This window comes from Cololabis saira, chromosome 23 (genome assembly GCF_033807715.1).
Source record: "Cololabis saira isolate AMF1-May2022 chromosome 23, fColSai1.1, whole genome shotgun sequence".
Classification (NCBI taxonomy): Eukaryota; Metazoa; Chordata; class Actinopteri; order Beloniformes; family Belonidae; genus Cololabis; species Cololabis saira.
In genome coordinates this window covers 7,858,467-7,930,555 of record NC_084609.1, presented here as the reverse complement: position 1 = coordinate 7,930,555, position 72,089 = coordinate 7,858,467, and the positions used below count along the sequence as shown (strand labels likewise).

At 40.1% G+C, this 72,089-nt stretch overlaps 2 protein-coding genes across 2 annotated transcripts; both read right to left on the bottom strand.

Moving 5' to 3' along the window:
* Nucleotides 1-21,923: 21,923 nt before the first annotated feature.
* fam3c (FAM3 metabolism regulating signaling molecule C) lies at nt 21,924-32,306 on the bottom strand. The gene is made up of 10 exons (XM_061714211.1): nt 32,252-32,306; nt 31,947-32,031; nt 31,766-31,867; nt 30,453-30,479; nt 30,254-30,377; nt 25,700-25,758; nt 25,461-25,511; nt 25,309-25,393; nt 25,108-25,234; nt 21,924-22,040 (listed from the first exon to the last, which is right to left on the bottom strand). Exons 2-10 carry the CDS (start codon nt 31,960-31,962, stop codon nt 21,951-21,953), a joined length of 681 nt encoding a protein of 226 aa, XP_061570195.1. The 5' UTR covers nt 31,963-32,031; nt 32,252-32,306; the 3' UTR covers nt 21,924-21,950.
* A 2,634-nt stretch (nt 32,307-34,940) lies between these two features.
* Nucleotides 34,941-69,500, bottom strand: si:dkey-159a18.1 (sortilin). Its single transcript, XM_061715244.1, has 23 exons — nt 69,327-69,500; nt 59,275-59,338; nt 58,881-59,230; nt 58,076-58,138; nt 55,716-55,792; nt 55,545-55,641; nt 52,955-53,122; nt 52,795-52,868; nt 51,942-51,988; nt 50,665-50,801; nt 50,495-50,578; nt 48,692-48,752; nt 46,094-46,246; nt 44,145-44,242; nt 43,953-44,052; nt 43,185-43,359; nt 42,615-42,808; nt 41,115-41,307; nt 40,201-40,317; nt 39,968-40,112; nt 38,525-38,631; nt 36,458-36,575; nt 34,941-35,558 (listed from the first exon to the last, which is right to left on the bottom strand). Exons 1-23 carry the CDS (start codon nt 69,498-69,500, stop codon nt 35,544-35,546), a joined length of 2,811 nt encoding a protein of 936 aa, XP_061571228.1. The 3' UTR covers nt 34,941-35,543.
* Between the last annotated feature and the right edge of the window lie 2,589 nt (nt 69,501-72,089).

The window sequence follows — 72,089 nt, the reverse complement described above, 5'->3', positions numbered from 1 at the left end:
AACTTTCGTCCGGTGCTGGGAAAAAGCCAGCCTTTTTCTTCCTCCTGCACAAAACAAACATCCACCTCCCAGTAGGTCAAGAGATTTCCCCCCAGGCCATGGAATACTCTCCTTTACTCACTTACGTCACATAGGAAGTGACTTTCTACCGCCGGTGTTTTCGTCTTTCCAGGAAAGTAGTTCTTGCAGCGGTTTCTTTCCACAACACAGCACTAATGCAGGTACCGACCTTCACTGGAGAAGTGGACCAGCGTTTAGGTCGGGAGCTCAGGATTAAGACGGGAAACTGGATGAGGATGGCGTTTATGGAGGTTCACTTGAAGGTTTGGTGCCTTGGCTGCCCACCGGACCATAAAACGTCACGACAAACGACGGGAGAATGGGACCCGTTCATATCTTGGTTCTGATTCCACGTCATGCCAGGATTTATCATCCGAACCAACAGCTTTCAGTGACGTCATTTCCTTGTTTGCATAGCCATGGCCGAGACAAACCAACGACCGAACAAACGTCTCAAAGTGATGTTGAAAAGTCAAGACTCCTAAACATCTTAGTCGCGATAAAATTTCTCCTTTTCTGGCCTTTTCTGGCACCAAACGGCTCAAACATGTCTGTTTTTAAGTAAAAGTGTCTCTGCTAGCGTCCGTTAGCACGTAAAAGTGTGACGCAGAAACAAAAGTGCCTTTGAGGGCGTTGGGGTAAAACTCTGCCCCTCAGATAACCACCAAAGGCCTGCCACGCTTTCCGAGCCCTAACGCCTGTTTTGTTGCCTGAGGCCAGTTTGTTGAGACAAAAACAAACTTTCCTCTGTACTTTTCGTGTCTTTAAGACTAAATCTTAATCCAACTATTGGCAACAATCTAGCTAAGGATTAAACTGGAGTTTCCCAGAAATCCAAGTAAACATGCACGAGGAGACAATCGATTATTGATACCCCTTTTCCACCAAACCAGTTCCAGGGCTGGTTCTGAGTTTGGAACCAGGCTTTCTGTTTCCACTGACAAAGAACTTACTCCGGGCCAGAAAAAACGGTTCCATGCCCCCCAATTCTGCACTAGTTTTACTTGATGACGAATGAAACGTCCCGTCCTGAGCAGTTGTTATGGATGTAGAATCTAGCTGCAGGAGACGGGCCCTAGTGGTCATCCGGCGAACTGCAACTGTAACTAGATGTTGCCTCTGATTGAACCCACAACACCGTCCATGAATAGTAACGTAGCCACCGTGAACCTGAGAGGTTAAAGACGTCCAGAAACCGTCTCTCTGGCCTCATTTACCCCTTTTCCACCAAACCAGTTCCAGGTCTGGTTCTGGGCCAGTGCTTAGTTTTGAACCGGTCTTTCTGTTTCCACTGACAAAGAACTGTCTCCAGGCCAGAAAACCGGTTCCAAGGTAGCACCAACTCTTTGCTGAACCGCTTACGTAAGCGGAGGGGGCAGAGTTATTAAGACCAACGGAAACAGCAAGACTGGGAGACGGAGAAATTTTCAGATAGATAGATAGATAGATAGATAGATAGATAGATAGATAGATAGATAGATAGATAGATAGATAGATAGATAGATAGATAGATAGATAGATAGATAGATAGATAGATAGATAGATAGATAGATAGATAGATAGATAGAGCGAGCGAGCGAACGAACGAACGAACGAACGAACGAACGAACGAACGAACGAACGAACGAACGAACGAACGAACGAACGAACGAACGAACGAACGAACGAACGAACGAACGAACGAACGAACGAACGAACGAACGAACGAACGAACGAACGAACGAACGAACGAACGAACGAACGAACGAACGAACGAACGAACGAACGAACGAACGAACGAACGAACGAACGAACGAACGAACGAACGAACGAACATCGTTTTATATATTTATTGTTAATATTGCACTATGTTTTTTTGTTGTAGTGAAAGCCCGCACCTTACTTTTCGTTGTACTTGTTACAATGACAATAAAGAGAATCTTGAATCTTGAATCTTGATCTTCTTTTTTCTTCCCTCTCTTTCCTTTTTAATCTCGACATTTCGACTTTTTTCTCAACATTTCGACTTTTTTCACAAAATTTGTACTATTTCCTCGACATTTTGCCTTTTTCTCGACATTTCAACTTTTTTCTCAAGATGGTACTTCAACATTAATCTCGAAATTTCGACTTTTTTCTCGACATTTCAACTTTTTTCTCGAAATTTCGACTTTTTTCTCAACATTTCGACTTTTTTCTCAAGATGATACTTTTTTCTCTAAGTTCATAATGAAAAAAAAATCTTCCCCCAGTTATAACTATTATAAATACATGCAGCATGTGTTGCCTTCATTCCTTTTTTGCGGCTCCAGACATACAGTATTTGTTTTTTGTGTTTTTGGTCCAATATGGCTCTTTCAACATTTTGGGTTGCCGACCCCTGCACTAAGGTGTTTACATGGCTGTTAAAACTTCCATGTCTGTCGGATCAAGGCAACAATTGTACCTTCTGTTGCTGCTGCCGAGGCCTGTAAAGGTTCCTGTAAAGGTTCTGCTCGGGCTCACCGACGCCTCGTGAACCGAACCCCCTCCAGACCCGAAGGCGACGGCGGGGTACGAGGCTGGCGGGGGCTCGATAACGCAGCGTTTAACCATCTCTGCAGTCGTAAAGCAGCGAGAGAAGCTCAACAATCCCTGAATACCTGAGTTTATTGGAGCCGGCGCTGGAAGGGCCCGGCCCAGCTTTTATAAGCGCCGGGAGGCCGCTCCCTTCCCTGCAGGCCCGGCGGGGAAAACTGGGTCAGCGTTTGCAAAAACAGCGAGTCAATCATTGCTCCGTCTCCAAGGGAGGAGCTCCTTATCTGGCGGCGCGGGTCATAGGACGGGTTTACAGTCTCTACAGTAAACAGTAATGAAATACGACCCCACTGGCAGCTCTGGAGGCGGATCCGTGTTCACCAACTCCCTGGTACCGACCGGGAACGGAGGAGGACCCGGGCATCCAACAATCCATCCATCCATCCATCCATCCATCCATCCATCCATCCATCCATCCATCCATCCATCCATCCATCCATCCATCCATCATTTATCCATCCATCCATCCATCCATCCATCCATCCATCCATCCATCCATCCATCCATCCATCCATCCATCCATCCATCCAGAGCCGCCGGGGAGATTTGCGAGGCCCTGTGCGAAATGGCCGGGGGGTGGCCCTCACGCGTGAACGTAGCGAGCGCGTGTGAATTTTTTGGGTTTTTCGGGTTTGATCGGGTGTCTATATGCGCAATTTTAACTCTCTAATTACCAAAATACTGGATACCTTCCCCTGCCTCATCATCATCTCTTGCCTTGACGGCTGCTTGAGACCCGGCCGGATCGGTGATTTTTGTAACAAATTTATCAAACGAGCCTTTCAGAGAGGCATTAAACTCTTCCATCTTCTTTAGTTTTTTTCTTTTTTCATCCCCTGATGGAAATTTCCTGAATCTGTCTCGTTCTCTCGACATTGTGTGACAGTTTGTTCCAACTCCACCCGTCTGGATCAGAGCACCTTGTGTCTGCGCTTGGTCTGATCAGTTGTATTGAACAACAGACACGCGCATCATTGCACATATATTTATTGATATGCACAGACTAGTACACATTTAGGTCTGTAATGGAACGTGACTGTTGATATTTATAAGGGACAAAAAGGAAAAAAAAAAAAAAAAAAAAAAAAAAAAGGCCCATAGTGCGAGGCCCCGTGTGGTCGCACGGTTGCACACCCCTTGCGGCGGCCCTGCATCCATCCATCCATCCATCCTCGTCTCGTCTGAAAACCAGTCCAGGGTTTGGCTGATTCTGGTTGTTTCGGGTCTTTGTCCCGTTGGAGGACCCACGACCTCTCGGCTCCCCTGCACAGATCTGAAACCGCCAGAACCGGACCCAGCGGCTCCAGAACACCTTCTTTGATACACGTAGAATACGATGCTACTCCATCTTCCCCCGACAAACAACAACAATGAGCTTCTGTTCCTCTTTCACAGGCGGAGCTGGAAGGTTATAAATAGTACGACGGGGATGTTTGCAGATGACAGCCGCCTCGGCTCCACTTCCTCCCGCTGCGAGTCGACCCCCGGCACCCCGCCGACACGTCAACCTCCTCACCCGGACGTTATTTCCTTGTTTTTTTTAGTTTTTTTTTTATTGACATTCTACGACGGAGTATTAAGGCCAAACTAAGACAAAAAAAAAAAAGTAGAGTTTTCCTAAATTACGACTTTATTCTCGTAATATTACCACTTTATTCTCATAATATTACCACTTTATTCTCATAATATTACCACTTTATTCTGATAATATTACGACTTCATTTCTCGTAATATTACGACTTTATTCTTGTAATATTACGACTTTATTCTCACAACATTATGACTTTATTCTTGTAATTTTACGACTTTATTCTCATAATCTTATGATTTTATTCTCGTGATTTCCAAATTATTTTTTGTCTTAGTTTGGCTCTAATACTCCGTCGTAACATCCAGCATTAGACATTCACATCCGGTACATCATGTATTCATACATCATACATCTGTTGTCTGTCCTAAATGTCGGAGTAATGTTTTGGTTTTATGTCCAAACAATGAAAAGAAAGACAAACCACCAAAAACTACTACGTACAAGTAGGGAGTGATCTTTTCAACATAACGCAGTCATTGACTTGAGAAAATAAACTCAGGTCTATGGGGCGTGACGTATGAGGTGAATTTCTCCAATTTATGATTAATAAATGCCGTTATCTTCTCCATTTTATAAATGTCCATTGTAATTTCTATCCATACCTTTAAAGTTGAGCTCCCCTGTCATAAACATTTCCTTCTAATAGTCTTTTTACAGGATATTCAGTCCTGAGGTACAGGTATGTATCCAAAAAACATGGAGGAATATTTCGCATTTGAAGATATGACCCGCCCATTATTTCATAGTTTTTATTTCCCCTTTTTTTTTTTTTTTTTTTTTTACAGGAGAACAACATAAAAGGAGGAGAGAACGACGTTTTTGCACTTGATAAACGACGAGCATCAGGAAGTCGCTAGTTGAATGCAGATGACGGCAAACGCCTCACGTCCAAAACCCACAAGCCAGATGTTTCAAATTGATGAGTTGATCTTTTAAGGCGAAAGGAGGAATGAAGAGAGGGATGGAGGGAGGGATGAAGGAAGGGATGGAGGGAGGGATGAATGAAGGGAAGGAGGGAGGGATGGAGGCCGGCGCTGGGTTTAAACTGCCAGATCTGTGTTCCTCGCTGATTAAATGTCCCTCTGATGGAGATTCGCTCCATCGCTGTTGGATGGTGTGTGTGTGTGTGTGTGTGTGTGTGTGTGTGTGTGTGTGTGTGTGTGTGTGTGTGTGTGTGTGTGTGTGTATCATTGTCTCATCCATCCGTCCCTCGTGGATTCAGTAAAAGATTGCAGAACCGCTGCTATTAATGTAACAGGATCCGAGCACCGAGAGGCTCAGAAACTGACACCCCCACACACACACACACACACACACACACACACACACACACACACACACACACACACACACACACACACACACACACACACACACACACACACAGATCTGTGGGCTGCAGACAGTCAGGAGGTTAGACCCCGACTATCAGACCTTCTCCCATTTCCTTTAAGTGTGTGAGACTAGAAGAGAAGAGGATGAGTATAAATACAGCGGCAGGCAGCCCCCCCCCGCCGAGCGTCTTTGGGCTACAACGAGGCTACTATGAGGCTACGATGGGGCTATGATGGTGCTACGATGGAGCTACGATGAGGCTACGATGGGGCTAAAATGGGCTACGATGGAGCTATGATGGGGCTACAATGAGACTATGATAAGGTTACGATGGGGCTCCGATAAAGCTATGATGAGGCTATGATGGCGCTACGATGGGGCTCTGATGAGGCTACGATGGGGCTACGATGAAGCTATGATGAGGCTATGATGGCGCTACGATGGGGCTCTGATGAGGCTACGATGGGGCTACGATGAAGCTATGATGAGGCTACGATGGGGCGCTGATGGGGCTACGACGAGGCTACAATGAGGCTACGATGGGGCTATGATGAGGCTACGATGGGGCTAATATGAGGCTACGATGAGGCTACGATGAGGCTACGAAGGCGCTATGATGGAGCTACGATGAGGCTACGAAGGCGCTATGATGGAGCTACGATGAGGCTACGATGGGGCTAATATGAGGCTACGATGAGGCTACGATGAGGCTACGAAGGCGCTATGATGGAGCTACGATGAGGCTACGAAGGCGCTATGATGGAGCTACGATGAGGCTACGATGGGGCTACGATGAAGCTAATAAAATAAATATAAATATATATATATATATATATATATATATATATATATGCCAACATGGTATCAACCATTAATATATATGCAGACAAAAAAAGATATAAGTAAATACATTTGCTTTTTTTTATTACATTAATTGAAATTTGATTTCTTAGGAAAAGGGGACAGATAAAATAAGCTTAGTCTTCTTTCTGTTCCCTTTCATTCAAGGAAAGAGATTTGTTGTAATTGAACTGTTTTGTTTTTCTTTTAATGAATGAAATAAAGAATAAAATGAAGTGAAATGAAGGGTTCCTGGCGTCTGCCGTGGAGGGCGTGACAGAACTGGGCCCGGGGCCATATTTGGACAGATTGGGGCCAAACGGCTTCGTGTTTCCAGGTGGATCATGTAACACGGGAGGCCGTTCGCTCAGAGATCAGAGATGTTGTGAAAAGGGATCCTGGGCAGGATGGGACCGGCCCGGGAACCAGACCCAGATGGCTCTGCGGCGCTGGAAATGTACACAAGCAATCAGGCCGAACAATGAGGCCCACATGGAGGACGACTCGGTGCCGCTTGGGACGTAAACACTCACGTCTGAAACTTCCTCAGAACATTTGGATCCAGTTTTAGCCCCAACGCCCCCCTTATCGGGCCCGTCTAACGAAACCTCCGCCCCACCAGAGGCTCCTCCCTCGTTCTCTTATCACCAGGTATTTCCAGCCTCTCATTGGAGGGAGACGGCAACACCTCCCCGAGAGTTCAGTGACCTCCACTCGTCTGTCACCGCCAGGCATTCCTTCAACATTTTCTTGAGAGGATCAGAGTCAGCTGCGGAGGAGTGGTGCTTGAACGCTAACGCCGCCTGCACAGTCTAGTCCTGGGTGTGTGTGCGTTCTTGTTTTTGTTACCTCACTGAGGCCTTTTCAGGTGTAACTACTGACCTTTCGGAGACCCACACCCCCCAGTCTTGGAGCCAGTAGGTGATAAATACCACATCTGGCCACCTGGGGGCGGCGTATTCAGTTACATTTAGCTGGATATAGCACCACATCATCTGTATACAGTAATCCCTCGCTAAAACGCGGTTCACCTTTCACATCTCGCTGCTTCACAGATTTGCATTTTGCATCGTGTTCTGCATTCTGATTGGCTAAACCAGGGGTGTCAAACTCATTTTGCTTGGCGGGCCGGATTTGACCAATTTTTTTCTCGCGGGCCGCACGCTCAAAATAACAAAAATGGTGCGAAAATTGTTTTTTCTAATTCTTTTTTTTTACTATTGTTATCTAATCCAATATCAGTTTAGTTAATTAAGGAAATATGCACTTTGTTTACACTCTGATTATGTTAAATATATTTCTTCAGGATCTTTTCTTGAAATTTCTCATTTTTTTTCAAATTATGTAAGATACTTTTAATATCATTTTACAAAGATAAACAGAAACAAGTATGTTTTTTTTATATTTCGCTTTTTTATAGGAAATTTAATTAAAAGCAAAATCTTTCTTATTACATCCGAGTGTTTCTTTGTGATTTAAATTTTTTCCAGTACAATTAAGTGTATTTATTTTTTTTAAATTGGCGCGGATATTTACGCCAGTGTGCCGAAAAAGTCAGCACTTCTTTTTTAACTGTTTTACTTTGTCACTATCCTCGTATTCAAAACTGAAATTATCCGAATAAATATCTTCTATCATCTTTTTTAGCATTGATATTTTTCCTGCGAAAATATATAATAGTAGTCAGTTAATAAAAATAAACGACCGTCTAAAAAGAAATAAAATCGGCAAATGCATTCTAGAAAACTAAAAAAATGTCGAAAACTGCTCTCTTTGTGGAATAACAATGGATTTGTAGAAGAAATATATTATCGGATATGCTGCCATTCATGGCCATTATTTATGCCTTCCTTTTTAGTAAATTAACATTTCGTTTTTTTGCGTTGGAAACTTCTCGCGGGGCGCATGAAAATCTCTATTGGGCCGCACATTTATTTTATTTTTATTTTATTTATCCTTTATTTATACAGATAAAACACTTGAGTCCGAAGACTCATTTTCAAGTGTGACCTGTTCACATCCACACAGTTGCATAAAACATAAAAATGAGACATGACAAGATATGACAGGACATAACACTTGACACCCCTGGGCTAAACAGTCTCCCCGCTTCTTCACTTCCTGTGTCAATAACGTTGGTCGCTTAGCAACAATGCTGAGAACGGCCAATGAGCTTCAGCAGCAGCTCAAGAAAGGGACCATGGAATGAATTGTTCATTACAGTCTCAAATATAACCAATGGTGGCATGTCGGTTTATAAGAATCTTTTTTCCCAGAAAAAAAAAGAGCAACAACGACGACCCATAACTATGTTCTTCTCTCAAAAAAACACACCTGCACCGCGGCTTTAGGAGAAAAAGGCGCTACAGAGCCGAGTCAGGAAGCTGCTAGTCACAATTTGTCGTACTGAACTTATTTTATTTTTTTTCATAATCTCCCGTTCAAATCCAATTACTCGGGTCGTGGTGGGGCGAGGCTGATCTCCGCAATTTGAAGCCTTGTATAATAATTGTAAAAAAAAAAAAAAAGGTTGCTCCTTGGCGGATTTCACTTATCACTGGTTCTTTTTGGAATTTAACCCCCACGAAAAACCAGGGATTACTGTACACGTCAACAATCCAGTTCAGCTCATTACCATTTGGTGCAAAACCAGTTTTTAATAAACCAACAGAGTTTGTGTGATACATCCCCAGTCCTGAGCAAGAACATGTGAATAAAGTTCAACGAACCTCGATGGTACCGGGTCCGGTTGGATCCGTGGGTTAGCGCTAGCTCTGCTAAGGTTGCTCGTCTAAGCGCTCCTGGACAACCAAGCATCGGTCAGGGCGGCCTCTTGGTGCCGTTACCACCACAACGAGCCGTATAACCGGCACTATAAGAATTGTAATGCTTCATTAGAGCTTTATTTATGGTTCAGAAGTCCGGTTCATCGAAGGTGCTGAGTAGCTAAAGGAGAGTAGCGAGACATTAGCCGAAGCTGGTTAATACAAACATGTTGCTTCGTGAAGGGCGGTAGCATAAAGTGTTAACGACTAGCGATTAGTATCATATTAGAAATTCATTTATTGCTTGACATAAACACTCCTGGCGTGGTACAAAGTTTTCATGGGTGTTTCATAGGTTCATGGACTTTTGAACTGGGCTGTTAATGTTTATTTCTGCTGTAAAGCTGTGTGGAGTTGGTGAAGATGAACTCGCTGTTGGAGTTGCACCCTAGTGGTCATTCCAGGAAATACAACCGCAGCTTTGCTCCGAAGAGTAAAACCGGATTTTACTCTTCGTTTTTTTACGTACAGCTGACTCACAGCGACATTCAGGGTTTGAAACGGACGTGATGTATTTATTTATTTAATCACATTTAGTCTTTTTTAAGGCAAGTTACAATGAACTTACATCTTTCTTTCTAACAAACACAAAACATACGACGTCAGGATTGAGAATTAGCAAAAGGGCTGTTGCAAAAGGACTTGAAACTACAGGAAATTTTTTCTTTGAATGACTTTAAATCCGGACTGAGAGCGTGTGACACGGCCTCCTTAACTTGTAAGTGTTTTATTTCATTTATATGTCATTTTACTTTCTTCAAACTAACTTTTTGCTGCCTCTTGACTCTCTTGAGAAAGAGGTTTTCCATCTCAACGGGAGATTCCTGGTTAAATAAAGGTTATATTAAAGAGAGACAGGTGGAGAGCGAAACAGGTGGTGATGAGGCACCAGGACCTGCAGAAACAGGAAACAGGAGAAAAAGACCAGCAGAAGAACAGCAAACAGGACCTTTAACAACACAGCCCAGCAGGGAGGCCGTCAAACACGACACCACATATAGACACAGGGCTGAGGGGACACAGGTGAGAACAATCAGGGGCGATTACACCAGGATTCAAGGGAGAACTAAACACACAGGGACACAGATTTTCAAAATAAAACAGGAAATACTCTCAGGTTTACCAAAGTCTACGAAGGACAGAAGTCCGATTTCATGGTTTAAAGACAGTAATGAGAACAGAAGCTCGAGTTTTAAGGGATTTCTTCTATTTCCGTCTCAAAAACAGCTGTTTTGTTGAGCTCCTTTAGAAATGTCACTCAGGGAGGAGCAGCGCGACTTTAAATCTCTCAGCAGGTATTTAGGCTGGAATGGGACCTTTAAGAGGCCGAGGTGTGTTCACAGCCACCGTGCAACACAAAAGAGTTTTCAGGTATTTGGCAGGAGCAGTCGGAGCTGTCAATCAGCTTTTGAGGAGCGCTGCACCCTCGTCGTGAGGTGACGGGCGTGACGCCGAGCTCTCGCCGAGGTGGCTGATTGAGGAGGAGAGAAAAGGCCTGCTCTAGTTTGCTGGAGGAGGAACGGCGTGATTTCCTGCCCCTGTGGCCCCCCCTCGGCGTAGTTACGGCCCTGTAATCACTCTCACGCTCACTGTAATCACAATTAACATCATCCTACAGCGTATCTGATTGAGTGAGATCGATACGTCAAATTATATATGATTTGTATTATGTTTTTCTTTATTTCTTATTTGTAATTTTAGTTTTATTTTATTTTTTTAAATGTACTTTATGAATAGAGGGAATGCATATGACGTCACAGATGCCACTTCACAGCGGGTTTATCCCACTGAGTGTCAGAAAGACTGAGTGGCAGCGTAAACTTTCAGTTTGAGCAACTGGAAAACATCTAAAATGGGAAAGAGTTGTTGTGCGATCGACTGTACTCATAGATTTAGCAAGAAATCGGAGTTATCGTTTTACAGACTGCAGAAAAATAAGCTTAAGAGAGACAAATGGATCACTGCAATTCACAGTAACCACTGGATTCCAGACACCGAAACGTGGATTTGCGGTTCCCATTTTGTATCAGGTAATGTTGGATTTTTGGGTAGCTAACGTTAAACGGTCAAATCATAAAGTTCGGTGTCCTCATCACTTTAATTTCTACAACAAATCCTGCCTTGAAGTCGGACCAAGCGTCAAGACTTTTGTAAGCCTTCAAGCTTTGCTTCGTGTATTTCCCCGGCGTAGAAATTAAGTACATATAAATATCAGGAAACTGGATTCTTGGCCAAATAATAATGTCCATGGACCACTGGTTCTTGGGGTAACTGTACCAAATATTAATGTCCATGGACCACTGGTTCTTGGTAACTGTACCAAATATTAATGTCCATGGACCACTGGTTCTTGGGGTAACTGTACCAAATATTAATGTCCATGGACCACTGGTTCTTGGTAACTGTACCAAATATTAATGTCCATGGACCACTGGTTCTTGGTAACTGTACCAAATATTAATGTCCATGGACCACTGGTTCTTGGGGTAACTGTACCAAATATTAATGTCCATGGACCACTGGTTCTTGGTAACTGTACGGGTCACTGTCAAGTCCAACTGCCTTAATTTAAGCCCATAATCGGCTTTTATCACATCTTCTCCACTAGTTGCAGCCATTTTTGCTGATGTTTTTGCCACTCAGTGCGAGTAAGTGGGGAAGTGACGTCAATGCAGACCCTCTATAAATAAAGTATGATTTTAAACTAGATTAGGCGGAACAACAATTTCCACCGCCGAGACAACGCTGCGGACGGCTCAGGAGAGGAGTCAGCTCCTGGGGGGGGCCAGCGGGGGCCGCCATGCCCAAACACCCTCAACTAAGGCTTATCGTGCGTCGTGGAAACCAGAACTCCTGCAGGAGACGCCTCCCTAAAAACGCTGACCCGAGGGGCCCTGGCGACCCCCGCGGCCCCCCCAGTCCCCCCGCCGGGGGGGTTGTGGTTCCAGAGGTGGAGACGCGTGATCCGATCTCAACTTCCCGACCCCCAGCTGGAGGAGGCGGAACGTCAGGACGGCGGCGTGAATGAAGTCTTTTGTTTTCCAGGCTTGACTAAAAGGGGGCGGGGCTTAGGTTAGCCCCTCCCCCCGACCCATCCAGCTTCACAACAACAACAAAGATCATTCCAGATAGTATACATACTGTACATATCAAACCTGTCGAAGGGGTGAAACTATGGAACTGCCTGGATGAGGAACTAAAAAAAAGTAGCTCAATTTACAAATTAAAAGAAATTATAAATCTAAAATATTAGATAAATATAGAACAATAATATAAATTATCTTGATATTAAATATCCAACTGTCTAAATTATGCTGTCCTCAATCGTGAGTGACCACATTTATTTTCTTCTCTTTTTTGTTCATTTTCTTTGTTTTGTTCGTTCGTTTCGTTTTCTTCTTATTAGTATCTTTTTTCCTTTTCTGTAGTCTGCCTTTTGTTGAAAAGGATAGGCAAAATAATATATAATAATATAATATATATAATAATATTGCCATGAGGCTTCAGCCTATACCTTTTTGGTCAAAAAAAAAAAAAAAAAAGGAATTGTGTACATTGACCAAAAACAAAATTAACAAAACTAAACCTGAAATTTTATTTTCAAAGTATTGTTCCTGCCAGTTTTATCTTCTTTGCCATGTAAAGATTTTTTTCAGTTCAACAGTGATATGCAACATTTTAATACAAGACAGGCTAATCATTTAAATCTCCCGAAGTTCCGTACTGGTTTGTGTCAGTTCTCCATCAGATACAGTTATGGAACACCTATACAGCAATAACTGGTACTACTGTACTACTATAACAGTTATTCCAGTTATGGAACACCTATACAGCAATAACTGGTACTACTGTACTACTATAACAGTTATTCCAGTTATGGAACACCTATACAGCAATCTCTCTACCTCTACTTCATTCAATCATTTTAAACATAAGCTCAGGACACATTTAATTGATCAGATTACCTAATGATATTTCTAGATTTGTTATTTTTTTCTTTAATCATGTATAGGACTGTCTCAGAAAATTAGAATATTGTGATAAAGTTCTTTATTTTTCTGTAATGCAATTACAAAAACAAAAATGTCATACATTCTGGATTCATTACAAATCAACTGAAATATTGCAAGCCTTTTATTATTTTAATATTGCTGATTATGGCTTACAGTTTAAGATTAAGATTCCCAGAATATTCTAATTTTTGAGATAGGATATTTGAGTTTTCTTAAGCTGTAAACCATGATCAGCAATATTAAAATAATAAAAGGCTTGCAATATTACAGTTGATTTGTAATGAATCCAGAATGTATGACATTTTTGTTTTTGTAATTGCATTACATATACTAGACAGGTTAATCATCTTCATCTTCCTTTTTATAAAACTAAACACGGCCAGTATTCCCTCAGATATCGTGGTGTTACAGATATGGAACTCCAAATCTCACATTATCAAAAGCTCTGTTTCTCTAGAGATTTTTAAAAGAAATGTATCATCTCATTTAATTCACATTTAAAAAATGTCACAAGTTTTCTTTGTTGATTTTTTTTTTGATTATTTTTTGTGTGATTTGTATTTGTATGTAGCCTAACCTTCTTTGTTTTTTGTTTATAGTTTTCGTCTTGTTGTGTTTTTTTGTTTTTGTAATTACTGTTTTACTTCCTAAATTGAGGGGAGGTCCGCTGCATAAGCCTGTTGGCTTTTTGACCTCTCCTGTCACATTTGTTTTACTATTTTGATTGTAAGTGTTACTTTTATTGTGTGCAAACTAATAAAATAAAAAAAAATAAAAAATAGATACCATGTATTCTGTTCATGCTGCTGTTTTGTTGCTTTGTCTTAGTTTTTAGACTGCAATCATGTATTCTGCATATTTTAAATCTTTGTACAATCTTTTGCTGTATTTTACATAATAGAGGCCTCGTATAAGCCGAGCACATCACCAATCTCTCTTTTAGGTTTGTATGTTACTTGTTCTGTTTTTTATACTGTGCTGAATAAATAAATCTAAATCTAAATAATCTTTATGGAGACTGTCTGGGGCTTCTGACCCACTTTGGTTTCGGAGGCGTCGATCCATCTGATCAGTTATTGATCAGTTATTGATCCGTCTGATCGATACGTCTGCGGGGCCGACGCGGCGTCTGAGGCGCTGAGGTCAGCAGGATGTTCCCACGGCGACCGGCCCAGTGTAAACACAGCTGCTGGGCCGGCGTGTGTGTGTGTGTGTGTGTGTGTGTGTGTGTGTGTGTGTGTGTGTGTGTGTGTGTGTGTGTGTGTGTGTGTGTGTGTGTGAGGGGAGGCTGTTGCCGGGGGCGATGGGGGAAGGGTTCCTCTGATCCTGAAACAGAACAGTTGTGGAGGAAGGTTTTTTTGGGGCAAAGCAGGACGTAAACAAGGGGGCGGGGCTTCTGGGAAGGGGCGGGGCCAGTGAGTGACGGACGCCGCTGTTACCGGGGCAACGAAACGCTGACATCACACAGGAGGCGACTCCGTCCCTGAACACAGGGATTTCTCCAGATCCTCGGCATCTCCAGGTGTCTTCAGTATTCACATTCATTACTCAGGTAGAAGTACAGATACTAGAGTTTAAAAATACTCCTGTAGAAGTTGAAGTATCAACTCAAGTTTTTTACTCAAGTAAAAGTATAAAAGTACTGGTTTCAAAACTACTTAAAGTATAAAAGTAAAAGTAATGTAAGGGGGAAAAAAGCCATTAAGGACAAAAGCCATTGAAAATGAATGTATCTTAGTATAATGTAAATATATTAAAGAACCATATATGTGTACTATTGAGCATTAACCCTTGTGCTGTCTTCGGGTCAAGGAAGGAGGAAGAGAAGAAGGGAGGAAAGAAAGAAGGAAGGAATAATGAAAAGAAGGAAAGAAGGAAGGAAGGGAGAAAAGAGGAAGGGAAGAAGGAAGGAAGCGAGGAAGGAAGGAAGGAAGGAAGGAAGGGAGTGAGGGAGGAAATAAGGAAGGAAAGAAGGGAGAAAACAAGGAAAGAAGGAAGGAAGGGAGAAAAAAGGAAGGGAAGAAGTAGGGAGAGAGCAGGAGGAAAGAAGGAAGGGAGGGAAAAAGGAAGGAAGGAAGGAAGGAAGGAAGGAAGGAAGGAAAGAAGGAAGGAAGGAAGGAAGGAAGGAAGGAAGGAAGGAAGGAAGGAAGGAAGGAAGAAAAGAGGAAGGGAAGAAGGAAGGAGAGAGCAGGAGGAAAGAAGGAAGGAAGGAAGGGAGAAAATAAGGAAGGGAGGAAAGAAGGAAGGGAGGAAATAAGGAAGGAAAGAATGGAGAAAACAAGGAAAGAAGGAAGGAAGGGAGAAAAGAGGAAGGGAAGAAGGAGGGAGAGAGCAGGAGGAAAGAAGGAAGGAAGGGAAAAAGGAAGGAGGGAAGGAAGGAAGGAAGGAAGGAAGGAAGGAAGGAAGGAAGGAAGGAAGGAAGGAAGGAAGGAAGGAAGGAAGGAAGGAAGGAAGGAAGGAAGGAAGGAAGGAAGGAAGGAAGGAAAAAAAGTGCAAAAAGTCAAACTTCAGAGGCATGTTATCATTTATCCTAACCTTTATTGGAATGTACATACAAGTTTAGTTGCAGGAATCTGAGGGAACGGATGTAAGAACAAAACTGGACAAGAACATCTGAAACAACCACAACCAAATTCACTCTATCCGGATGGAGCAATTTAACTGGATAGTTTTTTTATAAAGGCCGAAATGAAATAGAGTAACGAGGCTGTTTTTAAAATGTAAGGAGTAAAAAGTACAGATAATTGTGTGAAAATGTAAGGAGTAAAAGTAAAAAGTCGTCTGAAAAATAATTACTCCAGTGAAGTATAGATAACCAAAATTTCTACTTAAGTAAGGTAACAAAGTATTTGTACTTCGTTACTTGACACCTCTGGGCATCTCTAGGTCGTTTCATGTACTGTATATTATGGGATGTTCACATTCTAGGCCATTGTCAAAATTCTGTATTATATCATTGCACCTAAATGTTTCTATATGATCATTTTTATCTTTCATTTTTATTTGCTATTATTGTTTATTTCTCAAGCCTTTTCATTTCATTTTTATTCTTTATTTCATTCATTAAAATTCAATATAATTACAACAAATCACTTTCCTTGAATGAAAGGGAACAGAAAGAAGACCAAGCTTATTTTATCTGTCCCTTTTTCCTAAGAAATCTAATGTGACACACCTGTCATGTTGCCTATTAGTTTGTTTAGTTACACTGTTGCTTTTTGTGCATGGCTTTTTATTCTGTGTTTAGTGCTTTTGTCTTGCTTGTTTTTGGCCTGTTAGTGTGTTATTGTGTCTTGTGTTATTAATGTTGATGTTACTGTTGCTGCTTCATGTTTCTGTTTTCATTTGTAGCAATAGTCTGTTGTTGAGTTTATGTTAACCTGTGTGTGTATGCATTTTAGCTTAGTCTCTTACCTTTTAATATTTATTCTGATGGAGCCTTCTTATTCGGAAATGTTTTATTGATTATATCTTAATAATCTTTCTTTTAGGTTGACTATTTTACACCAGTCCAGGGACAGCACATGCAAAATATCCTTTTTGGCTAATTCTGGCATATTTTACATGTGTTAAAATGTATTATTAATGTGCATTGTCTCTGATAACTAAACCTTTAAATAAATAAATAAATAAATACATTTCAATTCATGTAATAATAATAATTTAAAAAAAAACCCTTTCCAGTAAACGTAATTTAAAAAAAACAAAACCAAAACTACATCCAGGACCGGTACCAGCAGCAGTAGATCCAGACTGGTACCGGACCGTGATGAGTCTTATTGGACCTGCTCTCCACTGCAGACGTCAACCAGGTTGATCAATAGTATTGATTCCATTGATGTCATCTGATGGCATTTGGATTTTCTGATTTATTTATCTTGACCCAACCTTATTTTAGGTTAAATTATTCTAATCTATGTTATTTTAATCGGTCTGTATTTTGTACTAGCACTAAGTGCTTTAAATGTTAACCTTTTACTGTGGTTTCAGGACATTGTACAGTAGTCTGTTTCTTGTATTTGCATTTGAATACTGTCATTGTAAACCCTAATGTGTAGTATTTATGTTTGTCAAGGACTACAGATGGAAATTAGCTTGTGGCTAACTCTGGTGCAGCCATCTTTTTAATGTACCTGCACATTGTCCTTTAAATAAATAAAATAAAATAAATTCAATAGTATTGATCCTCCCATCGGTAAAGTTACACACAAGGCTGAAACTAATGATTCTATCCTAGTTACATGAAGAGAAGAGAGCAGACATGTCAACCTGAGACATAACTGGAGCAGCAGCGCCCCCTGCAGGCCGGACCCGGAACCGCCGGAACTGCTGAGCGTTTTCTTGTTACTTATTATGATTTACGATGTATTTTTAGCACTGAAAGTTTATTTGACAGATTAATCATGTTCGGAGGATTCATCTGTAAATTAAAGTTTACAAATTTAACTGAAAGAAATATATGCGAGATGTGATTTGACACATTTTGACCCAAACTTTGGAACTCTTTACCTGCTGAGATCAGGTCAGATAAATCCCCCACTACTTTTAAATATTTACTAAAAACACTCCTTTTTAGAAAAGCTTTTATTGTGGTGTGAATATTGGTATTCATTTTAGACTTGGTTATTGCTGTCTTATGTTCTTATCCACTATGCACTGTATTTTTATCTTGATGTATTTTATTTTGTTCAACTTTGTTGAAAGAAAGGTGCTATATAAATAAAGTTTATTATTATTGTTATTATTATTATTATCATTATTATTTTAGAAATGTGTCCTGATACAAGCAGACATTCATGAAGTGGTTTCTGGGGTCATTTATAGATTCACTAATTAAAAAGAGACAGAACAAAACATCTAACTCATTATTGATTTATCTTTTCCTAAAGGATCCTCTCATAGCGACGTGAAGGACCTCAGCCTGAGAAGATGGAGCCAGAAAGATGTTTTAATGTAAAGAAAAAAGAAAATAAAAAACATTTAAAAGCCCTTAAAGGTCGTAAAACCATCAAATTTAGTCATTTTTTAAATCTGGAAGAAGAAAAAATATATTAAAGTAGATTCTTAAATAAATTTAAACAACAACTACAGCAACAACAAAATTGTTAATAAAAATTACACAAACATATAAAATTAAATGACATGAGATCATAACAACGAGCCTTTGGGAGGAACCGTGAAGGGTAAAATAAAAGAGGGGAAGAAGGATGCAGAAGATGAAGAGAAAATAAGTATAACTTTAATTAATGGAATGTTGTGTTTCTGTAAAAGATATCAGTTTATGGAACAATCTGGATACAGAAGCCAAAGAATGCAAATCAAACATTACATTTAAAAGAATAATAAAAGCCAGTTTGATGAAGAAATATCATGATAATTGTTAAGTTAGGTGGGTTTTCTTTTTTTCTCTCTTTTTAGCACCATTGTCATATATTTCTTCTTTGCATCAAAAAAGAATACGAATATCTGTGTTTGACGACAGCTATTGTGTGTTATTTTATAACTTTGTTGTAGTGTTGGTTTTTTGGGGTTTTTTTTATTACGTTTATTTGAAAGTCTTTTTTTTATGCTATTTAAAAATGTGTATAATTTGTACTCAAAAGAAAAAATGCAGGCACTCTGGTGGCTTGAAAAAAGTTAAAAAACCTTTATTTAAACTGGGTTACATCTAAAAAACACCAACGCGTGTCGGCTTGCGCCTTCCTCAGGGTGTATGGAGACAAGAGACAAAAACCATCCATAATTATAGAGGATTCAGTTCAGCTGTGGCTCCTCAGGTCTATGCAATGCTCCTCCAGGCCTGAAGGAGGCGCCGGCAGGAGCACCCACATATTCTGCTTCCTGAACAATCAAACAAAATCAATTGACTGTTAATAAGTTACACAGTGTAGCAGTATAACGTAAATCACGAGTGCCAAAATGAAAACCATACAAAGAATAATAAAACTAGAAAATCTCCCCTCCCTTAAACAAAATCACAAAATGGCCTGAAGAGTAATGACAAAACAGAAGAGCAATGTGAATATAAATGCTAAATCATAGAAAAGATGAAAGGTCAAAATCCTCATTGAGGCCAGGGAAGCCACCCTGTGGCTGAACATAAATAAGCCATTCGTACTAGAAATGTGAACTACCCAATTGCCAAACATTATATGGAGGCACAACACACAATTGACTCTTCTCTACAAGTTTCAGGGATTGAGGTGATCAGTGTGGATGCAAGGGGTGGGGACAGAGTCAGACGCCTCAAGCAGAGAGAGGCTCATATGATTCATGTCCTGAAGGCCACCAGCTTTTCTATGATTTAGACATTTTTGTTGTATAATTATTTGTCTTCTTCTGTTGGGTCTCTTTGTTTGCATTTATATTCACATTGCTGTTCTGTTTTGTCATTACTCTTCAGTAGGGTTGCCACCTTTCAGAAATAGAAATAAGGGACACCTGATTTCAGCAGCGCAGGAGCCAAAAAAAAGCCCCAAAACTTCTAAACTGCATAAAAAAGTGTTTATTTTATATGAAAAAACAAAATGCTTTGATTTAAAGTTTAAAGTGCTTTAATAGCATTGAACTTGCATGACTGTACAGACAGACAACCATACTAGCAACTGAAATATCCTCCTATTCTATGTATGTCCACATCAGCCCAGATGTATAATATAGCCTACAGGTGAAGAATATGGTGTAAAAGTTAATTTATTTCAATAATTCAACTAGCAAATAGTGTAAAAGTTAATTTATTTCAATAATTCAACTAGAATACTGTGTAAAAGTTCATTTATTTCAATAATTCAACTAGAATACTGTGTAAAAGTTCATTTATTTCAATAATTCAACTATAATATACAGAGCGCAGCAGGTCCTGTTGTCCCGCCACAAAGATTTTGCTGGCCTTAATGTTTCCTGTGTTTTTATTTTGTTCAGTATTGGTAAATTTAGTGTAGATGTGTGTGTGACAGACGTGTGTATGGGGCGTTAATGAAAATACGGGACAAATCGCATCCCGTATTAGTTCAATACGGGACGCAACATTTTTTTCTCAAATAAAGGACAATTCCGTATTTTACCGGACGGGTGGCAACCCTACTCTTCAGGCCATTTTGTGATTTACTGTCATGTTTTGTTTAAAGGGGACCTATTATGAAAAACACGAGTTCACTGTTGCACCCATTGAAAGAGCACCGGTGGTTGTGGGGACACCAGCAGCGCTCCTGTTATTCTGTTTTTTTTTTTTTGTATAATTTGTAATTAGTTTTTTTATTATAACATTAATTGAAATTTGATTTCTTAGGAAAAATGGACAGATAAAATAAGCTTAGTCTTCTTTCTGTTCCCTTTCATTTAAGGAGAGAGATTTGCCCTCCAGGATCCTGGACCACCTGGAGCCACGAATGTTGTTCTACCAGATCCAGAGATCTGAGACGCTTCGTGGTTTAATGACTTAAAGTGAGCAAAAACTACTACTACTATTACTGCTACTGCTACTACAACTACTGTCATTTAGCGGACGCTTTTATCCAAAGCGACTAACATCTCAGAAAACAACACAATGACAATGAGCTCAGTCTTGGACAGATTTAGCTGAAGGTGACGGTCCTTCATCCACGCAGAGATATCAGAAAGACAGGCCGATATTGAGACGGTCGTGTCGCCAGGTGGGAAGGAAAGGAAGAGCTGGGTGTCATCAGCATAGCAGTGGTAGGAGAAGCCGTGAGAGCTGATGATTTCACCTAGTGAAGAGGTGTATAGTGAAAAGAGAAGGGGGCCCAGCACCGATCCCTGTGGCACCCCGGAGAACAAACACAGAATCCACCAACACGCTCCGTTACAATACCATTTATTTAAGAAATTATATTATTATCAAAGTGTTAAATTACAATCTTGGAAGCCCCGCCCCTCGTCTACAGAAGTATTTACACGTTTCACAGTGAATGTGGTACATTTGATTAGAAGATCCAGGAAAGAAAACAGGATAGGAGGAACCCCGGAGAAAGTTAAGGCAGGTGAGTAATGTTAACGTTTAGCCCCCCCCCTAAAGAAGAGTATTAGGGCCATGCAGGAGAAAAAAATATTTGAGAGGGGAAGATTTTTTTCTTTTGTGCACTTCGAAAAAAAAGTCGAAATGTCGAGAAAAAAGTCAAAATGTCGAGAATAATGTTGAAATACAATTTCAAGAATAAATTCGAAATTTTGTGAATAAAGTCATAATACTTTACATAAAACTTTATTCTTGAAATACAATTTCAAGAATAAAGTTGAAATTTCGCCTTTTTTCTCAACATTTCAACTTTATTCACCAAATGTTGACTTTTTTCTCGTCATTTCGACTTTTTTCTCGTCATTATCGACATTTCATTATGCACTTTTTAAGAGCATAAAGAAAAAAAACTTCCTCTAAAATAGTTTTATTTTTCCTCCTGCCTGGCCCTAATACTCTTCCGTATCCCCCCCCCTCTCAAGAACGTGAAAAACAGTGCAAAGTCTTTGGCCCTCGAAGGAATAAAAGGTGAAAGTAAATCAAGACAGATCCCCTAACGAACTTCTACCAGGTTTCTGCAACAGTTTCCTGCTCCGACCAGAACAACACCATCCCAAACGGCGGCTGGATGGGAGGGGGGGGCACTGGGGCACCCCAAACCCCCCCCTACTCCCCGGGCCTGAAGCGTAACCATCAACTCGGGGGGAAACGTCCCAGGAAGTAATGCCTGAGGCTGGTTGCCGCGGCGACCAGAGCTAATCCTCCCTCTGCGGTAGGCATCCCTCCATCTCCAGGACGTCGGGCCAGCCTTCGAACTTGTTGGTGTCGGCGCTGTTCCTCATGTGCTGCAGGGGGGGGGAGACATCCAGAGGTCTGAGTCAGAACCAGAACCAGCTCGGGCACCGGGAACTAGAGATGCACCGATCGATCGGCAATAGATTCGTCGATGTTGTCGACAAAAATCGATAATCAAATTTGTCGACAATGAATTCCATTGTCGACAAATGTCGCCAGACGTGTTTTTTCCAATGGAGTGAGGCATCTCACTTCAATACAATCTCTGCGGGTAATAAAACTTCAAAAGTTCGGGAGCATTTTAGCCTCGATACGGTGAATAAAAAGATGACTCGCAAGGTTTGCAAAGCCGACCGTGCTTTTCACGGGAGCACGTTGGTAATGCATTTGAAGAGAAAGCACGTCGGAGTGTTGAACGAAATGGACTCTTTGGACGCTTTGGTAAGATATTAAGCCTATTTTCATTTGTTCAATTAATTTGTTTCATTCTTTAACTTTGTTTATTTCATGTTATTTATTAGTATTATTTGAGCCACTCACTACGGTGGCCGAGACCCGCCATTGCTGAAAATAACGCTGCAAACAGAAACAAACGCCGCTGCAAATAAAATAAACGCTTAGCAAATAAAATAAATGCTGCAAATAAAAATAAGCGCTGCTGCAAATAAAAAAAAACCGACGCAAATAAAAAAGCCACAACGGAAGTGAATTACCGGGGACTATTTTTGCTGATGCACCGGTGTTTTTTACGTGAGAGGAGAAGAAGAAGACGAAGAGGACGTAAGTGAAAAGGAAGAAATAAGAGCGAGGAATAAGAAGAACAACGAATAAGAAAATAAGTGAAAAGGTTAGTGTTCAATGTCCCTACGTGTAATTTTTAATGTGTTAGGCCATGTAAAATAAAAACAACGGTGCATCAGCAAAAATAGTCCCCGGTAATTCACTTCCGATGTGCCTTTTTTATTTGCGTCGTTTTTTTATTTTATTTGCAGCGTATCTTTTATTTGCAGCAGCGTTTGTTTCTGTTTGCAGCGTTTATTTTATTTTCAGCAATGGCGGGTCTCGGCTACCGTAACTCACAGCTACTCTCGTTGCTAAAACCTCAATCATAATTGATGTGTGAAAGGCGAAAAAGCTTGTGTGATGACAATGATGGATTTGCATCTAACGTTCAGTCAGGTGACCTATGAACTGTCAGTTATCCATCAAGCTCCACAATCATCATGTTAACATTAAATCAGACAGATTTGTCTGGACTTTTCTCTTGCCGGACGGGAGAAGACACTAAATCAATGCATCTCTATTATTGTGCGCCATGCGGGCATGAATTCTCTGAGCTTTGCGGGAGTGGATATAAACACTACGGGAGCAGGATGAAGGAAACAGTCATAGCAGGGATGTAGTACCATCTTTCTTGTGTTTATTATCAATTGCAACATAATTAAAGCAACCTCATACTAAATTTAAAAAAAATGACTAATTATCCGATTAGTCGACTAATCGTTTAGACTAATCGTTAGTTGCAGCCCTATTAGCAACCAATCGGTATCGGCCGATAATGCCCCTATCGGCTTTGATCGGCGTTCTCAAAATAATAGTTCAAAGCGGTCCGAACAGATGAAGTTTACAACAACAAACCGCTGCGTTTCCACACCTCACACCCAGGTGTCCTAAGAGGACGTGGACGTCTCTACAAAGCATCAACACTGAAAATGGCGTCACCGGTACGGGAGTTTTACAACGTCTGAATAGGACAACAAATTTGCAGGTTGCAAAGTATGTAAAGAAGATACCCCGCTGAGGAATGTTACAAAAGAATTTCAACACAACTAAGCTAATTATGAACATTATGTACAGCGCCACAGGCTGCACGTCTCAGTTATGGAATCATTGGTATACGTGTCTTTTAAAATGAGTCAGACTATTTTTTATTTCTGTGTTTTTTAATCTTTTTGTATTGCGAGTTCTTGATTGTATTTGTGTATGGACCATGAGTCTGGAATCTATCTATCTATCTATGCTGATTAGACAATTGAATTGCTGCTAAGGCAGAGAAAGAAAAGGAGAAACGCCGCTAACTCAGCTGTAACAGAGACCTATAAACGACAGCAACAACAGCAAGAAAAATAAAGAACTACATCGTAAGGTAATGGTTTCATAAGCCTTGATCATCAGCCGCTTTCTGTTGTAGACGACGTTGGGTTTAAACGCGTCGTTTGCAGCTTGGATCTGCGGTACACGCTGCTGAGTCATAAATATTTCACTGATAAATGTTCGCTGGAGTTTTACCAAACTATATACAGTCACATCCAAACCCTCACGCAGGACGACAGTCGTGTCAGTCGCTTCACGAGTGACATGTGGAGTTCTAGTGTGAAGAGTTTCCTCACAACAGTTTCCTCACATGCGGCGGATGCTATCGCTAAAGCTTTAACAAAGATTTCATAAGTCATTTTTTATGTTAACATTTAATTCCTCTTTCCACTCACCCCGGACACTCACTCTTTGAACTGTTGCCATCAGGCAGACGTTTCAGGACACTGAAATCACGCACAAACCGACTCAAGAACAGTTTCTATGCCAGAGCCATAACTACACTCAATACTGCTAAATACTCAAACTGACTTTTTCCATGTGCAATACTGACCGAACCGTGCAATACCTGTATGTTGTCTTCCTATTTGTGTCCTTTTAGAGAGTATTTATTTTTATAGTTGTTGTTTTAATACATTTATTTTTTTTAAAACCATGCACCTTAAAGATAGCATCCAATTTCGTTGTACCTGTACAAATGACAATAAAGAAATTCTAATTCTAATTCTAATTCCTCTTTCCACAGGAAAACTAAGGTTTATAGTTTAAAACTAAATCATTTCTAAGAGTCTCTAAAGGGTGAAATATTGCATATTGCCTCAGCCTGCAATAAAACAGACAATTCATGATACTTTCTCATCTCCTCATTTTTATACATAATAATACAATGGCAGTGTTGTAAATGAGACAACACTATTGGAGAATTTATGGATTTCTTGCTGTGATCGGCAGATACTGATTTTGGAGATCGTGATCGGCCCTCAAAATCCTGATGGTGCATCTCTACCAGGAACCGGTTCTCACCTGCTCAAACGGGCTCTTGGTCTTGATGCCCTTCCCCCCCACGAAGATCCAGCTGTCCCTGAAGGCCAGGCTGCTGACGGCGGTGCTGCCGAGCTCTGAGATCAGTTTCCGGGCCTCGTCGTTGAGCCTGAGGACGGATGACAGAGGACAGGTTAGTCCTGCGGCGGGGAGACGGACCAGGTCTCAGGGAAACGTTCTTACTTGGTTGCCGGGTCGTCGAACGAGGCCATCATCACGATCGTCCCGTCCTCGATCTCCTTCAGGAACTTGATCAGCGGCGCCACGTCTGCAGGGACAGGAAGTTAGCGCCGGTTTGGACGAACGCGAGCAAAGCGTCTCCGAAGTTTACCCACCTCCGGCCCACGTGTCAAAGAACGCCGTCCTGATCACCTCCCCGGTCTTACCTGGAGACACAACGGCCCGGTTAGAAGTCCACTTAAAACATATCTGTGCACCTAAAACACGTCTCTGTCCGTTTATCACACCGATCATAAACCGCGTGATGAACAGACGGTTTGGAAACGGACGGTTTGGAAACGGACACAAAAGCCATTTCCAGGTAATTTGTTCGGGACTCTGAATGAAAACCTACCGTTGGCGAGAGCGATGTTGACGCCTCGTCCCACGTTGTTCTTCACGCTGCTCATTAATCTGCAAACAAGAGGACGAGGACAGTGAGACTGGAGCCCGTCGGGACAAGCAAACACCTGAACACCTGCAAACACCTGCAAACATCAATAAACACTTAAAGGGGACCTATTATGAAAAACAGGTTTTCTCTTGCTTTAACATATATAAAGTGGTCTCCCCTCAGCCTGCCAACACAGAGAAGGAGGAAAGCAACCAAATTCTGCAGTGTCTGTACAGCCGCCCGGATGAGCCGTCTAGTGTGATGTGGATCTACGAGCCAATAAGATTCTGGAGATTCCGATTTGCATCGGTTGGTCTCTGATGCGTGAAACCACGCCCAAAACTAACTCTGGCCAGAACAACAACAACAACAACTCCGCCGGCAGGAGCTTCCACCATCTTTTCGTAGCGGTGTATCGCGTCATTCAGGCAGCCAATCAGCACAGAGCCTCATTATCATAGCCCCGCCCACTCAGAATCCCGCATAGATAATGAGGTTAGAGACTGGGAAGATAAAGACATGGTTTAGAGGCTGAATTTCTAATTTATTTATTTAATCAAAAGCTTGTTTTTAAGACATTCAAGGCCTGTTTAAAATAGGTATTAGATGCCATAATAGGTCCCCTTTAAAAACACCTGTAAACCTCTGCAAATACCTACAAATACCTAGTATGAACACCTGCAAATATCTATGAACCCCTGTAAACATCTGCAAACACTTGAACACCTCTAAACACCTATGAAAACCTGCAAAGATCTATGAACTCCTGCAAACACCTGCAAACACTTAAACATCTGCAAACACCTGCAAACACCTGCACCACTTGAACATTGTAAACACCTGCACCACTTGAACATCTGCAAACACCTGCAAACACCTGCAAACATCTGCAAACATCTGCAAACACCTGCAAACACCTGCACCACTTGAACATCTGCAAACACCTGCACCACTTGAACATCTGCAAACACCTGCAAACACCTGCACCACTTGAACATTGTAAACACCTGCACCACTTGAACATCTGCAAACACCTGCAAACACCTGCAAACATCTGCAAACATCTGCAAACACCTGCACCACTTGAACATCTGCAAACACCTGCACCACTTGAACATCTGCAAACACCTGCACCACTTGAACATCTGCAAACACCTGCACCACTTGAACATCTGCAAACACCTGCAAACACCTGCAAACACCTGCAAACACCTGCAAACATCTGCAAACATCTGCAAACACCTGCACCACTTGAACATCTGCAAACACCTGCACCACTTGAACATCTGCAAACACCTGCAAACACCTGCAAACATCTGCAAACATCTGCAAACACCTGCACCACTTGAACATCTGCAAACACCTGCAAACACCTGCAAACATCTGCAAACATCTGCAAACACCTGCACCACTTGAACATCTGCAAACACCTGCACCACTTGAACATCTGCAAACACCTGCACCACTTGAACATCTGCAAACACCTGCACCACTTGAACACTGCAAATACCTGCACCACTTGAACATTGTAAACACCTGCACCACTTGAACATCTGCAAACACCTGCAAACACCTGCAAACATCTGCAAACATCTGCAAACACCTGCACCACTTGAACATCTGCAAACACCTGCACCACTTGAACATCTGCAAACACCTGCACCACTTGAACATCTGCAAACACCTGCACCACTTGAACATCTGCAAACACCTGCAAACACCTGCAAACATCTGCAAACACCTGCACCACTTGAACATCTGCAAACACCTGCAAACACCTGCAAACATCTGCAAACATCTGCAAACACCTGCACCACTTGAACATCTGCAAACACCTGCACCACTTGAACATCTGCAAACACCTGCAAACACCTGCAAACATCTGCAAACACCTGCACCACTTGAACACTGCAAACACCTGCACCACTTGAACATCTGCAAACACCTGCAAACACCTGCACCACTTGAACATTGTAAACACCTGCACCACTTGAACATCTGCAAACATCTGCAAACAACTGCACCACTTGAACATCTGCAAACACCTGCAAACAACTGCACCACTTGAACATCTGCAAACACCTGCAAACACTTACAAACACCTGTAAAGACCTGTTAATACCCGCAAACACTTGCAAATATTTGCAAACACCTGTTACCACCTGCAAACACAAACGCAGGAGGTTTCCTGTCAGAAACGACTCGACTAATCGAGGTTATATTGACAAAGCAAACACATGAACAAGCAGAGAATGCTGGGTAAACAGAACCCGTGTCGTTACCTGTACGACTGATCCGTAGATAATAACCTAAAACCAACAGTTTGACTTGTGGCGAGCCACAAACAGGTTTGACCTTTAGGATATTCCTGCCGGATCGAGGCGAAGGGCCGAAAATGCTGTCAGTCGTGTTTGTCTCGTAATCCTGTAAAAGCGATCTTATCTCCGTGTGACGTGGCAACAACTCCTTAAAACAGATCTTAAATGATAAACTACTGTACGTGTGATCAGTGTGAACAAACACAGATAATCTTTATTTCTCCGGAGATAATGTGGCATCACCAGACCGCCGTGACCAGTAAACATTCACTATTATCTGTTTCTGACGGACAGCTGTTAAAAAGCAGGATCTGCTGCTGGTGTTGACAGAGAAGTTTATGTCACCGGCATCCAGGGAAGATGAAGCTTTAACCCTTTATGACCTTTATGAAGTCCGCCTAAGCATATTTCTACATGTCTGTATGCTATACTGCCATTTTATGGCGTATTTTTATTTGCTGTGCATCAAAACAACCCATATAAGCCAATCTTTAATAATATGTATGTTACAAGTCCTTACTAACTAAATAAATTGCTCAAAAGTGCAAATATCTACCAAAAGAAATGTATTTTACACATATTTTTCTAAATACAGAAATCCCACAGCTAGATACCTCAAAACTGTCAATGGAAAAAAGTAACACAGAAACCTTTCAAACCACAGGAAAATATTTGGAATGAATTCATACTATATATAATTTTATATATCGCGTAATCATCCGGATGAATCCAATTTTACTGGTTTATTATGTGATTTTTCCAAATGATTTAATGGATTAAAACTCTGGGACACTAAATGCAGGATATGTAAGTGAAACTCTTCATGTTTAACCTGCAGAAAGAATTATTGCAGTTTTATTTGGTTGTAATTGCACATACATGTACGTTTGGAAAATCAATATGCAAACGGGAGCGCCGGCGCTCCAGCTGGCCATAAAGGGTTAATAATCTCTATGTTACAAGTGCAAACTAACTAAATAAATTGCTAAAAAGTGCAAATAACTACCAAAAAAATGTAAATCATTTTTTAATTTTACACATTTTTTCTAAATACAGAAATCCCACAGCTAGAAAAAGTAACACAGAAGCCTTTCAAACCACAGGAAAATGATTTAGAATGAATTCATACTTTAGTTTTTTAGATATATCATTTTATATATTGTGTTTAGATAACTTGTATTCATCCGACGCTGAAATCAGCTCCAGATGAATCCAATTTTACTGGATTATTATGCGATTTTTCCAAACGATTTAATGGATTAAAACTCTGGGACACTAAATGCAGGATGTTGAAGTGAAACTCTTCCTGTTTAACCTGCAGAAAGAATTATTGCTCTGTTTTATCTGGTTGTAATTGTATGTTTTGAAAATCAATATGCAAACGGGAGCGCCGGCGCTCCAGCCGGTCATAAATAGTTAAAGAGGACGGATAAAGATAAACGCAGCTCTCGCCAGAGCTGAAGGGACTCGATGAAAACTAGGGCTGTCAAACCATTCATTTTTTTAAATCGCGATTAATCGCACATTTATTGACACATTTTTTGCTGTTCTAAACTACCTTAAGGTATTTTTTAACATGTTTTTAATACTGTTAACAACACGAAAAAGGGAAAATATGCTTGCTTTATGCCAATGTTTATTCAATTTTCCACACAAAAAAAGCTTTTGACCTGAATGTAACATTCCTTCATAAACACAATATAGTCCCAACTTTACACTTGTAAAGACTAACTTAAGATTCCTTGTTTTTTTAAGCAGCTCAATGTGAAACAATGAACCATATGCATCACAAACATTGTACAAGAAGTGCATTGGTCAGTTAAATATTCCATGTAATTATGTCTAACCTCATATGGAGGAAAATAAAAGGCTCAAATAAAAGGCTTGAGACTCAACGTACTTCCATGGTAATTCATTTCAAATCGACAGAACATGCAAATAACTTTAATCTTGTCCAGCGAACCATCTGGCATCTTTTTGAAAGTGAACTAGCCGTTCAAAAGTCCCTTTTCAATCTCCATCTTTCCTCGCTTTTCAAACTAGTTCACGCAGTAGTTCATCATACTTTTCCTCAAGCTACGGGTGCCGTCGACCGCCAGAAATGATATAATGCGCGTCGGCGTTAAGTTAACGCGTTATTAACGCGTTAACTTTGATAGCTCTAATGAAAACCAAACCCCACAACGGCGTGACTCACGGTTTGTCCTCCAGGCAGATCCGGGGCCCGACCACGCTGGCGGCGCCGCTCGTCATCTTGAAGGCCAGGTGTCCCGGCGGACAGTCCTTGCTCAGGCCGCACCGGTGCCGCAGCGGGTTCGTCGCTGCGGAGGCAGAAACGTCGTTTACTCACCGTTTTCACCACGATCGATCTCAGGGGACGGAGTGCGGATACTTACGATCTACGTTCGCCGGCAAAGATCTGGCTGAAAGACAAGAAGCAAAACCAGAGATTAATTCACTCCTGCGGTGCGTTTCTTCGTTTACGGTGGTACTTTTCTCGGAAAGAAAAACTGGGAATCTAAGACGAAGCCGTCCTGCTCCGACGTGATGTCTTGTTTCTTCTCTCATTTAGAGACAGAAAAAAAACAAAGAAACCTCGAAGTCTGTCGCTTTAGAGCAAAATTAAGAGACTAAAGACCGATTTTCCTGCATTTTGATGCCGAATCGAAGCTGGTCGAGTGAAATCTAAAGCAGGTTAAGAGGAAAACTCAAGTTTTTGTTGCTAAATTTCAGATTTTTGGGTTTCAAGTCGGGTTTCAATCATCGACAAAACTTTGAAGGTATATTTCTACGCCACGTTTATTGAATTTATTCAACCTTCTCCTTCGTCTCTTGGTGTGGAAACCTCAACGCACGACGAAGATCGTCCGTCCGGCGTTATAAACGACATCCAGCGGAATTTATTATTCTTTATTCAGACTTCTGAACCTGCCGAGTCTGACGTTGTCTAAAGGACAAGATGGTGGGGTGTGTGCAATAGGTGTGACAGGGGGAGTTCAGGGTGGAGGTGGGACTGCACCGAGCACAACTCTGAGCCCTTTTCTTGTTGCTATGGGGACGGACGGACTGACGGAGGAGGTTAGAGAGGAATCTCCACAACTACGTTTGCAGACGACGCTGTGGTCTCTGGTGAGAGCAGGCAGCGGGTGGAGGCAGCTCGAGAGGTGGAGGTTTGCACCGGCGGCTTCAGAAACACAGCAGAATCCAGGACGACCTTCAGTCTGCTAAAGCGGAACATCTCTGGCTGCATTTGAGGATTTTCTAAAATAACTAACGACCTAAAACAAACAGCTGACAGGATCCGTCCATGTTGACTTTGTCTCACTTACTCCTGCTCTAGTTTCAGATACTCACACATGACTTGTTTCTACTCATAAAGCTCCAGTTTTAGCCTCAGATACTCACACATGACTGGTTTCTACTTGTTTAGTTTCAGTTTTAACTTCAGATACTCACACATGATGTGTTTCTACTTGTAAATCTTCAGTTTTATCCTCAGATCTTCAGTTTTAACCTCAGATCTTCAGTTTTAACCTCATATACTCACACATGACTTGTTTCTACTTGTTTAGTTTCAGTTTTATCCTCAGATACTCACACATGACTTGTTTCTACTGGTAAATCTTCAGTTTTATCCTCAGATCTTCAGTTTTATCCTCAGATCTTTAGTTTTATCCTCAGAGCTTCAGTTTTAACCTCCTATACTCACACATGACCCCCCCCAGGTTGAAGTCGTTGATGTCCAGCAGCTGGAAGGCCAGAAACACCACCAGGAGGAAAACTCCGACCAGAGCAGCCAGCTTCAGCACACCTGCCAGGGAGGAAGAACCACGTCAACCATGGAGTTATAAATTATTTAATTCATGTTTTTAAGGGACAGAAACACCTACCGCTGACTCTGAGCATCCTGGCGACTCTCCGGCCGAATAAACCCTCGAAACCAGCGACTCTGGGCCGGAAAACACCACGTTAAGGCTGAAGGGAGAACATGTGGTTTGTACACGTCAATAAACATGAATTATTGTGTTTATAGCGGAGTAATAAACTCCTCCTCACGTCTCTGTACAAGTTTAGCGGCTTAAACCGACGCTGACAGGTCGGTTATCCGGATAAATCCTCCAGGTTGAGTTATAATGGAAATTAAATAGCTGTTATATCTGTAGAAAGTCTTAAAATAGGGATAAATGTTTCTTACCTGCAGAATCCCGACGTGAGGAGCCCGACAGCGACGTCACTTCCGGTCCGAAACAGCGCTGCAAAGATGGGAATAAAAACTACCGAGAGGATGCTCCGCTGTAAAAGAAAAAGTTGTTTTTATTTTTTTATTTTTTTCAAAATGCTTAACTTTGTGAACAGTTTTATTTGTTTATTTTTTTTATTAACATACAGTACAAACAACAACAAAAGAAAACATCGAGTTACAATGATGTGTGTGTGTGTGTGTGTGTGTGTGTGTGTGTGTGTGTGTGTGTGTGTGTGTGTGTGTGTGTGTGTGTGTGTGTGTGTGTGTGTGTGTGTGTGTGTGTGTGTGTGTGTGTGTGTGCGTGTGTGTGTAAATAATATAATGAAAGAAAATAAATAAAGAATATTAATTTGAAAAATAAATACATAAATAAATAAATAGATAATTATCATATAGAGTGATATAATACTCATTACACAATGACCTTAAACTAGCAAACTCAATAAAAGCATACAAGATATTATTCAAAGCAAAGGTAATGGACACATATATAGAAACACAATAAGCAAACAAAGAAGAATGCACACATGCATGAAATAAAATGACAACTTAAATTGGTTTTGTCGGTTTCCTTAGCATCTTTTCACTTTCTGTTTTCAGAGCTATCATTGTTATTATTATCATTATTATTGCTATTATTATTATTATTTTGTGTAGACTTATGATACTTCATTTGTTCTTCTTGTATATTCTATTCAGTTAAAAGGTGGGCAAGATAAGCTTTATGCTTCAAGCCCAGACCTTTTCGGTCAAAATAATCACAATGTTCACCAAAGGAAAACCTGTGTTATCTTGTTTGTTGATTTTTTGTGCTGACCGAAATAAATATGAACTAACTAACTAACTAACTAATATAGCACAATATAATATAAAGTAATATATGTAATACTATAATAGCATATAATAATATAATAATATCCTAATATAACACAATATTTTTTATAATATTATAACATATAACAAAATGATATCACCATACTATAATATATAACAATATAATAATACTATAATATAACATCCCATGAGATCTCATAACATAATATAATTTTGTATATATTTGTGAACAGTTTTAGTGTTTGGCCGTCATCAACCTTCTTTCAGTTTTATGTTGTTCCTTTTTAAGTTACTTTTGCCACAAATAGAGCCTCATATTTCTTTAAAAATATTCTTTAATAATAGTGCAATAATAATAATAATAACCACAATCATATGCTATAACAATGCAAGGAAAGGCAAGTTTATTTGTACAGCACAAGTGCTTTACATCAACATTAAAAGTGGCAAGACACAATTAAACAGCAAATAACAAATAAAATGAAATAAAATGATAAGAAGAGTTAAAATAATAGAAAGCACAAGTTGTTAAAAAGTAAGGGCAGTAGAGTACAGCAGGTACATCTCATTCTTAAAATGGCAAGAATTATGTTTCTATACGGTCAAAATGTCCAAAGACCGGGTCAAATACAATATTAGAAAGTAATCTGTGCTGATTCGTGCGGTGAATTAAACCAATTTGACCATTCTACGTCACAATGCCTGCATTCAGGGCTTATCCATAACTTTGTGTGGTTTTCACATGCACTTTCCAATAACCATAACTACCTCATACTGCTGCACCTTTCACTTTTACATTGTATAAATGTTAATAGGAGCCATTTGTCTATTTACTGTTTGTAACTATTTAAATCTGGGTTCAGTGAGCGAAAAAAAAAAAAAAAAATCCCTGTCTGGCATGTTCATACTTGGCCAATAAAGCTTATTCTATTCTATTCTATTTTTAATACTCCAGTTATGGGCTATTGTACACTTGCAGACTTTTATTTTTTGCATGCTTACATCATTTAATGTTAGAAATTGTTTACTGCACACTAAAGTCTCTAATGTTGGAAAATATATTGGAATAGACTTTGTTGTTGTTTGTTATGTGAGAACTGTCAAAATGTAAATTACCACCGTCTCTCTTTTGTGTCTTCTCTTTTTCTCTATTGCTGATTAACTACTAAATAAGGACAGAAAGTGAGTTTTTAAAAATAACAGCCAGGTTCAGGGGTTGCCAGAGCATTTATTTATTCTTTTAACCACTTTCTAAAACTCATTTCCTGCAAAGTTTCAAGCAACAGAAAAAAGGAAAACAATATCGGTCAATTTTCTTTTTCCTCACTTTCTGTGGAGAAAAAAAAACAAGCCAAATAATCCTCGAGTCCCAAAATGTTTCACATTCATAAAGACAAATGAATCAAAAATGTTAATAAAGATTTGAATAATAATAATAAAAAAGGTAAAACCAATCATCCTTCACGACAAAATCCAATGCATTTCACTCAGTACTAAAACATTATAAACATATCGAAAATAAATAAGAGGGGGTCATTTTACACCAATTTAGTAAAAAATCCACTTCTTGAGCATGAACAATGTTGATCCTCTCATGAACTTTAAATTATAACAATAAAAAAATGATATAAATAAAACAATGCACATGAAAAAGGTGATTTGGTCAATTTCTTAGGCTGCATAACACCAACCAAACCTGTGAATGGTGCTTTTATAGCTTTTTTCATTTTTATTTCATAGTCCTATCTGAAATTTAAATTAAAAAGTACCTCCTTTGCAAAAATTTAACTCCTGTTCCTTACTGTTAGACGATACGTTGTGACAGTTGCAACGAAAATTTGCAACGAGTGAGACATCTGTCTCTAAAATCTACGTTTACTCCGTCACAACTTCCTGTTAGTTCTTCTTCTCTTTCCATTTTGCAGCACAGTGAACACGTGACAGCCCCGCCAGCGCCCCCGGGTGGCCACGCGGTGTTCCAGCAGCAGGTCATGCAAACGTTCCTTTTGAATATACCAATTATAACACTTAAATTATTCTGAATTCATCCGAAAGAAGAGATATTATAACGTTTTCATGAAGTAGAAATCCATTTTTCTTGTTGTTTTTTTTAAGTAAAGGCACATTTTCAGGATTCTTTCAGGTTTGTTTTCACATTACAGAACAGAAAAGCTCAATTAAATAAAAAAAATACTGTACAAATCGGTTACAAAAACCAAGAAAAGCAAAGTTACAATGGAGATAAATAAGTAATTTTTTTTTTTTTACTTTTATATTTTTTTTCATTAAAAACCACAGAACTTAACCAGACCAGAGAGGCAGTCCAAGTAAAATACTCTAAAAAGTCCCAGAAAACGTAGCGAGCGGTGTTTGTCAGTGCAGTTGGTCTCACTGCCTCCATGAAAACGTGTCATTGAAGAAGATCCTGTCAAAATAAGAGAAATAACAGAAGTATGAGAGCGTGTGGGGAAAAATCCTACCTAGGTTAAAGTCACTCTCTGTAGTAACACCACTCCTGACCATATACAGGACTGTTTCAGAAAATTTGAATATTGTGATGAAGTTCTTTATTTTCTGTAATGCAATTAAAAAAACAAAAATGTCATACATTCTGGATTAATTACAAATCAACTGAAATATTGCAAGCCTTTTATTATTTTAATATTGCTGATTATGGTTTACAGTTTAAGATTAAGATTCCCAGAATATTCAATTTTTTTGAAATAGGATATTTGAGTTTTCTTAAGCTGTAAGCCATGATCAATCAAGCAATATTATAATATAAATAATAAAATAATAAAAGGCTTGCAATATTTCAGTTGATTTGTAATGTATCCAGAATGTATGACATTTTTTTATTACAGAAAATAAAGGACTTTATCACAATATTCTAATTTTCTGAGACAGCCCTGTGTATATATATATATATATATATATATATATATATATATATATATATATATATATATATATATATTGTTGTAGTTTTGCCACTTTTTAAAAATCTTTTTTTGCTTTAATTCACATTTTTCTCCACAAAACTCTGGTATACAGAGGAGTTAATGGTAAATTTAATGACTAGAAGGTCAGTCGATATTCTTTATTTGATGTTTGCAGCTTCTGTCGCTTCTCTCCGATCATTGCTGATGTCTTTCTCTCTTGGGATTTTAACTCACACCTGAATCCTCCAGACCACCAAGCTGCTCTCAGAGAGGTCTGCAGTACTGAATTGAATTAAACTTGAACATTTCTGTTTAGATAAATGAATAAATAGCGGCATAGTGAAGGAATACAACGTGCATTTCCAGCGTAGACGGCTCTTACGTCGTCGGAGTCCGGCTGGCCGGCCGTGCCGTTGCTGCTGGCTGCACTCTCCAGGTCGGGCGTGACGAAGCTGCTGTCCTCCTGAGTCCGGAGGTTGGAGAACCGGTACGACGGAGTCCTGGGAGAACCACAGGGACCAGATCGGGGACCACATCAGATTAAAAGTGCTCTAATGTATGGAGATATTAAGTCGGCACTTCCTGCGTTAGTTATTGAGGATTATGGGCAGTGTTGGGGTAGTTACTCAAAAAAAGTAATCCATTACATATTACTAGTTACTTTAAAAAAAAGTAATCCCTTACACTACTTAGTTACTGGTTGCTGAAAGTAACTAGTTACATTACTAGTTACATTACTTTTGGATTACTCCGCAATATCACCTGAGCTGCAACATAACTCGATTGCCAATGAACATTTACAGGACTGTCTTAGAAAATTAGAATATTGTGATTTTCTGTAATGCAATTACAAAAACAAAAATGTCATACATTCTGGATTCATTACAAATCAACTGAAATATTGCAAGCCTTTTATTATTTTAATATTGCTGATCATAGCTTACAACTTAAGAAAACTCAAATATCCTATCTCAAAAAATGAGAATATTCTGGGAATCTTAATCTTAAACTGTAAGCCATGATCAGCAATATTAAAATAATAAAAGGTTTGCAATATTTCAGTTGATTTGTAATGAATCCAGAATGTATGACATTTTTGTTTTTTTAATTGTATTACAGAAAATAAAGAACTTTATCACAATATTCTAATTTTCTGAGACAGTCCTGTAGTTGGAACTTTATTACTGCAGTGCCCAGATCAGCACCAGAAGTCCCGTAAAATCCCGCAAAATCCCGTAAGATCACGTTAAAGGCTGATTTATGGTTCTGCGTTACACCAACGCAGAACTTACGGCGTAGGGTATGCGGCGACGCGCAACGTACGGTACCCAACACTGATTATGGGTTATTGGATAAGAAATGTAATGTAAGAAATTTAAGTTTATAAGTGGTGTCTTTAAGTCAAGATCATTTAATGACTATTACAGAGGGTTATATTCTGACACTTCACAGTCTTTAAGTTTATCTACAGTAGAAAAAGCCCACTCAAACTATATCAAATGGCCCATTCCCCCAGGAAACTAATTTTAAATTGATCAATGAAATGTATCCAACCGCTGAATTTTTGAGACAAAGATTTAAATTTGAAGTTGACCCCCGTGCTTTTTGTAATGAATCTGAAGAATCACTTGATCACATGCTTCTATTGTGTCCTGTCTCACAAACTTTTTGGCGTGAAATTACAAATTGGCTATCTTTAAAAATGAAAAATTAGAAAATCGCTAATATTATTTTTTTCCTAGATACATTTGACAAATCAGTGTCTCTCTTGGTTAATGCCATTCTTTTACTGGCTAAATATCATATACACTAAATGAAGCCCTCTTTTCAATGTTTTTAAATGATTTCAAACTTTTTTTTGTCTCTATAAAGAAAAATTAAGTCAAATAACTTCAAAAAAGTTATTAGCTGATATATCAAAGTATCTTTTATTTTAATCTCTTCCTGAAATATCGATGCTATTTGCCTTAAAATCGCATCTCAAAACTCACCTCTTCAGAACAGCTTTTAATGTGTGATTTGTTTCTTATCCTTTATCTTATCTTTTATCTCTTAACTTGTTTATCCTGTTGTTTTTAATTTTAATTTTCTTGATCTCTATGTTTTATCTTTGTGTCTGTGAAGTATCTTTGAGATCTTTTAAAAGCGCTCTATAAATAAAATTGATTATTATTATTATTATTATTATTATTATTAAAATGCCTGTATTTTGCATGTTTTTTGTTATTAATTTTACCTATGTTTACCTTATTGTTTGTGTATACGTCTCTTGTTCATGATATGTTCTATTTTCCTATATTGTATTTTATTTCCTCTACTAGCAGTTTGTATAAATGTGTGTTCTTGTTTATAAATTGCGTTCAATTAAAAAAAAAGAAAAAAGGACGCGATCAGGGACCACATCAGGGACGTGGCGTGGGAACGGTCCAGGTGTGTTAGAGAGACTCACCTGGTCCGGTAAACGACCCTCCTGACGGCCAGGACGGCCGACACGACGGCCACCAGGACGACGGCCGCCGCCCCCCCACACACCAGGATCAGCACCAGCCGCTCCCTCTGGAAAACAACAGCTCGTCTACTCAGTTTAAACGCAATCAAATGAGCTTAAAAAGAAAAACAACAGATGATTACATATTTAAAAAAAGGTTAAAGCACAACCGAGGGACTTTTATGTCCTTTTAAGAGCTCACAAAAAAATGTGACTTGCCTAATTTCCATCTATTTAGTTTTTTTCAGATGAGGCATTTTGTTCAGAATCAGAACCCCAAATTCCCCCGTCGTCCCCCAGAAGCATTGATTGATTCGCTACTGGCTCTTGATCCTGAACAAGAGAGACTCATTTCTAATTTAAAACTCTTAGCACAGAATATAACACAACCATCTCAGCCTTTTACCTCTAGAGTTATACAGAATTCCCTCGCCTTCACCCTCCTGTTATACTCCTTAAATGGAAATAATTGGTGGGTGGAAGAAGTTTTACTGGTCACGAGTCTTGAAAAGCTCAGATTTACCCTCAACGGCTCCTTACAGTCATTTGAAAGGACCTGGAGACGTCTGTTAAGTCATATTGAGTCCTTTTGACATAATAATAATAATAATAAATATATACATTTTCCCTTAGTAATCCCACAATGGGGACATTTATTCTCTCCATTTAATGCATCTCTAGTCAAACTAAGAGCAGCCTTGCCTGGGTCCTCCAGACCCCAGACCTCCTCTGTAACCACTAGACACCACTGTGTTGACTGAGCTCCCCCCTTCCCCCATTTATTTTATTTTAATCATGAATTCCTTTTTTTTGTCTTTTTCTTCTTCTTATTATTATTATTAAGGTATTTTTTTTCTTCTTTTTCTTTAAATTTGGTTCTTTTTCTCGTCTATGGGTCTGTTGTGAGTGTTATATTGCTGTACGTATGTTGTGAAACTACTTCCAACTAAAAAAAAGTTAATATAAAAAAGATTAAAGCCACTATATGTAGTAATACCACTCCAGGCCACAGGGGGGCAGTTTGATCTGCTGCGTTCAGAAAAGAGACACCTTGATACAGTCCGACTCAAATATTGGTGGTACCCGGCTGATACTTTTATCTGAAGTATCATTGTATCTGGAATGATGTCTGTACGATAACCTGTTGCCTAGCAACAAGTGTCTAAAATAAAATCGAAATAAAAAAACGGTACCACTAAGAACGGTAATAATTGGCACATTGAGGTCTAATTGCGTTTAGGCCAAAGCGAACCGAGTCTTTGAAAAATGGAATGATGTCTCTACTATAAAGTTTGGCCGAGCAATGAGCGTCCAAATTTTTGCAATTTTCATCCGCTTTTTGGCATCTAGCGTTGCCACGGTAACACCCAGTTGATACTTTTATAAAAGCGTGTATCTACTGACCGGCGTATCGAAGTGTGTGACCGAAGACGTGGACCTGGCCGGCGGACCGGGGCTGGTTTTGGGCCCGCAGGGTCGGATGACCGTCGGCACCGCGAGGTGAGGAGCGAATCCGCCCTCGCACCGGTCGCTGGGAACCTTCCTGTAGCTGCGGAAACGTAGGGAAACACACTCAGGTGTTAGCTGGTGAGGGAAGAGCGGCCTCTGGTGGAGGTCTGAGGTACTGCAACCGTTACCCTTCCGTCAGCAGCTCGTCCTCCTGCCCGCTCAGGCAAACCTCCAGAGTCTGGTTAGCGGCGCTCGGCTGCCTCACGCACTCGGAGGTGTTGACGTGACGGTGGTAGCCGTAGTCGCTGTTGACGAGAACGTACGGAATAGTATTAGGGCCAGGCAGGAGAAAAATAAAATATGTTTTAGAGGAAGATTTTTTTTTCATTATGCACTTCGAGAAAAAAGTTGAAATGTCGAGATTAATGTTGAAGTACAATTTTGAGAAAAAAGTCGAAATGTTGAGAAAAAAGTCAAAATTTCGTGAATAAAGTTGAAATGTTGAGAAAAAAGGCGAAATCTCTACTTTATTCACGAAATTTAGACTTTTTTCTCGAAATTGTATTTCAACATTAATCTCAACATTTCGACTTTTTTCTCGACATTTCAGAAAAAAGTCAAAAAATGTCGAGAATAGTGTTGAAGTACAATTTCGAGAAAAAAGTCGAAATGTATTTCAACTTTATTCTCGAAATTTCGACTTTATTTACAAAATTTTGAATTTATTCTTGAAATTGTATTTCAACATTATTCTTGACATTTTGACTTTTTTCTCGACATTTTGACTTTTTTGTCGATATTTCGACTTTTTTCTCGAAGTGCACAATAAAAAAAATCTTCCCCACAAATATTTTTTCTCCTCGACTTTATTCACGAAATTTTGACTTTATTCACAAAATTTCGACATTATTCTTAAAATTGTACTTCAACTTTTTTCGCAACATTTCAACTTTTTTCTCGAAGTGCACAATAAAAAAAAATCTTCCTCCTCTAAAGTATTTTTTCTCCTGCATGGCCCTAATATTCTTCTGTAAGAATGAAAGGTGTTAAAGCTGACATCTTTTATCGATGCTGCGCTCGGCGAACAGGCCGCCGGACGTACCACAGGTAGTCGTCTCGGGTGCACAAGCACGGGCTTTGCTTCTTTTTCACCACGAAACTCCGCCCATTCCTGCACACGGACTGTTTCTTCAGCCTCCGATAGGTCTCCTTCACGCCCAGGACACACCCCTCTCTGTCAGAGCCCGCCCCCTCGGCAGCATGAGCCAACCACTCCTCGTAGTCGCTGTCGTCACCTGTTGGATTAACCGTTACTGTAAGTTTCTATAAATACAAACTGTTTGACTTCTTTTGATCTGTTCATATCACCCCGTTGTTGCATTAACGACCTGCATATATTTAAAAAAGGAAAGCAAACAAAGCTTTTACCACTTATTACTTCTCACAACACTTATGAGGTATTTTGACAAGGCTTTATACATAAGTAGAGTTGGGCGTCATCTGCATAACAACTGAAAATTAATGTTTTCCAACTGTTTCGCCCAAAGAAAGCACATTGAAAGACAACAGAAGTGGCCCCAGTGTGGAGCCCTGTGGAACACCAACATTAACTCATGTAGAGTGTTTTGGCCCTTTCACTCCATGTGTGTAAAGGACAGATATCGTAGTTCCTTCCTGCTGCTGTTTAACAGTTTAACAACCAGGTCTGAACCCCAAATGGAAAATTTGTGTAGCATTGTTTCCTTTAGCATCTTTTGGTTTTATTAATCTTTATTTATTTTTCTTATTTTTTAGCTTTTAAAAAAAAAATTCTTACATATTTATATTTTACTTACCTTACTTTTATTTTCTCTGCACTTTATTTATATAAGGACCAGCAACTTCGATAAAGCACCTGTAATTTTGTTGTGTCTACAGCGAGTACGAACATGACGATAAAGAATCTTAAATAATAACCACTGTGTATATAATAATAATAATAATAATAATAATAATAATAATAATAATATAAAAATAATAATAATAATAACAAAATAATAATAAAACATACAATAAAAAATAATAGTATTATAAAAATCATAATATTACAATAATTATAATTATAATAGTAATAATACAATAACAAAATAATATAATGATAAAACATAATATAATAAAATATATATATATATATAATAATAAAAAATAATAGTAATACAATAGTATTATAAAGATTATAATATAACGAAAATAAAATTATAATAGTAATAATAATAATAATAATATTAATAATAATAATAATAATAATAATAATAATAAACTAACAATTTGCAATCTTCTTTCCCTTTTACGAGCCCAGGTACAACTGCTGATACTGGTGGCATTACCTGCTATTACATCTGTAATCCCTGTTGACTTCTTTTTTGTCTTGTTGCTGTAACATGTGAATTTCCCCATTGTGGGACAATAATCTAATCTAATCTGATCTAAACAGGCCTGTGCAGTACCCTGCTCGTCCTCAGACATGCATAGAGAAGAAGAAGAATGCGCCAGCACTGTCCTGAACCCCAGACAACCCCCCACCCGAGGAAGACCTACGGCGGCCACCAGGGCGGCGACTCACACTCTCTGGTGATGAGGCTCTGGAAGTCGATGGTGACGGCGACCCACATGGGCTGGCCGTCGTCCTCGGGCCGGAACCCCCACACGCTGACGTTCATGGCCTTGGTGCCCGGCTCCGACGCCAGGCCCGCGAAGAAGAACGGCTGCTCCGTGAAGTTGTACGACTTCCAGCACCGGCCTTCGTCAGTGGAGAACCTGACGAGGAGAATTCAGCCATCATTTACATCAGGACACCAGAGATTCAGCACTGCTAGTGTTGTTTCTGTCAGCCTGGTTCAGTTTTAGTTTTAGTCTAGTCTTTGGGTCAAGCTATCATTGTAGTTTTTATTAGTTTTAGTCACGATCATTCTCCTTTTAGTCGTGTCAAGTTTCAGTCGCCAACGTTTTTATTCCTCTACAATATTGCATTTTATATTTAATTATTTTTATCGTTATCGTTATCGTCAAATAACCAGCATTTTCGTTGCGTCTCGTCTCATTTTCCTCAGGCGATAAAGGTTCGTTGACGACGATATTTAGTCATAATTTTCGTCGAGGAAAGCAGCTTTAGTCACCGCCGGCTGGTCCGTACTTGACGGTCTTGACCTGTCCCTCCCGGTGGGCCTCCACGGCCACGATGAGCCCCCCCGAGTCCAGGATGCTGTAGTGGTGGGGGCCCCTCAGGGTGCCCCTCCAGCTGTAGCCGCCGTCCGAGGACACAAACACGTCGGGATTCTGCGATGACGAGAGGGAATCCCCCACGGAGCCTGGAGGGAGGAGGGGACGTCATCACTGAGGTTAACGGGGAGGAGCCCACGGAAACAGATTTTTGTTTTGTTTTTATGGACAGATATATACAGAAAAGGTACAAAACTTCAGGATTAAATGCAGTTACAAATTAACTACAGTAAATTATATATCGAAATAAAATAGAATAAATATGCTGTTAAGGTGCTATGAGCAGCCAAACCTACAGGGGACAGTGTAACGAGAAGCATAAAGTCATGCTAGCCAATCAGAATCCTGGAAAAAAACGTCGACAAATGACACGAGTAACTTCCAGTTACTTCCAAGACGGAACGAGAGTCTTTCGTTTGGAGTGACAGAGAAGTGGAGTTACTTTTAAGTGTGACTTTAGAATATTAAACAGGTAAAATACAAGAAAATATTGACGGTGGCCGAACTAATTGTAAACACAGGTCGCACACATGACGCTGGTGACGTTTCTGTTGCATAATGTGACGTTCTGAAGCCTAATATTACCAACATATATGTCATCAGGATTCAACCTTGGAATATTAAAATTTCTACCTTTAGGAGCAAAACACAGCGCCACGGAAACAGACACAGGCGGCGTTACCGTGGGCGATGACGAGGCCGATGGCGGTGGGCGCCGACAGAGCTAGCATGGGAACGATCCGGTTGTTCCGGCTGTGTTCTCCGTGGATGTGCAGGTTGCACTTGGGGGAAAAAGACAATATTTTATCTATTTTTTAATTTAATTTTTAATTTAATAAACGCAGATTAAAGTAATGAAAGTGATTAGACTCACGCTCTTAACGTGGTCTCCACAGTCCACGTTCTCCGGTTTGTGAAGCTGCCGCCATGTTCCTCCTCTGTTGAAGGAAATGACAGATCTTACACGGCTGTCTGCGGAAAAACAACAACAAAACAACCAATTCACAACTGCTTTTAGACGTTTTAGTTAAATAAAAAAGAACTAACTCCGCCCACCATCCCGTCACATCGGCCATGTTTGATATTTATGATTCGACTATCACGACCATCTTCATGTCTGTGCTCTTCTACGCCGACGACAAACCAACGTGGGTCTAATCTGGGCTACTAATGAAATCCGTTTTTATTTTTTTTCCATTTTCGGTTTTTAATTTTTGAGAATTTGGGTTTTAGCATTTTATGCAAATTTAACCTCGAAACAGTAAATAAAGTAATGAAATATAGACAATTTATGCAATCATGACTGAAAACTTTTTTTCATACCTTTAAAAATATTTAAAGGCAAAAACATGGCACTAGTTATTCTGGTGTCCAATAAAACATTAAAACAATAAAACAGTTTTTTGGACATGAACAAAAAATAAACAAAAGTTATTTGTATGAAATAAATAACTAAGAAATAAATAACTCAAATGGGTCTTTCAATATACATTTAAAGTGCAAAAAAAGAAAGAAATTGCAACCATTCATACTGTAAACAAATAATTTTAGCTGTTTTAATTTCTCCTGTCATCAGACACATCACTTACCTGACGTTTTTCAGGTATTTCATGACAAACCGTGTCTGATAACAGAAGAAACTAAATTAGTCATAGTAAATATAGAAAATATGAACTTCATTGAACTAACTAAACATTTTCAAATTTAAGCTGAAATATCCAAAGCACCAACTAAAGAGAGTCATAATGAGGAACCTTTGCAATGAAAAAGTGTGAAAAAGAATAATAATTTTAATAAAAACATGTAAAAACACCAGAGACGAATCAATCGAGGCGTATTTTCCTCAGCTCCGATTTTAAGAAGCCATTTATTTCCTCCCTCTCCAACTCTTATCGCACATGTAAATATCAGCGATTTTTATTTTGCTTTCTCTCTCCATGGTTGTGCAGGGTTGGGGGTGTGTATTAGTGTGTATGAGTGTGCGTGTCTCTATTACAGACGTCACCGTTAAAGTACATGATTGTCAGCCTCTTTGTGTTGTAACGTTTATGCTTTTCACTTACGAGTCGATTTTTAAGAATTGATATGAGAATAGCTTTAGAATCGGAAAATCCATTTCTTTCAACACATGCCTACTTTAAACATATTCAAAGGCAAAAACATGGCACTAGTTATTCTGTTGTCCAACAAAACATTCCTTTTTGGACATAAACAAAAGATAAACAAAAGTTATTCGCATGAAATAAATAATTAAGAAATAAATAACTCAAATAGGCCTTTCAATATCCATTTAAATTGCAAAAACAGAAAGAAACTGCAACAGCTCATGCTGTAAACAAATAATTTTACTTTTGTTTAATTTCTCCTGTCATCAGTTTTTCATGACGTATCTGATATTTTTCAGGTATTTCGTGACAAACTGTGTCTGCAGAGAAGCAAACAGTGTCCCCAGCTTTTAGTGACTCCCCTTGGAGCATTTTCTCCAAAGAAAAGTTAATTTACTCCAAGAAAAAAAAAAAAACTTTTATGTAAATTGCAGTTCAGTTCTGTTATTTTGTGTGTATTAAGTGAATTCCGTTTTTAATCTCCATAATGCACTACTTATTATGGCTCAGTTACAGCTGTGCATGACGTCGGATGTGTGGGTATGTTTTCAACCTTGAACGTTGACTGCAATTCTCAAAGAGGCCACTAGATGTCAGTAACTGACGCTCCTTAAATAGCCTGACTGCAAAAATAAAACCCATCATGGACCTTTTATGATTTAATGACGACAAAGAGAGTTTTGAACAGATCAGTTAAGTGGGGGGCGGAGCCACGTACCCACATCCAGCTTGTTGGTGAGGTAGACGCCTCGCAGCGACGTGATGTTGGCGAAGTCGCTCTTCCGGTGGCCGTCGAACAGGTGGCGCTCCAGGGACCTGGAGAACAGGATCCCGCGGTCGTCCGAGGTGTACATGGTCCCGAAGTACGTGTCTGGCAATCAGGGAGCATTGTGGGTAATGTGAGAGCATGTGGAGGGCGGAGCCCCGACCAGAACCTCAGCATCAGCATCAAGTCACCATCCATCACCAGCACAGCCAGAGGCATGAAGGGCGTGTGTGTGTGTGTGTGTGTGTGTGTGTGTGTGTGTGTGTGTGTGTGTGTGTGTGTGTGTGTGTGTGTGTGTGTGTGTGTGTGTGTGTGTGTGTGTGTGGTGCTCAGATCCAACAGATACGACCGTCAGCTTTTGCTGCGTAACTCAAATTCAGCAGATAAAAACCCCTCAGGCCCTCATGGCCCCTGTTTACACCTGAACCGGCGCTTCAGGTGACGGCGGGAACTGAAGAACCGAGGCAAAGACGAGAGGAAATAAGAGTACCGTATTTTCTGGACTATAAGCCGCTACTTTTTTCATAGGTTTTCAACCATGCGGCTTATACAAAGGTGCGGCTTTTCTGTGGATTTTTCTTCCACCACTCTAACCAGAATTAGAATCAAAACTAAGACAAAATAAATGCAAAGAAGAATACGCTACTTCTTCTTTAGCAGATAGAAGTAGAAGCAGATTTCAAACAGATAAATAGATAAATAAATACCAGTTATTTTCTCTTGGTTCTGTCCCGTTTTAATCAGCAAAGTTGCTGCTGTGTTAAAAGACACTGTTAGGAAAGGATCTATTTAGGTACAAACATGTACATCATTTACAGTTCAAAATCCTTCTGTACATGTAGTAAATATCTAATCTAACAACATAAATATCTGCCGCTTGCATATCTTTTTTTTTTTTAAATAGAGCGGATGCGGCTTGTATGCAGGTGCGGCTTATAGTCCAGAAAATACGGTAATAATGATAATAATAATAATAATGATAATCTTCCACCCCCTTCATGAGACTGTCAGAGCCCTGGAGAACTCCATCAGTGACCGGCTTCGTCACCCGCGATGCGTCACTGAGAGGCATCGCAGGTCCTTCCTCCCCGCTGACATCAGACTCCACAACCAGGCCTGCTCTCAGTAGCCACTGGACAATAACTTGTGCAATAACATAAGATGTGCAATATCATATGTGCAATATCTGCCAGTCTACCTCACACACACTTTTTTTGCACTGTTTCCCTTCCTTCAATCTACTGTATATACTGCTCATATTTCTGTAATTATACATATTTTATATATATTTTTTATTTTTTACCCCTCCCCTGCATGTGTGTAATGCTGCCAACAAAATAAGTTTCCCCACTGAGGGAGAAAATAAAGGATTATCTTATCTTATCTTATAAAAATACAGGAGAGACCAGAGAGACAAACACCTGAGCTGCTGCTCATTAGACAGGCCTATGCATTCACCTGTTGATAAAGAGTGGTCACATGACCAGTTGGTCGTATACAAGCTACACATTTTAGCCAATTTATAATATATTGCCTATAGTTTTGTATCAAGTTATATGGTTAAGAAGTGTTCGACCTCATTGAACGTGTAAAAGGCGCACGTGCATGTTTAGTTCTGATTTCAGACCCGCTTCCAGTTTTTTGTGGCAGTTGAGGTAACTTTCTTTTGATGAGTAATTGATGATTATTTGTGACCCGGATTTGTTAATTTATTGCAGTTTTAGGTTTTTAGACGATATTTATTTGTTTCAGAATGAAGTTTATTTAATATTTATTTATTATTTCAGGTTGAAGTTATTTAATTACATTTTTTTTATTCATTTCAGGTTGAATGTTTTAATTTGATATTTATTTATTTATTTATTTATTTGAGGTTGACAATTATTTAATATTTATTTATTATTTCAGGTTCAAGTTTTTTGATTTAATATATTTTCTGCATTTCAGGTTGAATTTTTCAATTTGATATTTATTTATTTCAGATTGAAGTTTATTTAATATTTATATTTTATTTCAGGTTACATTTTTTAATTTTATATTTATGTATTTCAGGTTGAAGTTTATTTAATATTTATTTATTATTTCAGGTTGGAGTTTTTTAATTCAATAGTTTTTTATTGAGTTCAGGTTGAATTTTTAATTTGATATTTATTTATTTCAGGTTGAAGATTATTTAATATTTATTTATTTCAGGTTAAATTTTTTTATTTGATATTTGTAAGATTTTTACTTGACTCATCCAGTCAAACTACTGTATCTATCTACTAATGCTGTTATTAATAAAGGTTGTCAAGTTACATGGCGTGTTGTTATAGGGTCGTTTTGTACCGATGATCCCTTTGGGATGGGTGGGGGGGTGTGAGGGGGGTGTGCTCTAGATAACATTTCACTTCAGGCCCCAGTTTGGCAGAGCGGCCCTGCTGGTTCTGCAGGTCTGAAACACCTGCTGATTCGTCAGCGACTCCGAACTCGTCAAACCGGCTCCTCGTTTCCATCACAACAAAAACGGGCTGAGAACGCCGTTGTTACGCTCATGGACCCGTCTCTTACCTCCGGGGTTGTCCACGTGCATGAAGAGCATGTCCTCGTCCCCGTCCAGGATGGAGTAAAACTACACACACACACACACACACACACACACACACACACACACACACACACACACATACACACACACACACACACACACACACACACACACACACACACACACACACGGAGGAAAAGAACACATGTGGGTCAGAATATCATTTTTTCTTGTGTTTGCAGTGTCAACACGGCGTGTGGGCGGGGCTTCATCCAGGTGTGTGTTCAGCTGATGTCTTGAAATGAAAACTGACGTTCATGCAAAAGTTGGAGCTTCTGATCCTATCTCTCCTGGTAGAGGTAAATACTTTCAGATGTGTGTAATTAACACAACACTAAGAGGGGAAGACATCAGCAGTGGGCTTAGAGAGGTTCATTCACACAATTCTGGAAGTGGACCTTCAAATAATTTGGCAATTATTGTATTCCAATAATTTGGAAATAAGTTGAGCAGAAATCAATAATTTTTAGGGGCCGTCCGCCCAGAAAATGTACCCACGAGGCCCAGGGAGGGACAAAAAAATCCATCACTCAGATCACTAGGGAGCGTGTCCACCCCTATTCATTCCCGCATATTCCGCTCCACCATGGAGAATCCTCACCTACTGCCTCTGCACATGATTTGCCAGCTGCACAGTGTCAAACAGGAAAGAGCTCCAGAGGGTCACCAGAATGGCTGAGGGTGCCCTCTACCCACACTTGTGGACCTTAACGGCTCTTACTGCCTCAGGAGAGCCAACACCATCATGAAGGACTCATCCCACCCGGGCCACTACCTGTTTGAGCCACTGCCGTTAGGAAGACGCTACAGGGCCAACAAATCCAGGACTAACAGACTGAAAAACTGTTTTTTTCCCAACCGCTGTCAGAGCCATAAATGCCTCAAACATTCTTTAAAGGTATAGTCCTTGATGTTGGAGAGCTAGCAAGATTTGAAAGTGGCACCTCCTCTAAGCCCCACCCCCTCTTCCCCCTCCCGTCAGCGCTCCGTCCAAAGCCACGCCCCCACAAACTTTGGGGAACGCGCATTTGCAGGAGTCGAGTATTCCAGGACATTTTAATTTTTTCATTTTTACACTGGGACACCCTGAGCCGAGGAGGACCCGTAGGAAGTGGACACGGGGGGCTGGAGGCAGGCGGGACTTAAAATGAAGGCATCTAATTGGTTCTTTCCCCCCTGCCAATCCTCTGGTCCTCTGACCAATCCGTGCCATTCGGTGCGCAAAAAACAGATTGGTCAGAGTTTTTACAGGATTAAAGCTGTCAGAGAGGTCAGATTTTTTTTTTCCTTTTTCTGGACACATTATTCACTGGCTACTCTCAGGATGGAAGGACCATTTCACCCAGTATAGCAATAAATGTTTTTGAATATGATTACAGACTATACCTTTAAGTCTGTATATTGTTTTTATATTGTTGTTTTTATAAAAAAAAATGTATATTGTTTTATATTTTTATTGTCAATATTGCACTGTTTTTTGTTGTACTGAAGGCCTGCACCCTACCTTTCATTGCACTTGTTACAATGACAATAAAGAGAATCTTGAATCTTGAATAAGCTAGTTAGCTTCTGGGGAGTCCCATTCTACAAATTTTACAAACTTACCTCAATTGATTGTTATCTGTATTTGTGTTTTTAAATTATTTGTGAATAAACTCTGAAATGTTTTAAAAGAAATGTTACCTGAGTGATGACTTCACCTGTGGACACGCTCCCTAGTGACCTGAGTTGTAACCTCACCTGAGGACACGCCCCCCCAACCTCACCTGCTCGGTGGACGCCGACGGCAGCAGCGCTCGGCTGAAGTCGTCTCCCTGGTCCGAGGAGAAGTACATGACGCGAGGAGACCTCTAGGGGCAGAAGAGCGCACCGTTAGCCCCGCCCTGACCAGGAAGTGCCCGTCAGGCGCTACTGTGTTACTGCTAGCCGGTCTCACCGGGTCCTCCATCACGGAGAAGAAGAGGAAGGCCCCGATGTAGCCGAAGCTGTACACGTCCTCGTGGATGGTGGTGAAGGTCCGGCCCAGGTCTGTGGTCCTCTTCAGGACCAGGTCTCCACGCTCGTCGGCCTCGGCTGCGGAGGAGAGAGCGGATCGGTCGGTACGTGCAGCAACAGGAAGTGGAACTGTTGTCTTAATCCCACCGATAAATGTTTTAATAGCCGTGTTTACACCTTAGCTGGACTGAAGCTCTTAAAATGGAGCTGTTAGCACCAGATAATTCGTCCTAATCCGAGTTATTCAGCATGTATACCAACCCACGCCTTGCCGAGCTAGCGGCTGAGCTAGTGAACGCCCCAGGACCCCCCTACAGGAAGTGACGACACCACAAAAGCCAGAATATCAACACAGTAGGAGAAGAAGAAGACGAACTACAAATAAGGAACCGGAAAAACGCCAACGTGAAAGTGCATGTAGCGCCACCTAGTGTCGCGGAGTCAAACGCACCTCACTTTTACCCCTTTTCCACCAAACCGGTTCCAATGCTGGTGTTGTTTCACAACTCGTTCAACTTGAGAACCAGCTGAGAACCGGTTTGGTGGAAAAGGGGTACAAGGGAAAGACATCGTCAGACATTATTTAATTGTCGTCAAAACATAAATAAAACGGCATCTGAACATGGACATATGGGACCAAAGTGGAGAGCCAACAGCTGGATTTAGATGTGCGTGGAACCGCACTGAGTCCGACAAGTTCGGCAATAAAGCGTTTGTTTACACTTACAGAGAGAAAGGTTACGACTCCAGGAGGGAAAGTGTTGACATCAGGAGCAGAAGCAGGTAACAGGGAAGGAAGGAAAGAAAACTAAATGATCACATATTGTTTTATTTATCAGAACCACCTCAAACTATTGTGGGAAACACAGCAAACGTCGGGACTAATTACCACTGTTAACAACGCTGCAGAGGGAACATCTGGACGCCATCAGGACTCAGAAATGTTGCCCGCCGCCGAGTTCAGAGTCAGCGACCAATATTTAAGAAAAGAGAAGGAAATAAAAAGAAGAAGAAGAAAAAGAGGGAGAACTTGAAGCTGTATAAGTGAAAAACTTGTTTCCTCCTAAAACCGGACCAAACCAGTGCATCATGGGGATTTTGGGGGCAACAGTTCTACTTTTATTTAGCTTTTTCTCTTCTCTTTCTCTTTTCCTTTCTCTCTCTCTTTCCCTATCTCTTGCATTTGGGGCGTTGATTTCCCGACTTGCACTTTCTCACCTGCGTCGACTCTGTTGCAGCTGAAGAACAGGTTGATGCCGGCGCCCCTGAAGACGAGAGGAAGTTGCATCATCACAGTGGACCGAACACCAGAAACAAAACTCCCACGACCAACTGCTTCTGAAAAATTTTCATTCTTACTTTACAACTTTTGGTATTTTTTTTGTTTATGTCCAAAAGAGGAATGTTTTGTTGGACACAAGATTAACTGGTCCCATTTTTTTGCCTTTAAATATGTTTAAGGTATGAAAACATTAAAGTTTTCAGTTACAATTGCATAAATTGTCTATATTTCATTACTTCATATACTGTCTTGGGGTTACATTTGCATAAAATGCAAAAAACCAAATTCTCAAAAATTAAAAACCGAAATAGACCGAAAATGGAAAAAATTAAAACGGAGTGTGGGAAAAAATAAAAGCGATTTCATACGGCCGATCCAGGGCAGCAATCAGAGGCCGGCAGTGAGTTGGGTGAGACTGCTCTGATGGGTGGCTCTTAATGGAACATATAAAAGTGTCGTCGGCATAACAATGGTACTGTATGTTGTGTTTCTTGATGACTTTACCCAGGGGCAGCATATAAATGGAGAATAATAATTGCCCCAAAATTGACCCTTGAGGAACACCATGGGTGAAATGGGAGATAGAAGATGAAGATAATACTAGTATTCATATGTTGCATAACTACAGTCATATAGTTCATGCAACAGCTCAAAAAACAGTTTTAATAACACTAACCCAAATCAATATTGGAATCGAATCAGATCGAATCTTGACATTTCAATCGATCCCCAGCCCTAGTTCTGAGCCGTTTCACTAGTCAGGAGATAACTTTCCCGTCTGTTTCTCACCAGGAGAAGGAGTTGACTCCGTCGTGAACTTCCTTCCACGTGGCGCCGAAGTCCAGCGAGAGCCACAGGCCGCCCTGCAGGGCGAGAACAAAGACATGTTTGCTTTTCCCAGGTGATCTCCGGGGGAGCGTGTCTCGGACAGGAGGGGGCGGGGTCTCACGTCGATGCTCAGGGCCACCAGGTAGTCGGGGATCAGGAAGTGGTACGTGATTGGCTGCACCAGGTGGAAGGGCAGCTGGGTGTACTTGAAGGTGGCGCCTGCGTCTCTGGAGGTGAAGACGATCCCGCCCGGGTTGTCCACGATGGGCGTGTCCGCCGTCAGGATCACCTGAACACAATGCCAAAAGGGAAAGAAATAAGCAATGCTCTCGAAGAAAACATCATCCTGAAGGAGGGTTACGATCATATTTTAAAACTCTTTGGAGGTTAAATTATTTATGGCTGGAAAAACATTCAATTCAGTCCCAGCAAATTTCCCCCAAAGATCAAGCTACAAAAAACCAAAACCTGTTAGGATTTCATGAAATTGTTAAAAGTTCGAAGGGTCTAACGCTGGTGGTTTTCTCTATATATTCAAAGTAATCTCCTATTCACCAGTTCAGCTATGGGGCAGCTGCTTTCATGTAGTCACGGAGTCAGCCTCGGTAGACGGCTCGACTGCTTGCTTTAGATGCAGAGGTCAGATAGTTCAAATACATACCATTTGTTGAGAGGAGACAATGGGGGGAAACAGGTGGTTTAGCATTGGGGGGTCTTATCTGTGTTCTGGGTTGGCACCCCAGGTGAGAGAATAACAAAGGAGGTGTAGAGCTGGAAGTGACACATTCGGGGGTCTTTCCCATAGCTGGCTCCACCAATGAGATTCAGTTACAAAGAACACCCCCCTTTTAGTATAAATTCAACTGGACTGATGACCACCGTGTGCATCTCTCTCTGTGGTTTCAGACAAATGTACCTCCGACCAGAAAAACATTGTGCTTGATATAATAAAAGCTTGTATTAACTTTGATTCTATTCCACTAGTTTTCTTATGGTTCGCCAGACAAACGAACACTGGATCTTTCAAACCCGGGAGCTTTATTTCAGGTTCGACCGGCCTCGGCGGCTGAAGTTAATTGACCTTTTGTCAAGCCCCGCCCCCGTTGCTAGGTCAGACAAAATTGTCATCTCTCCCGTCTACCTCCACTGTAAAAACAGGGTTTTAAATCACTTTATTTCCATTTAATGTACCAAAGAAAATCAACAGCAACTAGATATAAATAAAAAGTACTTCAGGTACCGTGTAGTTAGTTTAAATTAAATTAATTTTGGGATGAAATGAAATTTATTCCTGTGATTCTCTCTTTTGCAACCGCTTACCCCTTTTAATATAGATAAATAAACGTTTTCATGGTTGTAGCTAGGGGTTGTAGCTGCTGCCGAGCCGACTTTGTTTTGGAAGTACGGATCAGATTTCTGCCAGTTTGGGGATAAAAATATGCTGCACCCTCACAACACTACAAGTGTTCATTTAACTAATAGAAAGTTTTTCTTTTTGAGAACCAAACAAATCAATTAACACACACACACACACACACACACACACACACACACACACACACACACACACACACACACACACACACACACACACACACAAATTACGTTCAATAAAAGTTCAGTGAAAATGTATTTTTATGATATTTGGCAACCAATACCAGCTTAAATGTAAATAATATGCATGTATGTATTTTATGTACACACTTTGAAACCCCACCTGTTGTCATGTAATGCCCTCCCTTTGTTGTGTGAATATTTGGGAGATGCTTGTTATACGTGTCGGTGATAAAAAAAAATAAAAAAAACGAATAAAAACAAATACAAAGTTTAAAAAAAAAATCCAGTGATTTAAATGTAGATACAAAGCAAGTCAAAACTACTTTTTCCATTGATGTGAACGAGAGAGGCGGCTGTTTGGTCCAACCGGATAAACCGGATGTAGCAACGGAGGATGATGTTTAAAGATGTGTAAAGCCAAACTTGAAAGATGTATCTATATTTGATATAGACTACCTTGTTGCAGCTATCCTTGTCCAGTTTTTGATATTATTATGTTTTTGCCTTTTTTTTATTTTTCCTTTTTTTTTTGTTTGTTTGTTTGTTTTTTATTGTTGTATTATCTTTTTTTCTGTTCTCCTTATTATTAATTATGAATTGTTTTCATCTAATGCTTAGGTCCGAGGGGTGGGTTTGGACATCATTGTGGATGCCACCGTTTATAATAAAACAATTTAAATATAAATAAAACATTTGATCACAAAAAAACAAAAAAAAAAAAAACAAATACAAAGTTTAAAAAAATAAAATCAAGTAATTTAAATTTCGATACAAGGCAGTAAAAACTAGACTTTTTCCATTGATGTGAACGAGAGAGACGGCTGTTTGGTCCAACCGGATAAACCGGAGGATGATGATGTTTCTGATTGGTCAGTCAGGGACCAATCAGAAAGCTCACAAAGGGTCAATTAGGAAGCAAGAAAGATATCTTGACACTTTTCTGTGGCGATGTCACACATTCCTCCACCGTGTGGACACATGCAACGCAATCAAGCAGCTGCAACTGCACCCACGTCGCAAAGAGGTTGTGTCTAACCTCCCCTTTCACCCACCTCAGAGTTTTAGACAGCTAACTGGTTTTCAGTTAGACATTGATAATGGAGGTGATATTATATCATCAGTTTAAATCCAAAGGAGGCCGAGGTGACACTTACGCAGCTTCCCGGTCCGACGCTGACTCCGAACTCCTCCTTGATGAAGGTGTTGTTGATGCGGTGCGAGATGTCGTGGAAGGACTTGCCGTAGTCCGTGCTGGTGGGAGAGGAGAGCCGGTTGTGACCCGAGTTCCACGCAGAGAGCGGTGAACCAATGAGGCGACGGCTCACCTTCGGTAGAGTCGCGACGAGCCTCCCTCCAGGAAGGAGTCGAGCGGACCGCTGATGGTGGACAGCACCAGAATCACCTGGGGAGAAGCGAACCGCGGGGTTAAAATCAGAGTGCGAAATATGTGGGGGTGTGTTCTGTTCTGTTCTGTTAATCGGGGGGGTCTGACCCCCCCGATTAACCCTTGAGCCCCCCTGAAGGACTCAAAAGCCAAATTTAGGGGGGGTCTCAATGTTGTCAAAAAAAAATAAAAATTAGGCTATATAATATAATATGATAATTTGATTGTCACTAATGGTCAATTAAATATGTTTAAGAGATCACCATATCAAGTATTCACAATTCAAAACTTTTATTGGTTTAACACAAGTCCTGCACCTTTATGTATGCAAATTAGCCATGTGCGCCAGCACAGCGCAATGACTAGGCCGGCTAGTTGAGATGCCAGAACAACATGGCTAAGCGGAAGCTAACTCAGAGTGTGTCACTTGCACACTTTGGGCTCACATCAAAAAAGGTGTCAGTGGCAGCCAGAGATGAGGAGAGAGACGATGTCACAACAGGGTTCCGTTCCTCTCCCACCCTCTGTTGAAGGAAGGTAAGTCGAGGCCGAGGGCTCCGGGGCAGATGCTACTGCGCCCCCGCTGCTAGCAGTGACTTGCTTTAACTTAAGGTAAGAGGCCAGCCTGCTTAATATGGCCTGAACCCACCTGAGAGCTAATCTTTTTTTAAATTATTGTCATTATTATTTTGCGTTATGGCCTTGTATGAGTGTGATTTGTGAATGTGTAAGCTGCGCGAACCCACCTGTTGAGAGCCATCATGTTTTTTTTTTTTTATTTTGCGTGATCACCTGTTATGAGTGGAATTTGTGAATGTGTTCACACAGCTGTGTTAAAACATAATTTCCTGGATGGTTACATAACGTTAAATAATCAGTCATCATTGTGCAGGCTGAGGACCTGTTTAAGTGCACTGATTGCACGTCTCCGATAGTGGCATTTGTTGTTATTACTGTTATTTGAATGCACAATTCCTTTTCATTGTATTTTTTTTTATTTATCTAAAAAAATACATTAGCCTATTTTATTTGTTTATTCGTTTCTGCAATGCACTGGTCGTGCGCCAGTGTCCTATACCTGGCATTTATTCATTTATTCACGTCTTTTATTTATTTTAATTATCAGATTTAATTTGTAAATAACATTCTGCATCGTAATGCACAATTTTGCCTCCTGTTAGTAAAACAACATGCATCTAAAATGGTTAAAAGTGTGCGTGTATTTGTCATAGGCTATAGTAGGCTGGTTGTTTTGGTTTATTGCATAGGGCCACACTGTTTAAAAAAAAAAAAAAACGTGAGTTAGGGACCCCCCCGAATATGGATGAGTATTTCGCACACTGGTTAAAATGTTCCCCTAAATACTCAATTCTCAACTCTGAGAGCAAAGGGGAAGAAGTCGGGGTGACAACAATCAACCAGTTAATCAATCAAAATAAAGCAGATTTGAATTATTACAGATGGATTTGAAAAAACTGCTTATGCTGGACGGTCAGGGTTCGGCACACGATCTTTAAGTGTGAACAACTCAAAGATTTATCAAAGATAAATCAACTTCACTCCATGTGTGTGGCCGTCTCTCCGGGATCAGTCATGTAATGTGCAGTAAAATGACTTCAAGACTCTGTATTAATGATGTGTGGATCAATACTGAACTATCGATACTTACATACTTACATACCGATACCAGATCTGTTTGCTCTAAAATCGATTCTCAAACTAAAATATCGATACTTTTGATACGTCAGTCATCTGTGGTAAAGTATATCATTATCAGGAATACGGTGGAAAGTAACTAAACTATTCAGATTTTGTCTAAATGACACGCTGCTGGTCGGAACTACTTTTCATTTTTATAGTAGTTCTTATTTTTGTTAATTATTCTCTTATTTATTTTAATATTATTTTACTTAGGATCTTTTTTTAGTGATGGAAATACCTTTTCCAACACTTTCTGTTGTTGTAGCTCGGGTACCTCAGTATACTTCTGACTTTAGAATAAATAGCTAAATAACAGATGTCTTGTATTCTTAAACTATCTGAAATACACCATTATGTTTACATTTACCGGAACATTAGGTGTATTTGCACAATGTATCGGTATCGAATCGCTATCGCCGATACCAGCCTGAATTTTACTCGGATCGGAAGGAAATCGATGGTATCCAACATCACTACTCTGTATTGCAGAACAGTCTTTGATGCCACCTATCTGCTGATTCAACGCTGTGAAAGTTAAAAAACAGGCAGCATGTTGTGATGAGAGGGAAACCTGATGACTGCAGCGGTTTGAACACTCACTCCGGTGCCGTCGCCCACCCAGGTGAGGATGACGTAGGAGCCGTCGTCGCCGTTGAACCCCGTCTGGGAGAAACAGACACATAAATCCTTATATTTACAGCAGCTCCACTCCCTCCGACAACCAAAAACAGCATTTTGGTTGAATAATCATATAAGTGGGTAAATACCAAGCACTGTTTAAACATCATTAATCCCAGGTGTTGTACTTACAATGATGTTATTTATTATACGGATAACTTGGATCCCAAATATTCAAACATTCCTTAACAAGAAGTATTTATGTAATCCCAGGTAATCTTTTCATTTACACACAAACAACAAGCAATGACCTTGTTGTATTTACCTTTCCTTTAATAATTTTAATATATTGGTCAGATGTTTAGATGAAACATGCTTTATTTGTTTAAGTAGAACAAGCACAGTAAAAAATATCTTGCTTGATCTACTTTAAAAAAATGAAGGCAACTTTTTCGCATGAGATTTTTATGTAGATCAAGAAAGACTAGTCTTTGTATAAACTACTTAATTTTTAGTATGTACAAAATTCATTTGCAAGTAAAGTCAACTTAATTTTGGTAAATAAAGTCAACGTAACACAATTAAGTTGACTGTATTTGAAAAAAATGTATAATTTACATACTAAAAATGGAGTAGTTTATACAAAGACTAGTCTTTCTTGATCTATATAATAATCTCATGCAAAAAGTTGACTTATTTTTTTAAGTAGATCAAGCACAATATTTGTATCAGTGTAAGAAAGCATCAGCTGATCAATATCTGGAGCCTGGGGGGGTAAAAGCCTCACCTCGTGGGTGCTGCCGTCCAGGACCCGGTGCTCCTCCGGGGTGAGAGGAAGGAGGCAGGAGGTGAAGGCAGGACCGCGGGGGGGACTGTAGGTGTCCCTACGCGGCCGGAGGCCCCGGCTGGGGGCCCCCGGGGCCCCTGGGGTCCGGTGGGGGGTCGGAGGGGCCCTGGCCCCCCAGCTGGCCCCGCTGGAGTCCACGGGTGCCAGGAGGAGGAGGGGGAAGAGGAGGAAGAGGAGGACGGTGGTCATACTGATGGCGAGTGGAGAAACATGCGTGACCTGTCCCTGTGAGGCGCGCAGGTGAGGCCAGGTGGGAGTGGGAGGAGCCTGCAGGTGGGAGTGGGCGGAGCCTGCAGGTGGGAGTGGGCGGAGCCTGCACGGGTCATTAACATACAAAGTGCTGCGTTGAGCGGCGCGTGCACAGTCAGCAGGTGCGGCTGCCCGCATGCAGGTGACCTCTGCAGGAGGACGGACACGCAGGCGTCTCGAACACGAACACAGAGAAGTGGATGATGATGTTGAACTCACTATAAATGTTTTCTTTTTTTTTGTAACTTATTTTTTTTATTCAAATTTTCTTTCAACAATTACAGTGTCAGGGTATATCATACATACCTGTTTTCTCTTAAACTTCTCCCTCTAAATACCTCACTGGTATTTTTGCACATGTAAATATTATTTGTTTTTCGGGTTTAGTATTTCTGTTTAGCATTTCTTTTGTACATTGCTCATTTTTTATATTGATTTTTTTTTTCAATTATTTAGCTATTTATTGGTTATTTATATTTTCTCTTTTTAGGATATACTTTTTTATATACCTTTTCATACTTTGTGTGTTTTTTGTAAAATTGTTGAGAGTGTGTATGTTTGCTGCTGCACAAGCAAATTTCTCCTCTGGGGGATTAATAAAGTTGTATTCTATTCTATTCTATTCTATTCTATTCTATTCTATTCTATTCTATTCTATTCTATTCATACATAGTTAAGCACTCATCCTTATATCAATGTCCTTATTGTTCAGTAGCAATGGTGGTGTCCTCTTCTCGTCTTCTGTTATCAGTCCATTTTTCACATTTATCCTCGAATTGTGTCTCTTGTAGTCTCAGTTTATATGTAATTTTCTCCATTACAAAAATCTCTTCCACAGTGCACATTCACTGCTCCTCATTCGGAGGGTCTACTTTGTACCACATTCTGGTAATTGTTTTTTTACTGGCTGACAGCAATACTTTGACAAGGTACTCATCTTCTTTTTGTATTGTATCTTGTGTTAAGTAAAGTATGTTTTTGGTATCTCAAACCCTATTATCTTTTGTAAACCCCTCCATATTTTGTCCCAGTATCCTTTTAACTTTTGACATGACCAGAATATATGTGTATGGTCAGCATCCATGTGGCCACATGCTCTCCAGCACGGCTGCTGAGTAGACACCGCCCCTTTCTTAATCTTTGGGGTTACACTATAAATGTTTCCATCCATCAGCTGAGATCAGATATGTGTGGCGACTGCACTACCACTATTTCTACACTATTGGAGGATTGACTCCAGTGCTTTTAAGGATTGACACGACTACTAACTAGTCGCAAAGTCCTCTAGCAGAATAACCAGCTCCAACACCCCCCTCCACCTCAGAAAAGGAAGGAATAGTAAATCAATTCAATTCAATTTTTCAATTCAATTTTATTTATATAGCGTCTAATACAACAGAGTTGTCTCTAAACGCTTTCCAGAGACCCATACCCAGAACATGACCCCCGAGCAGTTATTACATAAACAATGGCAGGTAAAAACTCCCCTAGTGGGAGAAAAACCTTAAGCCAAACAGTGGCAAGGAAAAACTCCCCTTTAGGAGGAAGAAACCTTGAGCAGGACCAGGCTCATCAGGGGGGACCCTCCTGCCGAGGGCCAGACTGGTGGGTCAGGGACGGCAACAGCACAGCAGGCAGGTGGAAGCAGCAACGGGATGACCAGAGGTGGGGACCGCAGGCCAGCACGCAGCTCCCGAAGCTCCAGCCCAATCAGCAAGTCCCAGGTTGGGGTGCAGGGTCGGGGAAGGGTTGAAGGGAAAGGGTCAGGGAAAGACTTGTGCTCGGTAATGCAAGCTACAAGCCACCCACGACCACCTTCAGGTTCCGGTGTCCGGCAAAGGATGCTGCAATATGGACAAAAGAGAGAAAAGGGAGGAGAAGGGGGGGCCAGCACAAGAAACTACAGGAGCGACTCTGACACACTAAAGTTTACACTACCTAGAGATTTACCAACACCAGCTAGAGGTTTACTAAACACTAACTATAGGCTTTACTAAACAGAAATGTTTTAAGTTTAGTTTTAAAGGTGGAGGTGGTGTCAGCCTCCTTAACCCAGATTGGAAGTTGGTTCCATAGTAACGGTGCCTGATAGCAGAACGCCCGCCCTCCAAATCTACATTTAGATACTCTAGGAACTACGAGTAAACCTGCACTCTGAGAACGGAGAGCTCTGACAGGAACATAAGGCACTATCAGGTCTTGCAAATAATGCGGAGCTAAGCCGTTTTGGGCTTTATACGCAAGTAATAAAATTTTAAATTGGATTCTGAATTTTACGGGTAACCAATGGAGCGACGCTAACACTGGAGAGACGTGGTCTCTCCTGCTAATTCCTGTCAGTACTCGTGCTGCTGCATTTTGGATCAGCTGGAGCCTATTCAGCAAATTACTTGGACATCCTGCTAACAACACATTACAGTAATCTAGTCTAGAAGATACAAACGCATGAACTAGTTTTTCTGCATCACTAGTAGAATAGTAAATGTTACTGATTTAAATTGGACTGAATTTGGAGATGAAACATGAATTTTAAATATTAAAGATACAATTATCAACTTGAAATTACATTATTTACCATTATAGTAATCAGATTACACTGAAGAACTGCTGATCACCAGATTCTGTCACCTTGGTGCAACGGCATCTCAGTTATCCGAGTCCGAGACCTGGAGAGACCGAGACCCGAGACAAGAGACAAGAGACAAAAAAAGTGGTCTTGAGACCAAGACCGGTCTCAGAACTACAAGTCTAGTGAGAATAAAACTTTAAACACTCATCTGTAAACATCTGTTTGAGAGAACATAGTCGTCTTGCATTTATTATCTCTGTAGATTTGATATATTGTGTACTGTGGTGCCAATCCCGCCCCCAAGGCCACACCCCTGCCGACCAGAGGCCCAGCAGGACCCAGGAGACCATCGAGTCCAGTATTAAAGGGGACTTATTATGGCATCTAATACCTATTTTAAACAATGTCTTAAAAACAAGCTTTTGATTGTTTTTGCTAAATAAATTAGAAATTCAGCCTCTGAGCCATGTCTTTATCTTCCCATTCTCTAACCTCATTATCTATGCTGGATTCTGAGTGGGCGGGGCTATGATAATGAGGCTCTGTGCTGATTGGCTGCCTGAATGACGCGATACCGCTACGAAAAAATTGCGGAAGCTCCGGCCGGCGGAGTTGTTTACACTGTGTCCTAACTGCATGCGAGCGAGCGTCAGCGACAAAATCAATTCCATCCATCCATTTGCTTTATTTTCTATTGGACTGTCCTAACTGGCCGCGAGTGACGCAGCGCTGCGCGGCGTGCCGTTTTGAGCTGAACATTTGTCGGACGCCCTGCTTCTATTCTCTTCCTGCCGGTTGAAAGCGCTGTAGGAAACAGTATGTATATATATACTATGTATGTAGAATTTTGGTATACTATATGTACATAATTGTCTTATGTTCTTTTTCAATAAAAACATTATAAAAAAAAAGGACAAAAAGCACAATGATCAGAATGAGAGAATAAGAATAACATGAGGTAAAAAAAAAGGTGTTATCAGAACCTCCACACCCATCTCGGTTGAACACCGGACCGTCCTGTATGAGTCATGGCATAAATCGTGCTGTGATTGGTCCGGTATGTTCGGTCCGTACTGTTTCCTTCTTCCATGTGTCCTGTCAGGATTTCGGTTTTTGCGCTACTGTTTTTGATAATCCTGCTCTGCAGCGTTTTTGGTTCTTGCCCTTTTGTTAAATAAAACCCTGTTTTTGGAACTCCTGCCTCCCGCTCTCCTGCATCTGGGTCCTCAAACAACCACCCCTGACACACTAAATCTGCCTGCTAAACACGTTAAATGTCTTGTGCAGAAAGTATGTGAACCCCAGACAGCGGTGGGGTGAAGGGGAGCCGGGTGGGGGGGCAAAGAGCCAAGGAAAACACCAGAGACTCAGAGTTGAAGGTGTGATCTCATAATTTGTCACATTTTCTCAAGAAAACCCATGATGACTCCTCAGGTCCCATCAGCTCTGTTCACAGACGGAGGAGTGAAGCTCTCAGAGGAGACGCCAGCATAAGACTGCCGAGTCATCCTGGTCTGAAGCCTCCTGCCAAGTGTGGAAGCCGAGCCTCGGCTGCCAGTCGCGGCTCGTCCAGCCAGCAGGATAATGAGCCTCGTCTGGAAGAGGACCAGAACCTGCAGACCAACGTAGCCGCTGGCTGCAGAGACCGTTGGTTCCCGGATCCCGGTTGTGCAACACACCTTAAGATCTGGTGTCGACAGATTTCAGCACTTGATTAGAGTTGAATCAAAAGTTGAGACTGATTGTGTTGATAACGATAGAGGCTGTTAAGTTTTGTCAGTCTTTGAGGCGCCATGGGAACCAGGTGAGCGATCAACCTCCGTGGACATTTCACAAAGTTCTGAGAGCTTTCAAAACACCTCAAGGCAGATTCAAATGAGTTTCCTTCATTTGATCGTGCAGCTTTGATTTTCATGCACACATTGAAGTTGTAGCGCCCCTTGTGGACAAATGTGGTGTGGTTCCAAAAGTTGCTGTTGCCGAGTTTATTTTTCTTTTCTTTTTTCTTCTTCTTAATACTCAGAGGTATCAGCAACAACAGGCCAGAAGCCTATAAGCCAGTTTTCTCATCATCGTATGAAGCTTTTTAGGCAAGACAAGGCAAGTTTAGTTGTATAGCACAATTCAACACAAGGTAATTCAAAGTGCTTTACATCAACATTAAAAGCGGCAAGACACAATTAAACAGTAAATAACAAATACAATGAAATAAAATGATAAGAAGAGAGGTAAAATAATAAAAAGCATAAGTTGTTAAAAAGTAAAGGCAGTAGAGTACATTCTTACAACAGACAGAAGCCGACAAGGAAGAAACCCCAAGAAATTCTTCAAACTATTTTTTCTATAGGAGAGATTTGGATGTATTCTTCCGGGCCGGACTGGGCCATTCCCAGTGGCCAGAGGTGGGTAGAGTAGCCAAAATCTGTACTCAAGTAAATGTACTGTTACTTCAGAATAATATGACTCAAGTAGAAGTAAAAAGTAGTCATCCAAATAATTACTTGAGTAAAAGTAAAAAAGTACTCGGTGAAAAAACTACTCAACGTCTGATTTATTTTTTAACACAACCATTCAAACAGACAAAAGTACAAAATAATCATCTTCAGGCAAATTAAATTGATAAAATAATAAAATAAATTAAAATTAATAAAAAATTAAAAAATAGCTTAAATTAAAATATTCTTAAAGTAAATTCAAGTACTTTAATAAATAATAAAATAAATAAAATAATAACAGAATAAAAAAATAAATTAAGCACAACATTTCAAGCCTTTGTACTTTTCTTTTTTAACCAGGCAGAACTAGAACAACATGAACTCATATAAATATAATGTGTGTGTTTGAGTCTGCGTAAATGTGACAAAACATGTAAAAACAAAAATTTTTCCCAAAGAATCCCTCAGTGATGTCATGAGATTGACGCGTACGTGGATAAAAGGGATAAAAGAAAAGTAACAGCTCAACGTAGCCTAATGTAGCGGAGTAAGAGGAACAGTTTCTTCTTCACAAATCTACTCAAGTAAAAGTAAAAAGTAAAGTGATTCAAAACTACTCCTAAAAGTACAACATTTCCCAAAACTTACTCAAGTAAATGTAACGGAGTAAATGTAACTCGTTACTACCCACATCACACTGTCCAAAAACGCAGCGAACTTCATCGGTGCAGATGATTGGCCCGCAGAAACTGGCCCCGCCCACAAATTAAGTGATTTGTGATGGTTATTCGTCAGTAATTGTGGCATTTGGTCAAAGTTACAGTCAGGGCAGAGGGATGTGGTGGCGTTGGTCGTCATGGAGTCGGAAAAGAGGGAGGTGGGGGCGGGGGATTAATGTGTTTTTTTTTTTTTTACCAACATTCTTTTTATTGTTTTCACAAAATAACAAAGAAGTATCAAGTAACGCAGTTTCATACATTGAACAAGCATGTCAATCCCTCAAATCGTTCCAAATCTTGGTTAGGGATCAGGATAATGCGTTAATCCATTTTATTACCTTGTGTAAAAAAAAAAAAATTTTGAAAAAAAAGGATATATTTCTTCATTATTATTTACTGCAAAGTGCCACTGTTCAAACGTCCCCAAATTCTTCAGACTTGACAAATCTGTTCTTAATACATAGTAAATGAAAGTGTCCCAGATTTTATGAAAATTATTTTGGTGTTTTAAGGTAATTTTCTCCAAAGGGAGAGTTGTGGTTAGCTCAGACAACCACCTGCTTATACTTGGTCTTATCGTGTTTTTCCATGAGAGCTATTACTCTTTTTGCCATTAACACACTTAAGTCTATAAATATTTGTTGATTCTTTTTAAGCTTCAAATTATCTGGATTTAAACCTAATATAAACAGCTGTGGAATTAAGGGAACTTGAATCTGTAAAATATTTTGAATACATTGCTTCACTTCTTGCCAGAATTTTTGTATTTCTGTACATTCATTGCCAAGTACAATGGAAAAAAAGTACCTTTTTCCTTCTCACACTGAACACAAACATCAGCTATAGCACTCTTATATCGGTTTAGCTTCTCCTGGAGTTATATGCGTTCGTGTCAACCAGTTGTATAGTAATAATTTCAGGCGGGTGTTGGTAATTGTGGATTGCGGTCTTCCTGTAGCTCCTCTCTCCAGTCCTCCAGCCGTCATGCAGATGTCTCTGTACTTCCATCTACCAGGGCCAGGCATTTATAAATGTTGGTTTAATCAGTTTATCAGTGTGGTTTTGCTGTAAATGGTGTGATTGTAACTTTTTATCCTCGCTGGTTAAATGTGTTTGAGGTCTGAGGTTTGTGTTCACAGATCCAGACAGAACATGTGCTTGTGTGTGTTTTAGCTGCAAAGCTGCATTTACAGTAATGCAGGTGGAGGAAAGTATAGTAAAGATAAACTGGCAGCAGGTACAGATTGATTCTTTCAAGACTGAGTAATGAATGTGTAACATTTACAGGAGGCTATAACATTAACAGTCCTTTTCTTGATGTTATGATTACAAAAATAAGACATCTGAGCACATGTTCTTGGGCTTTATGGAACACTGATTAACATTTATTACAATTTATCACCATTTTATCGACCAAAAACCAAACGGATTGTTTATTTTTATGAGCAGCTAAAATCTTTCTTGTGTTGAATTTATTCATAAAGTCAGACAGTGTCTTATCTTTTCGACTTTTTCGCGTCGACTTTATAATTTTTAGTTTAATTGACTAAAGTAATCCGGAATTGAGACAATTTACAGAGAAATACGGGGAGGTACTGGACTGGTGGCTTATAGTTTTATAGTTTTGATACCGTTGTGATTGATTAAGAATCAGGTCCATTTCAGTGATGCTGATATACTATATTATATATTACTATAATGGTAAATAATGTAATTTCAATCTTTAATATTTAAAATTCAGGTTTCATCTCCAAATTCAGTCCAATTTAAATCAGTAACATTTACTATTCATGACTTTTCTGAGGTGCAGGGGGGTGTTGGAGCTGGTTATTCTGCTAGAGGACTTTTGGACTAGATAGTAGTCGTGTCAATCCTTAAAAGCACTGGAGTCAATCCTCCAATAGTGTAGAAATAGCGGTAGTGCAGTCGCCACACATATCTGATCTCAGCTGATGGATGAAAACATTTATAGTGAGTTCAACATCATCATCCACTTCTCTGTGTTATTGAGCTGCAGTTGAAAACAAGCTCATATGGAAACTAGCTGAACCAGGATGATGTTCTACAATCACGCAGGATCAGGACATTATAGGTTTGTTTCTGGTCTCGGTCTCGAGCTGAACTAGTATTGGTCTTGTCTTGATACTTTTTGTCCTTGGTCTTGATTAGGGATGGGAATCGAGAACCGGTTCTTGTTGAAAACCGGTTCCCAGTGTTTCAATTCCTTGGAATCGTTGGCCTTTTTTTGCAAACGATTCCCTTATCGATTCCAGAATGACGTCACCAGCATTCGCACGCAGCACGAAAACATCTGGACAAATCGAAAGCAAATTTAGTTAATTTCTACAGAAGAATATTTATTTTATTGATGATTATTTTATATTAATTTTATATTAAATTTTATATTAGATACATATTTTATATTACAAATAGTTTTCTGGGGACCCCCGGCACCATGGAGGAGCCCAAGGCCGGGGTCGTCTTAAGACCTCACTTGTATTTTTTTGTTCAAAGATATAAAACAAAGTTTATTCCAAAATCGACCTGTTTGTTCTCCTTTTTTCCAAATGAGAATCGATAAGAGAATCGATAAAGAATCGAATCGTTAAGCAGAATCGAAAATGGAATCGGAATCGGAAAAATCTTATCAATTCCCATCCCTAGTCTTGATACTCTCTGATCTTGGTAGTGTCTTGGTCTCGGTTTAGGTGGTCTTGACTACAAGTCTACTAGATTGTCCCGGTCCAGCCCTGGATTCAGCTCAGCGGCGTCCAAATTTCCCCTTTAACCCAAACAGCCTTCACTGCAGGCCTCCATCTGCTGCCTGAATGAGGAGAAACCGAGCACGACAGCGAGAAATCATTGAGTCGGTGAAGTGGAGTTTATGATAACTTGGGGAGTCACTTAACGCTGAGTCATCGTTGTGAGTATGAGTGCGTCAGTTGCTGTTAGGAGGTGTGAGATGATGAGATGCTGATGTTGCTTCACGGTGTTCGCCAGAGTAACCTCCCCTGGGACGGCTCACAGGAACTGCCAGGGTTCGAGGGGACAATCGTAGCGCTCAGCATCCTCTCAACTTCCCCTGGCTTCTGTTTCCTTCTAAAGCACCAAGTCCTGATTAGATAAAGACTCAGCCGCATCGTGAGAAGCCTTCAGATGAATCATTTCCCCTCGGGGGGTTTAGCTCTGAGCCCCACCTTCCCCAATCATCTCGAGATCTGCACCGGCTGCTGTTGCGCAACTTCAATCGGAGGCCCGATCTCTCTTTAAATGCTGCAATATTTTTGGTTTTGGTGCATTGTTTTTTCAGGCCCTTGTCCTTGACAGACCTTGGACTTTGTCAGGACCTGCAGAAATCTCTGTTGCATCAGCCGTTAGCCCATGAAACGCTGCCAAGATCTTTTTCTCATCACTTTCCCAAAAACATTTTGTACTTTTAAGCCTTCAAGAGATACGGAAGACTACTAGGGCCAGGCAGGAGAAAAATTAAAATAATATTTTAGAGGAGGAACATTTTTTTTTCATTATGCACTTTGAGAAAAAAGTCGAAATGTCGAGAAAAAAGTCAAAATGTCGAGATTAATGTTGAAGTACAATTTCGAGAAAAAAGTTGAAATGTCAAGAAAAAAGTTGAAATGTTGAGAAAAAAAGGCGAAATTTCGATTTTATTCACGAAATTTCAACTTTATTCCCGAAATTGTAGTAGAAGAGTATTAGGGCCAGGCGGGAGAAAAATAAAAACAATATTTTAGAGGAGGAAGATTTTTTTTTCATTATGCACTTCGAGAAAAAAGTCAAAATGTCGAAATTAATGTTGAAGTACAATTTCGAGAAAAAAGTCGAAATGTCAAGAAAAAAGTTGAAATGTTGAGAAAAAAAGGTAAAATTTCGATTTTATTCACGAAATTTCAACTTTATTCCCGAAATTGTATTCCCCTCTCAAATATATTTTCTCCTGTATGGCCCTAATACTCTTCCGTAGGATCTCTCTTTAAGGGCTGGAATATTTTTGGTTTTGGTGCGTTGTTTTTTCAGGCCCTTGTCCTTGCAAGACCTTGGACTTTGTCAGGACCTGCAGAAATCTCTGTTGCATCAGCCGTTAGCCCCTGAAACGCTGACAAGATCTTTTTCTCATCACTTTCCCAAAAACATTTTGTACTTTAAGCCTTCAAGAGAGGACATGCATAACACCCACTCAATAAAACACTGATTAAAAAAAACATTTTATTTATTTACAACTTTTAGTGCAAATCACCATTCAGTAGTGCAGAAACATTTTTAGTTGTTCCGAGACATGAGCTGCCACTGTTTCGGACAGCAGACGGAAGAAAACCCTGCGTCAAGTTCATAAAGTCTGTCCCAGAGCGGAGATGGAGGCGCCGCCATCCGCTCAGGAGCCGATGTTTTTAGTCACGTGGTTAGTCACGTGGTCCCTAGCTCGCGGCGGCAGCTCTCCGGTCCCCTCCACCCAATGACGCTCCAGCGGGGGGTACATGAGGCCGCCGAAGCCGTCGGTGAGGCCGTGGAGGAAGAAGAACATGTACACGAGGTTCCAGATGGAGAAAAACTTCAGCAGCGTGAACTCCATGACTCACGTGGAAAACGGTGACACAGATCTGCAGATGACAAATTTAAAAGCTCATCAAAATAAATCAGACATAATGTTTAATTTAAGTAATGTTAAAGTTATTTGCTCATGTCGGTTTTACGTTGTGGTCACTTTAAGAAACTTTGGGACTAATTACAGGGAGTGTCATGTGACAAGAAACCAGGTAGTAAGCAAGAGAGCTGAAGAAAACCGGTCACTTTTTGTTTCATCTGAATCCAGCAACATCTGTTTACGTTTTACGCCTTTGATAGCGTCGTGGGTATGTATCAATTTGTTTTGTTATCATTTACAATTGCAGATCATTATTTCTGACATGCTTTGAAGTTTGATGCTAAAATGTACTAAATAACTACGGCTCTGTCACTGGCGAGTCCATGTGGGCGTCATAACTAGTAGGAAATTAGCAGAAATTGTTAACATGTAAGGGTATTATTTAATATATGACATTTGAAGTTAAAAAAAGGATAATAAATACATACATACTGTCACAGTAAAAAAAACAGATAAAAGAAAACATGTGGATTAATTCATGTTGAAGATTAAGTTGGTACATATTATTAAGTACATATATTGTACATATACATAAGTACATTATTGATTTATATTTTTGCATTTCTATTCTAGTTTTACCTTTCCTCGCAACGTCAATAAACCTGTGGACAACGATACAAATGTCTTCAGAGTCGTGATGTCAGGAAGGAGTTTATCTGACTGTCTAATTATGCACAGCAAGTGTTAATAGTTAATAGTTAATATTTATTTATTTCGGTCAATCACAAACAAAAATCAACAAACAAGATAACACAGGTTTTTCCCTGGTCAACATTGTGATTATTTGACCGAAAAGGTCTGGGCTTGAAGCATAAAGCTTATCTTGCCCACCTTTTCACTGAATACAAAGTATACAAAGTGTATACAAAAAAAACTAAAAAAATAAATGAAGTATCATAAGTCTACACAAAATAATAATAATAGTAATAGTAATAATAATAATAATAATAATAATAATAATAATAATAATAACAACAACAATAATAATAATAATAATAATAATAATAATAATAATAATAACAATGATGATGATGATAATAATAATAGTAATAATAATAATAATAGCAATAATATGATAATAATAATAATAATAATAGCTCTGAAAACAGAAAGTGAAAAGATGGTAAAAAAAACCGGCAAAACCAATGTAAGTTGTCATTTTATCTCATGCATGTGTGCATTCTTCTTTGTTTGCTAGTTTAAGGTCATTCTTAAAACAGTTTTACTCCTAAAACAGAAATACAGTGTATGCATAAGTGTAATGGAGGCAGCGCACATAAACCTATATTCGACATTCGACTCTGTCAGAAAGGTCACCAGTGAAAGTGTTGGTATGAGCACGAATAGTTTCAAAGTTTATTTAGAAGGGACAATGCATATTCATGAACACTACATTAAGCAGTGTAAATACACCGGGTTTAGCAGATATGCTAGTTTCCACCCGCAGTCCCCACAAACAACCAGACACACTCACACTCACACCTACGGGCAATTTAGAATGATCAATTTACCTAGCATGCATGTTTTTGGACTGTGGGAGGAAACCCACGCAAGCAGGGGGAGAACATGCAAACTCCACACAGAAAAACCCCGCTGGGCCTGGGAGTCGAACCGGGAACCTTCTTGCTGTGAGGCAACAGTGCTAACCACTAAGCCACCGTGCTGCCGATAAGGATTTGCTTGTCTCATTGGGCTGTTTCCCTCTCTTCTCTTTGTGGTAGTGAAATATCTTAAACCCCCAAATTGCCCATTGGATATCGTCCCTGTCAAACTGCTGAAAATGTTTTTTTAATACAGTGGGGCCCGGTCTCCTGGTTTTCATTAACTCCTGCCTTAGATTGGGTCCCTGCTGCCTTTAAACGTGCTGTGGTCAGGCCCCTTCTTAAAAAGCCTAATCTTGACCCCCTCATACCCCTTTTCCACCAAACCAGTTCCAGGGTTTTCTGTTTCCACTGACAAAGAACTGGCTCCGGGCCGGAAGAACTGGTTCCAAGGTAGCACCAACTCTTTGCTGGTCTAGAGGAAAGAACCGCTTACGTAGACGGAGGGGGTGGAGTTATTAAGACCAACAGCAATAGCAAGACTGGGAGACGGAGACATTTTAAAATAAGAATGAATCTGGATGCAGCAAAGCATCATGGGTCTGAGGAGGAGACAACCTGTCTTTTAGAGATGTGTCCACGGAGGAGCTACGTGGACCAAGTCCATATTCTGCATAAGGAGTATGTGTTAATGCCTTCAGGCAGAAGATTCAGGCAACCTATGTGTAAATTGAACAGGTATAAATTTTCTTTTGTCCCACTATCAATCAAACTACTGAACAGTAGGAGAGGAACTGTGTATGTGTGTGTGTGTGTGTGCGTGCGTGCGTGTGTGTGATTGGGAGTGACGTGAGGAAAGAAATGTGCAATAACGTGTATGTTTCTCTTGTGTAGGTCAGTGCAATAATGTGGAAATCTGAGCAATAGGTTCAGTCACGCTCTGTGCAATATTTTTTTCTTCTACTCAGGGGTATTG

What these genes read in the sequence shown, in the direction of transcription:
- fam3c (XM_061714211.1), bottom strand. An exon ending in CAACCTGGGGGGGGTCATGT is followed by an intron (nt 30,480 to 31,765) that starts GTGAGTATAGGA and finishes CTTGTCTTTCAG; the next exon opens with CCAGATCTTTGCCGGCGAAC. An exon ending in ATCTGCCTGGAGGACAAACC is followed by an intron (nt 25,759 to 30,253) that starts GTGAGTCACGCC and finishes TCTTGTTTGCAG; the next exon opens with ATTAATGAGCAGCGTGAAGA.
- si:dkey-159a18.1 (XM_061715244.1), bottom strand. Translation starts at nt 69,500, where the DNA reads ATGGAGTTCACGCTGCTGAAGTTTTTCTCCATCTGGAACCTCGTGTAC. An exon ending in GGAGTCAACTCCTTCTCCTG is followed by an intron (nt 51,989 to 52,794) that starts GTGAGAAACAGA and finishes TCTCGTCTTCAG; the next exon opens with GGGCGCCGGCATCAACCTGT. An exon ending in TCACACACTTCGATACGCCG is followed by an intron (nt 38,632 to 39,967) that starts GTCAGTAGATAC and finishes GTTGTTTTCCAG; the next exon opens with AGGGAGCGGCTGGTGCTGAT.